Source organism: Pongo pygmaeus, chromosome 2 (assembly GCF_028885625.2).
Source record: "Pongo pygmaeus isolate AG05252 chromosome 2, NHGRI_mPonPyg2-v2.0_pri, whole genome shotgun sequence".
In the NCBI taxonomy this organism is placed as follows: Eukaryota; Metazoa; Chordata; class Mammalia; order Primates; family Hominidae; genus Pongo; species Pongo pygmaeus.
This window is the reverse complement of record NC_085930.1, coordinates 204,788,670-204,859,754: the sequence shown is the minus strand read 5'-3', so window position 1 is coordinate 204,859,754 and position 71,085 is coordinate 204,788,670. Positions and strand designations below refer to the sequence as shown.

At 46.7% G+C, this 71,085-nt stretch overlaps 2 protein-coding genes across 3 annotated transcripts; one reads left to right on the top strand and one right to left on the bottom strand.

The window, feature by feature from the left end:
- Positions 1-10,611: 10,611 nt before the first annotated feature.
- On the bottom strand, positions 10,612-15,282 carry MUC20 (mucin 20, cell surface associated). The gene is made up of 5 exons (XM_054480874.2): positions 15,237-15,282; positions 14,946-15,130; positions 13,187-13,230; positions 11,401-12,995; positions 10,612-10,862 (listed from the first exon to the last, which is right to left on the bottom strand). Exons 1-5 carry the CDS (start codon positions 15,280-15,282, stop codon positions 10,612-10,614), a joined length of 2,121 nt encoding a protein of 706 aa, XP_054336849.2.
- A 29,610-nt stretch (positions 15,283-44,892) lies between these two features.
- APOD (apolipoprotein D) lies at positions 44,893-60,546 on the top strand. Of its 2 annotated transcripts, XM_054479833.2 has the most exons (6): positions 44,893-45,253; positions 45,968-46,068; positions 49,820-49,970; positions 55,338-55,459; positions 57,894-57,982; positions 60,108-60,546. In XM_054479833.2, exons 1-6 carry the CDS (start codon positions 45,104-45,106, stop codon positions 60,341-60,343), a joined length of 849 nt encoding a protein of 282 aa, XP_054335808.2. In that variant the 5' UTR covers positions 44,893-45,103; the 3' UTR covers positions 60,344-60,546. The 2 variants fall into 2 exon arrangements, with proteins under 2 accessions (XP_054335808.2, XP_054335809.1); XM_054479834.2 differs by lacking the exon at positions 45,968-46,068 and having other exon boundaries at positions 45,106-45,253.
- The last annotated feature ends 10,539 nt before the right edge of the window (positions 60,547-71,085 follow it).

The following is a 71,085-nucleotide window of genomic DNA, read 5'->3' as shown; positions in this document are numbered from 1 at the left end:
GGAGACCTGTGTGTGAAGTGGAATCCATTTGAGGGACAGTGCTGACCCTCCAGGGCTGGGTCACTGGAGGCTCCAGTGGCTTTGATGGGACTCCTGGCCAGGCTTCTCCTGGACTGGGCCTGGGCTGGGCCTGGGCTGGTCTCCGGCCTCCTGCCTCCCTTGGTGCAGGGCCCTTGCTCCCCAGCTTCCCTGGGAAATCTGATGCCATCTGATCCCGCACGCATCCAGCACCCCTGACGCCAGCGGAGTTGCCTTTCTTCGTATATAGCTCCTAACAGGGCAGCACAGCCGTTCTGAAACCTCGCACGTCCTCACTGGGGTGGCTAAGGCTGGGCCACTGGGTGTTCACCTCCTGACCCTGGAACTGTGCACAGAACCTCTCTTCAGATAGGAGGCATGTCTTTGTGGCCATGATTAAGTGAAAGAGCTTGAGATAAGGAGGTCATTCTGGATTAACCCGTTGGCCCTAAATGCATGGCAAGTGTCCTTACACAGAGGATAAGGAGGTCATTCTGGATTAACCCATTGGCCCTAAACGCATGGCAAGTGTCCTTACACAGAGGATAAGGAGGTCATTCTGGATTAACCCATTGGCCCTAAACGCATGGCAAGTGTCCTTACACGGAGGCAGAGGGAGGTTAGATGCAGACAGAGGAGGAGGCCTCCTGGAGACTGAGGCAGAGGTGCAGCAATGCAGCCACAGCCCAGGGATGCGTGGAGCCACAGAAGCTGGCGGAGGTGGGAGGGTCCTCCCCTGGAGCCTCTGGAGGGAGCACGGCCCATGGACTCCTTGATTTCAGACCCCTCCCTGCTGAGCGGGGAGAGAATGAGCCCCTGTTGTTTTGAGTTGCCCAGGCTGTGGGGATCTGCCATGGCAGTTCCAGGACCCTCGGACCCTCGGCTCAGAGCCCCTCCAGCACTGAGCAAGAAGACCACTCAGGGCCGCCCCTCCCCGCCCAGCTGGCATGTGCCTTGCTGCTCACCCGACCACGCTGCCCTCAGTTACAGATGCCTGCCTGGGATGCGTGGGACGGGGGCTGCGGCTTCCCTGGGGATGGGGTGCGTGGAGCCTGCCTGCAGCCATGCTCCTGTTTAGGTGCCGAGTGAAGCTGGACGTGGGTGGGACGGGGCATTCTGTCCAAGGGTCTCTTGGGGGTCCACGAGGACTCTGTTCTGATGATACTGCCCTCCTTCCTGAGGCTGCCCGTGGGGCTCCACGGAGGCCATGGGGTGATGAGGACAGAAGAACACCTAGGCTGGGCTCCTGGGACCCCAGCAGCAGCTGAAGGCACTTGGAGCAAGCACCACAATTCCCACCCACAGGCCAGGCAAGGCCAGAACCGTCCCCAAAGAAGGGAGCAAGGAGACAGGGCCTTTTAGTGATAATATCATAACCAAAAAGTTCTTTAAACATTTTTTCATTTTTTTCTGTCACTCAGTATTTTTTAAATTATATGTCCATTTATTATTTTGCCCATCTAATCATTGCCATCTATACCAAACAAAAAAATCTGTGCACCAGTGTTCACAAAGCATTTAAGATGCCTATGAAATGTAATAAGAACTAACTGCAGCCGCACAATATTCCCTCGTATGCACGTTACCATCATGCTGACGCTGGGCACGCAGAGTATTTACAGGTTTTCTTTATTATAATGAATTCTGCAAAGAACATCTTTCTATATAAATTTTTGTGAGTACTTTGCATTATTTCCTAAAATAAATTAGAAGAAGGAATGATGAATCGGAGAATGTAAACATTTGGGGCTTTTGAAACACAGTTTTTATAAATTAGAGCCTGTAGTTTTAATTCAGGGAGATTGTTGTGTCTCGGAAGATTTTTCACGGTGAAGTCTCACCTGACGGCACTTCCTCGTCCTCCACAGAGCCGTGTGTGTAGGGCCCGGGGTGCTGACCGGGCAGTTCTTCAACACAGTGAGTGGTAGCGGGAGTCCCGAAGGTTCTCAGGCCTTGTCTCCATGGAGGGCGTTTTGTGGCCTCTCCCGGGGCAGCCGGCAGGAGCCGGGCGAGAACAGATGCGTCTGTAGCAGGAGGGCATTGATGCCTCTGAGGTTGTAGCGAGGTTGGTATTTACCTTTTCCTCCTGGTCCATTCTGAAGCTCCAAAGAACGGTCAGTTTAATACAGAGACACAATTACAGCAAGCATCTAGTGTGAGACTAGCCACGCATTTTGGCTGGAATTACTCAGGGCGTTGGAAAATCACAAACCTTTTCAAGTAAACTTGCAAATTGCTAGCATTCTCTCTGCAAGACAAGAAATGCTGTCTGTCCCCTGACCCCCGACTCCACACCCAGCTTGTTCTGCCCCTTTCTGATTGTTCTAAGTAACTGACATACTTAGAGCAGTTTGGAGCCACGTCGTGGCCTTTTGAGACCGGCGAGCTGTGATATTTTCCTAGAGAGCACGGTCACCTCCAGAGGTGAGAGAGACACAGAATTCTACTCTGAGAATTCCTGGGACGCACACCACGGTGGCTGTGAGTGTGAAGGCAGATGCTGCGGAACAGACCGGAAAGGGTGTGGGGCCCATGGCCCCTGGCAGTGCCCAGAGCTGAGCAGCCACCTTCCTGGAGGAGAAGGCCTGGGCTGGATGCTTGAGAATGACAGACACAGGCCCAGCTGTTCTTCAGAGATACAGAGCGACCCACCGTCTACTTTGCTGGGACTGTCCAGTGTTAGCAGGGAAAGTCCTGCATCTGGCACGCTGGGGAAGTGGCTGCACCAGCTGAGAACCAGTCTCTGATTTTAGGGGTGAGGAAAGTAGAGGTGGGTGCTCTACCTGAATGCTCACCAGCTCGGGGGTGCGCCTGAGCAGTGGACATCAGTCACACATCTCTGTGAAGTGTTAGTGGGAAGAGTATCATGGAACCATTAGCAGCTGCTTGAGATTAGGCCCAAACCAGTGGGGACCATCGCATCCAAACACTTGGGGCCACCTGCCGTCATCGGGGTGGCCCACCTTTCTTCTGAGCGGGGATTCTCTTCCTGCCTGGAGGGAGCAGTTTCCTCATCAGGGGTGGCCCACCTTTCCTCTGAGTGGGGCATTCTCCAGCAAATGAAAACGTCTACATGAGAATGCAGACGCAGCGCCCTCAGACACCGGCTGCAGAAAGCACTGGAGACCCAGAGAATGAAAACATCCACACGAGAACGCAGACACAGCAACCTCAGACGCCGGCTGCAGAAAGCACTGGAGACCCAGAGAATGAACACATCTACACGAGAACGCAGACGCAGCGCCCTCAGATGCTGGATGCAGAGAGCACTGGAGACGCTGCAAATGAAAACATCCACACGAGAACGCAGACAGAGCGCCCTCAGACGCTGGCTGCAGAGAGCGCTGGAGACCCAGAGAATGAACACATCTACACGAGAACGCAGACGCAGCGCCCTCAGATGATGGATGCAGACAGCGCTGGAGACACTGCAAATGAAAACATCCACAGGAGAACGCAGACGCAGGGCCCTCAGACGCCGGCTGCAGAGAGCGCTGGAGACCCAGAGAATGAACACATCTACACGAGAACGCAGACACAGCAACCTCAGACGCCGGCTGCAGACAGCACTGGAGACACTGCAAATGAAAACATCCACACGAGAACGCAGACACAGCACCCTCAGACGCTGGCTGCAGAAAGCACTGGAGACCCAGAAAATGAAAACATCCACACGAGAACGCAGACACAGCACCCTCAGATGCCGGCTGCAGACAGCGCTGGAGACCCAGAGAATGAACACATCCACACGAGAACGCAGACACAGCACCCTCAGACGCCGGCTGCAGACAGCGCTGGAGACATTGTGCATGAGAAGAAAAAGACAAGGTCAAGAACTTCCGTGGAGAAATAAAAATTACACAAAAAGGAAAGATTTGTATTTTTTTTTTTTTTGGCTGATTGTATTCTTCCTATTCTCCCTCCACTTTCTTTCTAGAACTCCAACTTTTCTCATTGCGTTCTCTATTTTCTCATTGCAGTCTCTATCTCTATGCCTATTTGTAAATGCAATACAAAAATGATTGCCCGGAAAAAATACAAGCCACGTTTCAGAACTCAGTAAGTGGGTTTAAAAATAGTTTAGATATCACTGAACAATAATGAATAATTAGAAAGTAGGTCAGAAGAAAATTCTCAGAATGAAGGATAGAAGCGTAAGGAGGAAAACAGAGAAGAGCAAGTGTGAGGGACTGAACCGCCTCCTCCCAGAATGCACATGTGGAAGCCTGGCTTAGTTCTGGCTGCCACAACAAAATGCCTAAAAATAGTTTAGATATCACTGAACAATAATGAATAACTAGAAAGTAGATCAGAAGAAAATTCTCAGAATGAAGGATAGAAGCGTAAGGAGGAAAACAGAGAAGAGCAAGTGTGAGGGACTGAACCGCGTCCTTCCAGAATGCACATGTGGAAGCCTGGCTTAGTTCTGGCTGCCACAACAAAATGCCATAGGCTGGGGGCTTAGAAACAACAATGCATTTCTCACAGCTTTGAAGGCTGGGGAGTCTCAGATCAAGGTACCGGCAGATTCCGTGTGGTGAGGACCGGCTTCCCTGGAGTGTCACTGCGTCCTCACATGGGGGATGGGGGAGGGGCGCTCTGGGGCCTCTTTTATGAGGACACCGATCCCATGATCAGCGGTCCACCTTCAGGACCCCATCCCCTACCACAGGCCCCATCTGCTAACACCATCGCCTTGCGGGTGAGGATTTCAACAGATGAATTTCGGGGAACACGGACATTCAAACCCTCACAAAGCCCCACCCACCGAGGTGACTCTGTCTGGAGAGGAGACATTAGGGAGGTAATTAAGGTGAAGTGCAGCCAGCAGGGTGGGGCACTGATCTGATAGGAATGGAGTCCTTATTGAGAAGAGGAAGAGATACCAGATTGTGTGCGTGTGTGCGTGTGTGTGCGTGTGTGCGTGTGTGTGCACGTGTGTGCGTGCGCGTGTATGCATGTGTGTGTGCGTACGCATGTGTGTGCGCATGTGTGCACGTGTGTGCGTGCGCGTGTGCGTGGGTGCATGTGTGTGCACGTGTACGTGTAGGCATGTGTGTGTGCACGTGTGTGCACACAGGTGTGTGTGCACGTGTGTGCACGTGTGTGTGCATGTGTTTGCACGTGTATGCATGTGCGTGTGCATGTGTGTGCATGTGTGTGCACGCGTGTGTGTGTGCTTGTGTGTGTGTGCACATGCGTGTGCACAGAGAAAAGGCCTTGTGCACACAGGGAGCAGGCGGCCCTCCACAAGCCAGGAAGAGAGGCCTCACTAGACTAACCCTGTCCCTACGTGGGTCTTGAACTTGCAGCCACCAGGGTTGTGGAGCCCCTCGTCTGTGGTGCTGGGTTATGGCAACCCTACTGCCCCAGTGAGATGGGAAGAGACAGCAGACACAATGAGAAGACACCACACATGAGTAACTGGAGTTCTGGGAAGGAGAGAAAGGGTAGGCAAAATCAGTATTTAAAGTGGTAATGGCTGAAAATGTTCCCCAACTGACGCGAGACACCCCGGCCCCGCTGGGCTGCTTCTGACCCTGTGACCTGGGGCTGTCACCGCAGGAGCCTCCCTGGCCTCCTGGCTATTTGATGTCACCACGGCAGGCCTGCTGGGGCTGCCTCCCCTCTGCAGATGCCACCGGGTGCCCTGGGGAGCGGTAGCCACTTCCTTTCCCGCACTTAAGATGCCCACATTTTGAAAACCCGAAGGGGCGCATTGGATTCTCCAACTACACATTTTCAAAAACCAAATGGAATCACCCTGGGTGCCTATCAATGGATGAATGGATACAGAACACGTGGTATCCGTACGCGATGGAATACTCCGCAGCCACACACACGAATGAAATCATGTCGTTGGCAACAACATGGATGGAGTTGAAGGCTGACACGTGAAGGGAAGTAAGCCAGGGGTAGAAAGGCGGATGTACCACATTCTCGCTCATTTGTGGGCACTGAAAGAGTGGCTGTCACAGAGGCAGAGAGTTGGCTGGTGGTTCCCAGAGGCTGGGCAGGGCGTGTGGGTGAGAGGCAGACAGAAAGTGAGGCTGGTTACGGGGCACAAACATGCAGTCAGGTGAAGGAGTAAGTTCCAGTGTTCCATAGCACAGTTCACAGACCAAAGGCAACAACCATTTACTGTGTATTTCTGCCTCCCCGTCCCCGGGAAGCGGCTGGCCAGTGCATCTGGGAACACAGGTCTCTTTCCTCTGTCTTCCTCCATCAGGCTCCGGAAAAGCTTTCCCCAGAAAAGACGCCCGACAGCAGGGGCTGCCTCCCGTGGCTTTTGTGACCCAGCCTGTTTCTCCATCCAAGCTGCATCCTCTGGGTGGGGGTGTCTGCACCTGGTGTGTGTGTGAGAGTGAGTGAGGGCGCGTGCCTGTGCCTGTGTGCGTGCATCTGTGCTCCTGCGCGCTGTGCCTCTCTGTGCACGTGTGTGCAGCCATGCATGCGTGTTCACACGTGTGGAGTGTGTGCGTGTGTCCGTGCCTGGGTGTTGCAGGTGGTGAGGCTGGCAGAGCGTCCTGACCCCTCGGGCCCCAGGCCTTGTCCCTCTTCTCCGTGTCCCAATCTTCCTTCAACCGCCCGCGCCGCCCCTGCCTTTGGTGGCCTGGAGTCCCCACCAGCTCTGGGTACTAGGGCGCCGGGCAGGGCGGGAAGTAACGGGCAGAGTCTGTCGGGTCACGATGACTGAAAACAGGCCCTGTCTTCAGTTTAGGCTCAGGCGGAAACCCCCCGGGAGCCTCCGGGGGCTGCGGTCGGTGCCAGAGGTCCCGGGCAGCTGCCTGAACGCGCCCAGCGGCTCCTGCCCCGCAGCCTCCGCCCCGCGCCCGCGTCCTCGGGCCGGCACCGCCCCCTGGTGCCGCCTCGGGTCTGTGCAGGGCCGGGCGGGCTCCGCTGAGCACCTGCAGGCGCCTCCATGGGTGACAGAAGACAGAGGGGCTGACCAGGTCTTCTACAGGTCAATGGGCGATCAACAGCTGGACGCGTAGCAGGGGGCATCCGGGTGGCGTAAGAGAATTCAGCAAGGCCGGCTGCAGGCCGAGAGTCACCGGGAATCACCTGGAAGGAGTGGATGTGGCCGCCCCAGGACCACTCTGTTCCAGGTGCCCGGCCCTGGCCATGGAGCCCTTGGACGTATGTGTTTCTTTAGCTGCAGCGAGCTGGGTCCCGGTGCTGAGCAGAAGACCCTGTGCTGCGGTCCCTGTGCTCCCTGGCAGCTGTGGGGGGAACTCTGACCTTTGGGGCCCCTGGGCACTTACCCTGTTGGTTCCTGCTCTGGGCTGCCGAGGGCTGGGTGCTGTGCTGCGTAAAAGGCCATATGGACAGGGCTTCTGTGTCCCCTGAGTCAGGCACTGCACCCTTATGCTCCCCTCAGGGGCCACATCACCTGCAGTGGTCCCTGGAGAGCAGGGGAAAGGTCCCCCTGGGCCAGATGGGGGCAACTGGTGGGCATCCTGCCCACCGACTGGTTGGGGGGCCTGGCTCTGCAGGAACGGGGGAGGGGGGGTTGCCAGGGGCTTTCCCTCCAGGAGTGGTAACAGATCAAAGAACATCTACCCCAAACCAGACCAGATTCAGCACACACCTTACCCAGGGCTCCAAAGACACCAGAGTGGGGAGTAAAGAGAGAAAGAGACGGACAGAGACAGAGAGAGGGAGAGATTCAGAGCAAGGCGGGGCGGGGCACGGGGGAGAGGAGGAGAGACCCCGGCCCTTCTCACCTCACAGACCTCTGGGCTAACTTGGCCCCACCCCCACCATCCACCCTCCAACCCCAGCCCCACCCGCCCCCAGGGCTGAGCAGAGACCTCTGGGACATGGTCATGCACACACAGAACCTGTCCCAGAAGGCAGGACCCCGTCCCTGCCCCAGCTTCCGGCTGGCAGGGCTGTGTCAATGACTTCTGGCCAAGCGACCCCAGGAAATGGCATTCCGTGGGGTCAGGTGGCTCCTCAGTGCCTTTTCCCAGCTTTTTATGTAAAAGCATGGCAGGCGGCATCGGGCAGTGTCCCACACCCCTACAAGCTCGGGGGAGGCCACCTTTACCCACAGGGCCAAAATGTGGGCGCAGGCTCCCCTCTGGAGTGGACACGCTGAGGGCACACCCAGGCCCTGGCCCCCTCAGCCGCATCAGAGCAGCACACAGGGCCGGGTGAGGGTGGCCTCCACCCCTCCACCACACCAGGCACGGCTCGGAGCCAGGCCAGAGGGAAGGTGTCAGCTCTGCAATGCATCCAGCAGTTTCCACCCTTGGCTGTGAAGAGCGGCGTTCCCTGACAGAAGTTTCAAGCACATGTGTGCTGGCAAGGATGCAGTCGTCTACTTGCTGGGCACACACTGTGCCAGGCTGAGTGGAGGCCCCCAAAGATGTGCAGCCCTCAAATCTGTGAGTGCCGCCTGAGACTGCAACATGATGACAGGTCTGGAGAGGGTAGAGTCTCCCGGGTCACCCACCTGCACCCTGTGCTGGGCCAGTTAGTGCCTCCCACCCCACCAAGATTCACATCCCTTCTCCAGGGAAGACGTGCGCGATGTGACAGCCCGTGAGTCCGTCCATTCCGGGGACAGTATGGGGGTCACTGCGGGGGGCGGGTAAACAGAGGTGCTTCAGCCCACACAAAAAAGTTAATTGAGTTTTTCTGTTTGTTTGGTTTTGAGCGAAAACGTGAACATTTTATCCAGCTGCTTGTTAGATTCAAGAGCAGGAGCAGCCAGCGCTGCTAAGGCAGTCACACGTACACAGCTTCACGGAGCAAGTACCCAGCCAGGGCCTTGCTGACTATGGCTGCTAATAAAACAGCAGCAATTTATTTTCATAAAATTGCTAATAGTTTTCTTAAAATGCCATTGCACTTAAACATACACAGGGACACCTCCATCGTCTCTGCCCTCCAGCGGGAGGATATGAAGCTGGAGACTGGAGACTAGCCAGGGACAGAGGCAACTACTCCCTGAAATGATGTCACCCTGTGCAAGCACCTTCCCCAGGCCAGGCCAGGCCTCAACACCCCCAGGCATCTTCCCCAGGCCAGGCCTCAACACCCCCAAGCACCTTCCCCAGGCCAGGCCTCAACACCTCCCAAGCACCTTCCCTAGGCCAGGCCTCACCCCCAAGCACCTTCCCCAGGCCAGGCCACAGCACCACCATCTGAAAATGAGATGGGATTTCTGAGCCCCCTTTCAGTGCTGATAGCCCCTGGTCCTCCCAGAACAGGAATAAGTTGGCAAGCTTGTCAGAGAAACAAAGGAATAATGCATCCTGTTTTCTGTATAGGGCAGGACAGTGGCCACACCCCAAACACAACAGAAACTGCTGTTTTACTTGAGTCTGGGACCAAGCAAGAGCTTCTCCCAGAATCCAGGCTAAGCCAGCTCTCTCCCGGAGCAGTGGGTGAAATCCCTCAGAACTACTGTATGTTGGGGAGTTGGGGTAGGAGGCGCAGGGAGGCAAGCCCTGACTATGCAATTAAGGAAAACCTATAATTTTTATTATACAAGCACCGTATGTTTATTGCAGAAACTTTAGGAAACACAAACTTAACAAAAAGAAAAGAGGAAAAAAACCCTGTAATCCCAATCCCCAGAGAGACAACAATATTTCGTACATATCCTTCTGAACTTTCTTTTATGCCTAGGAACCTTCACACATCGATTTTTTATTGAAGGATCAAATCATTCCTAATGTTGGATAACCTGCTCGTTAAACAATTGTGAAGAGATTGTCTCATATATTGTGTCCATATTCCCATTCAACATATTATAATGGTATGTTTGAATATAGTGTCACATTTTAAAATACATTATAATAATCAGCATTTTTTGAGTGCTTACTGTGTGTCAGGCAGTGTACTGAGTACTGTGGACACATTATCTCATTTAAATCTCACAGCAGCATAAGTGCTATTATGATCATTTCCTTTTAAAGATAAGGAAACTGAAGCTGAAAGAGTGAAGGAATGTTCCCTGAATTCCACATCTAGTTACTAGTAGAGTTTCAGTTTCCACCCAGGTCTGGCCACCTTCAAAGCACGTGCTCTTCAGGAAAGCATTTTCCATAGGAAACTTTTTCCCATAGGAAACTTTTTCCGTAGGAACCTTTTCCCATAGGAACCTTTTTCCATAGGAAACTTTTTCCATAGGAACTTTTTTCCCTAGGAAACTTTTTCCATAGGAACCACCATCCCTTGGTAAGGATGTGCAGTAGTTTATTTAACCAGACCCTACTTATGAAACGTTGTTACTATTATCCACCACGCTGATATGAATGTCCAGGGGCATATGTATCTGTGTACTTCTCTAATTATTTATTATTTAATTATTTAATAATTATAATTAAAGGAGGAGAGCAAAAGAGATACCCCAAGATGGAGTGCCCCAGACTCTCTCCCAGGACCCCTCCCTGCCTGCCTGTCCATCAATTTCACAAAAGTCGTAGAGAATCAATGTACAGTGTGTTTTCCTGTCTGGTGGCTGTCCCCACCGCCTGTGTTTCATGGAAGAGGGATTAAACCATTTCAGCTCCCTTTCCAAGAACCAACTCAAGAAACATGCCACCACCCCACCCTTAGATCTGGAGGATCCAAGCCCTAATATACCTTCTCTGTCCTTTCCCGGACCCCAGATGGAGTCTGCTGAGGTTCTCCATCCCACAGCCCTTCACTTCTACCCTGCCTCCACTTGTCCCCAGAAACCTGATCGGCTTCCACATAATGCCAGGAAATGCATCCAGCAGGCCCCACTTCCATGGGGTCCCAGCCCGTCAGAGAGCAGCAGCTTGGGCCTGATGCCTGCCTGCTGCTCCTCTGTGTGGCTATGGCTGGAATTGAAGCTTCCAGAGCTGCTCAACAGTGACCTTCATAGAAGGTCAGAGCTGGACAGGACTTCAGTGCCCATTCCAACCCTCTCCAACTGAAGGTGGGGAAACTGAGGTCCAGAGCGGGAGAGGGACTTGCCCAAGGTCATTTGGGTTGTTAGAGGCAGAGCAGACAACTACGGGTGGAGAAACTGAGGCCCAGAGAGGGATAGGGACTTGCCCAAGGTCACTCGGGTTGTTAGAGGCAGAGCGGACAACTACAGGTGGAGAAACTGAGGCCCAAAGAGGGACAGGGACTTGCCCAAGGTCACTTGGGTTGTTAGAGGCAGAGCCGAGACCGCAAACCATTTCTCCGGACTTCCATCTCCACCTCTTTCCATACACAACCCTCCATCTGCCTTTTCCTGATTTCGCCAAGAACCACCAGAAGATCACAGAGAGGCAACATCAGGAGCAGGCTCTGAATAGGCTCCAGATCCTTCCTCTTCACTCCTCAAGTGAGGAGACCTCCTGGAAACTCCGCATCCCAAATCCCCGAAGATCACCAGAGGGAGCCACTTACCTGCACTCACGTCTGTGGTCGGCCTCGTCCGAGCAGTGGTGGGCGTGGCTGTTGGGGGCTTCATGGGGGTCTTTGCTGAGGTTGTGATCTTGGCTAAGGTGCTGTTCGTCCCTCGGCTGCTGTTGGTTGTAGTCGGAGGGACAGAAGGAAGAGGGTCCCTGCTGGTGGGGAAGGGCCCCTGGGTTGTGATGTCCGTGGTCGGTGTCTCTGAAGGGGTGAAGTTCTTGAGGGCGGCTTCCGAGGGGCTGTAGGAGGAAGCAGAGCTCCCAGCAAAGGAAGTAGTTTTGCCCACTGCTGACCCAGCCTCTATGGAGACCGGAGCTGCTCCTGAGACTTTGACGTAACTTGGTGTCTCAACAGAGAGGGCTGAGGTTTCTTCCAGGGGATTCCCACTAACTGTGGCCAGAGCTCCACTGAGGGTCGTGGCCCTGGGTGCTGTCACTTCACTTTCTGTGGTGCTGTTGGTGGGGAGTGGGGTCCCAACCGTGGCATCAGGTGCAGCTGACTCTGTGGTGCCGGCTGTGGACAGGGTCTCGGCAGAGGCTGTGGCCTCAGTGATGTGTGGTTTTGCGTCAGTGGAGTCAGGCAGAGCTGGTGGATCGGAGGTGGACGAGGCCTTCACCCCTTCCGTGGGGACGTGATCTCTGTCTGAGGCCCCAGGGATGCTGGAAGTCATTTTTTCTATTTCTGTGATTCTGCAATTGATAACCTCGATGTGGGTGACGGTCACCAGGGCTTCAGTGAGGAGAGTGACGTCAGATCCCGGGGACCATGACGGGGTGATGACTGGATGGGGGCTATCGGAAGAGGCGCTGCTCTCTGAGGCCCATGACGGGGTGATGACTGGTTGGGGGCCATCGGAAGAGGCGCTACTCTCTGAGGCCCATGACGGGGTGATGACTGGATGGGGGCTGTCAGAAGAGGTGCTGCTCTCTGAGGCCAGTGAGGGGGTGATGACTGGATGGGGGCCGTCGGAAGAGGCGCTGCTCTCTGAGGCCAGTGAGGGGGTGATGACTGGATGGGGGCCGTCGGAAGAGGCGCTGCTCTCTGAGGCCAGTGAGGGGGTGATGACTGGATGGGGGCCGTCGGAAGAGGCGCTGCTCTCTGAGGACAGCACCTTAGCTTCTGTGAAGGTGTGAGCCAATGTCAATATGTCCATTGTGAGTGTCTTTGCCTCTTCAGAGCTGTCATCGGTGCAAAGGGTGTCAAAGATGGCTTCCTCTGGATCACTGCCTGTGACAGTCTGAACTGTGGTCATTCCAGCTCCCTCGGGGCTGCCACTGGTGTCTGATGTCTCCACAGAGGTGGCGATCAGCACCCTGAAGTCAGGAGGTGTTTTTGTGAAAGTCCTGGTCTCTCTTGCAGGGGAAATTCTCTTGGTTCCTCTGGTCTCTGCTTCTGGAATGAGGCCGGCTGGGGTTGAGGCCCTAGAAGAGGTCTCAGCGCTCAGCGTTTGAGTTTCCAGAGCGGCGTGGCCTGGTGCTGGAGTCATAGCGGGCACTTCTGTGTCCTCCGTTGTTATCGCAGTGTCTACTCTGCGGGTGCTGAGGCCTGTGTTGGTTAAGACTGACTTGGTGAGCCTGGGTTCCAGTGGACTTCACACAAGCTATTGTGTTTACACCCTGGGCACTTCTGGGAGGAGGGTGAGGAGGGGGAGTGCCATTACCTCATTTTTCATCTACATAAGTGAATAAGAAGGAGGGAGTCCTGGGAAGCCCAGGCCCGTGTGGCAGCCACGGAGCTGGGGTTGCCATGACTGGCGTCCTCTGAAGCCCCGACAGCTCACTTGGGGCCAGCAAGCCCCGGGATCTGCTGGCTGTCGGCCTGCATCTTTAAGAGGGGATGTGTGGGGCCAGCGTCCACCTTCCAGGGTGAGCCAAGAAGGCAGACCAGCGTCCAGGACTCACAGAGCTTTCTGAACCTGTGTCCCCTTCCTCAGATACTTTTCTCATCCAACACATGCTTCCCTATGGAAGTAAAAACCCTTGAAAGATGAGAAAGGCCTATGATTTGCCTTTCGGGGTAGCTGGGTGGATTGAGGGGAAGGAACCTCCTGAGACAGGGTGGGCAGTGCTGCTGCCAAAACGAGGGAGCTGGCAGAGTCCTTGGGGCTCCGGCAAGGGAAAGAGGGCACTCCCCACCCTGCCAAGGCCCCTCCTGATGAGGGCTGAGGACTGCAGGGTTGGAGCCTGGGAACCATAGAAACCGTGGCCAGGCATTTTCCACAGGACACAGGGAGCCAGCTCAGGCAAAATCTAGCTTTTCAGAGAGCGGCTGCTGGCACTTCTGCCTAGAGCAGAGGCCTGTTCCCTTGACTGGACCTGAGGTGGGAGGAACGGGAGTCCCTGAGGGAGGCTACGGTACGATATTTTCCCCAGAGACAGGGTCTTGCTCTGTTGCCCAGGCAGGTCTTGAATTCCTGGGCTCAGGCGATCCTCCTGCCTCAGCCTCTTGAGTAGTTTACTACAAGATCTTTTCCGGCCTGAAAAAGGGGGCCTCCCCTGTCTAGAGGGAGATCGGGCTCTCCCTGTGAGTAGGGCAAGGAGCCTCTTGGAGAGGGTTTCTAGATTCAGCAAATAAAAATACAGGGTACTCGGTTAAATTTGAACTTGCATTTCAGATAAATGACGAATAACTTTTTAGCATGAGTATTTCTCATGCAATATTGGCTACATACTTACACTTAAAAAAAATTGTTACCTGAAATTCAAATGTAACTGGATGCCCTGTGTTTTATCTGGTAATCCCAGTCTTGGAAGGAAAAGGATCAGATATGAACCTCCTAATTCTCTGAGCCTTCTTGGTCCAGCCCACACAGCTGGAAGCCCGAAGGTGGCGCTCTTGGAGTCTGACCTCCCCTGGCACACGGTTTGAGATGGTCTTTACTGGGCTCCACTGGCCCAAAAATAGCCCATAGACCCAAAAGAGGCCTAGCACCTCTCCCCAGGGCATCAAGATGGGGTCCCAGGTCCCCGGCTGGTTGTCCTGTGGACCTCAGGGAATGACGAGGCAGGAGTCAAGAGCCTCGGTTGCAGCTCCTGCTGTGCCGCCCACTACCGGCTCTGGGGCCAGATGATCTGCTGGTTCAAATCCTGACTCGGCCTCCTACTAGCCAGGCCAGTCTCTAGACCCCTCCCAGCCTCCATGTCCTTACCTGAGAAAACAGGGTTACAATACCTGCCTTGCCAAGGTGGTGAGGACCAGCGGAGAAGGTGAAAGGGCTTATATTCCAAAGCCCACAAGGTAAGCATCCCTCCCCCTGGAGTCCTCTCCTGAGCCACTGGAAGGCACGCACAGTCGATTTGACTGTAGTGAGGAGTGCGGGCTGCACCCCCAGGCAGTGTAGGCGAGTCCCGGGCACCCACTCTCATCCCTGGTCTGGTGCGGCCCAGCTGCACACACAAATCTCACTTTTGCAGGAACTGTTCATCTGCCTTCATAATACAGTTTCTTCTCCCCACTTCCAGGCCTGAGATCATTTCTCTGAGCCTTCTTGGTCCAGCCCACACAGCTAGAAGCCCAGAGTGGTGCCCTTGGAGCCTGACTTCCCCTGGCACATTTTCCGGCTTGTCCAGGAGCCATGGGGTGTCCTTTCTGCTGTGAAACCTCCTCATGCTCCCCAAGCCCACAGCCTCTCGGGTCCAGGGGGGTCTTCTCAAATACAGCAAAGCCCGACCCAGTCCCTCGGTAGCTCTGGAACACTGCGGCTCTCCTGGTACAATCTTCAAATCTGGTGGAGAGGAAAGCGTGTGGACTTGGGACCCTGAGGTGGAGAATCTGCTCTCTGCCCTGTGACCCTGGCCAAGTCTCTCAGCTCCAAGCCTGCATTTCCGCACCTGCAAAGTGGAGCTCACGGGACACGTGCAGCGCAAACCAGGCCATGGTGAGCACAGGCAGGAGGCCGCGGGGTGCAGTGCTCAGGCCTGTGTGGAGTCAGATCCTGGCTCCGAGGAGTTGTTACTGGATCCCCAGAAGCACAGTGGCCCCGTCCTTAAAGCAGTGGAGGTGGGGGGTGGTAAGAACAGGGCCGATCTTGTGGGGCCATCGTGAGGATTAAAAATATAACGTATGATAATGATGTGTCAAAGTAGATTCCTCAGTCCTAACGAATATGCCACTCTGGTGGGGACATTGGTGATGGGGGAGGCTGTGAGTGGTGGGGATGGGAATTCCATACTCTCCACTCCAGTTTTTTTTTTTTTTTTGAAACAGAGTTTCACTTTTGTTGCCCAGGCTGCAGTGCAGTGGTGCAATGTCAGCTCACTGCAACCTCCACCTCCCAGGTTCAAGCAATTCTCCTGCCTCAGCCTCCCGAGTAGCTGGGATTACAGGCGTGCACCACCACGACCGGCTAATTTTTGCATTTTTAGTAGAGACGGGGTTTCACCATGTTGGCCAGGCTGGTCTCGAACTCCTGACCTCAGGTGATCCGCCTGCCTTGGCCTCCCAAAGTGCTGGGATGACAGGCGTGAGCCACTGCGCCCGGCCAAATCACTTCCACAGTGATCTTGACCCTCCGTCTTGTGCTGGGAAAGCCACAGGAGGTCACGTTTCACCACCACCCTCTCCCATGCCTGGAGCTTGGGCTTTGAGTCAGACCCGGGTTTCATTCCTGGTCCTGGGCATGATTAGCTCTATCACCGAGGGCAAATTTCAGAGCCAGTCTGAACCTTCACTTCCTGCTCTGTACATGGATAAACCATACCTCGCTGGGCTGTTGTCATGAGGTTCACATGTGATAGTAAAGCTCTTACACATTGCCTGCTACGCAGTTGATGCTCATCAAAAATATATACATCTTAGGTGCTCAGTAAGTGAGCGAGAACCCTGACATCCATTCTGATCCTCAAGTGCTGGGGAGAAGAGACGGCTCCCCAGTGTGGGACAACTCTAATGCTAACAACCTTCCATCTTCATCATCCTGTGATTCTGCATCCCAGTCAAAGCCAGGAACACTGGCCAGGCTGAAGGCACGGGGCTGGGGAAGAGACTAGCTGGGAAGAGAGAAAAGGTGAGGGTGCTTATCTGAGTCTTGGGGCCTAGGAAGAGAGGACGCATGAGGGTGATGACTCAGCCAAGCTAGAGATTCAGCCATGAGAAGGGACATGCAGTTACCGAATATATTTCCAAACGCCCTAGAGAAGAATCTTACTCCCTCCATGTGTCACGGACGTGAACTGTTATGGCCACTGGCCAGTGACCAGACAAGGTAGCTTGGGAATTTCAGGGCAGGAGCGCTGATGAAGGCAGCTCTTGGGTAGAAGAAAGCCTGCTGGATCCTCATCAGGGAATCACAACATCTCAGAGCTGGAAAGAACTTTAAAAGCAGGCCGGGTGCAGTGGCTCATGCCTGTAACCCCAGCACTTTGAGAGGCCAAGGTGGGCAGATCACTTGAGGCCAGGAGTTCGACAACAGCCTGACCAACATGGCAAAACCCCATCTCTACTAAAAATACAAAAACTAGCTTGGTGTGGTGGTGCACGCCTGTAATCCTTGCTACTCGGGAGGCTGAGGTGGGAGAATTGCTTCAACCGGGGAGGTGAAGGTTGCAGTTAGCTGAGATTGCTCCACTGCACTCCAGCCTGGGTGACAGAGCAAGACTCTGTCTGAAGAAAGAAAAGAAAAAGAAAATCAGAAGGTCCAGGTTCCATTTCCAGCTCTCTCCTTAACACTGACCTAGGAGCTGTCTGAACGTACAAGTCATCTGCCCTCTCTGGGCCTCTGTCAACATAATCTACAAGGTCCTTTTGGCCCCGTGGTCTGGGATTCTGCATTGGGTGTGTGACATTGTCTTCCAGAAATTTACTCTGCTCTGGGCTGTGCTGCTGGGAAGAAGGAGGGAATGGGAGGGAATAGGAGGAGGAAGACTCCCCAGAAGAGTTTGAGGGGGGTCCATAGGGGAGAAAACCCAGCACTTGGGGTGGGGATCTTGGACACCATTGATCTGTAGGCTGAGTCCCTTCCATCCTCCACTCAGCCTCAGCTCTTTGCTTATCAAATGAGACAAGGACCTCCCCCCTGCTGGGAGGAGTCAGGTAGGGAGAGGAGGCCAGGGTCACAGCAGGGATTGTATTCTCTTAGACCCATCTAGTAGCTGCGATCCACTGTGAGGCTTAGCCCAAGGGAAGATGGAGAAGAGACTAAGCAACAATGCAGCTCCTCTCAGCCACCCCAGCCCTCCTCCAGCCCCACCTCTGCAGGGATAGGGGCTTCCTCATTCCAGCAGCAGGTGAGTCCACCCCAGCCCCTTGCAGATGAGGAAGTGAGGAATCCCTGGAAAGGAAGCCTGGCTGAAAGCTTCCCTGGGTTTGCTGAATTTTGGGCCATTTTCCTTGGTATCTGGGAAATTTACAAGCCTGGGCAGATGACTGTTAGCCCTAGGGGCCATAACAGTCTTATGCAGAAAGTTCCTGGGCCATATTTTAGCCGAACTCAGCTCTCACCTTGAATGAGCATAGGAGGCTAGTTCATTAATTTAATGCACGTAGGCAATTCCTTCTATATGCCAGACATCGCTCCAGGCACTTGGAATACGTCACTCAGTAAAAGAGATCCCGGCCTTCACAGAACAACTCTCCTAGTGAAGAGAGACAGCAAACTGTGAACCCCGAATATCTGAGACAGGTCTCAGTTCATTTAGAAAGTTTATTTTGTGAAGGTTGAGGACTCGTGTCCATGACACAGCCTCAGAAGGTCCTGGTGACATGTGCCAAAGTTGTCAGAGCAGAGTTTGGTTTCACGCGTTTTAGGGAGACATGAGACATCAATCAACATATGTAAGATGAACATTGGTTCAGTCTGGAAAGGTGGGACAACTCAAGCAGGGAGGGGGCTTCCAGGTCACAGGTAGGTGAGAGACAAATGGTTGCATTCTTTTGAGTTTCTGATGAGCCTCTCCAAAGGAGGCAATTAGATATGCATCTATCTCAGTGAGCAGAGGGGTGACTTTGAATAGAAGAGGAGACAGGTTTGCCCTAAGCCGTTCCCAGCTTGACTTTTCCCTTTAGCTGAGTGATTTTGGGGGGCCCAAGATAGTTTCCTTTCACATTTCCCCTTTTCTTTTTAAAAATCTTTTGGAGAAAGCATTTTAGAAGAAAACCAGTCTCTGGTCTTAGGTTTCATCGGGTCTCTCATGGCTAGGATAGTTTATTCCTAGATAGGTAGGTCCCGATAGCTACCCTAGATAGGTAGCTCATTATTAGCAGGTTGAGAATCCTCAGGTCCTATGAAGAGAAAATACGGGGAGGAAGAGAGGAAAACAACAACAAAATAACGATCCTAGAAAATTGATATAGGCCACATTACTCTGAAGTCCATACATCAGTAGGCAGGTATGAAAGTAGCTTATATATGTAAATAGGTTGCTGTTATTTTCTTCTGAAGTTTAAGTTGTCTAGATTCAGTTCACAGGGCTTCAAAAAGCACAGCTAAGCTTTCAGTGACTCCAAATTAGGAAAAATGGGAAAAAAGAAAGGGAAAAAATTGAAAACATTATTTTGAAGACTTGTAGCCAAGAAAAATTAGAATTTGGTCCAAACTGTAGAAAATAATAAAAATGGAAAAACATTAGGCAAGACTAGAATCTAACAACAGGTGTACTATAGTTTTTAAAACATAGTTTTTCTCTCTCTAGTTTCTCATTTTTACTAAAGACAAATCATGGTAGGACTGATTTCCTTTAGGATACTTGGCCTGATTATTTGTATACAAACAATCAGTGCAGCAAGAATAATTATTTTTTTACACAGGCTTTTAAATTGGCTTTGATGGAACTTTGTTCCGTAGAAGGAATCTCAGAAAAGACTTGTTTAAAGCTGAGCCCTGGCATGGATTTGTACCATCAAATACCTATGAGTTGCATGAATTCCTCTCCTCTTGAGGTTCCAAGATAAAACTTGGGGCTCCTGGGCCTGTCAGAAAGTGACATTCTTTATTTACCACAGATCAGGAACCCTGTTCAGGGACTGTGTAGACAGGGCATGTGGCTTTTACTGGCTCCATAAAACAAGTTTAATTCCTTAAAGGAAAGCACACCATTCCAGTCAAAGCCGTGGTAGAATAACCAGTTTCTCCAATTGTGTCCTGTTACAAATAAAAACAGATTATTATTGCACTTATGCAAATAAGTATATTGTGATAAGTTAAGAATACTCACAAATAGTTTCCAAATTCTGGAGAAATCAGGTAGAGAGAAACAAATGTGCTCCAAATTTTGTTCATAGGAGTATAATAACTTGTAAAAGCTGTCAATAGCTCAAAAGAAAAGTTTCCTTGACTCTTAAAAAACAAAACAAAGGATCAACAACGTTTTAAGCAAAAAGTCAAAAAGATTGCTACAGTCCATGTAGTTAATTCCTGTTCTGCTTGATATTCATGAACATTTCAGCTCTCCATGAGTCCTGAAAGTTTTTCCTCTATTCTAATGTCACAATCTCCAAAGTTATCAGAAACCTGCATTCAAGAGCACCTTACAGAGTTTTATAGCTGATTATAAAACCACCTTCTTTTTTTTTTTTGAGACAGAGTCTCAGTCTTGCACAGGCTGGAGTGCAGTGGTGTGATCTCAGTGCACTGCAACCTCTGCCACCTGGGTTCAAATGATTCTCCTGCCTCAGCCTACCAAGTAGCTGGGATTACAGGTATGTGCCACCATACCACACCATTATGTATATTGCTTGTGTACAATGCCCACTGTCTGGCTGATGGGATCACTCATACCACAAACCTAGCATCACACAACATACCCATATAGCAAGCCTGCACATATACCCCCTGAATCTAAAATAAAAGTTAAAGATATTTTTTAAAAATAATATAAATAAATAAATAAATGAAATTGCTAAAAGAGTGGCTCATGCCTGTAATCCCAGCTACTCAGGAGGCTGAGGCAAGAGAATCACTCAAACCCAGCAGTTGGTGGTGAGCCAAGATGGTGCCATTGTGCTCCAGCCTAGGCAACAGAGTGAGACACCATCTCAAAAAAAAAAAAAAGAAAAAAGAAAAGAAAAAGAAAAGAGTAGATTTTAAATGTTCTCACAACAACAAAAAATGCTAAGTATGTAAGATTCTTAACCACAGTTGATGTACGTCACAGGAAGAGCTTCTCTTTCAAGATGTGTAGCTGCCCCATGGGTTCTTCCTGCCCACTGCACAAAAAACTCAGTTCATGGAGACCATGGCGTTGCAGCAAAGAAAGAGGTTAATTGACGTGACACCAGCCACATCATGTGGGAGGCAGAGTTATTACTCAAATCAAACTCATCTAAGGCTTGGAGGTTAGGGATTTTTCAAAGGTAATTTGGTAGGTAGTGGGCTAGGGTATGGGGAGTGCTGATTGGTTGGGTCAGAGATGAAATCATAGGGCATCGAAGCTGTCCTCTTTCTCTGAGTCACTTCTGGGTGGGGACACAGAAGCCATTAGCTGGTCCCGGTGGAGCCATCAGTCATCAGACATGCAAAATCCTGAGAAGATATCTCAGAAGGCCAATCCTAGGTTCTACAAAAGTAACATTACTACAGGGGGAACTGAGGAAGTTGCATATCTTGTGGCTTCTGGAATAATGCCTCACAATTGTTTATGTCTACACATTAGCAGAATTTAGGTTCATCTCCTCCTCCTAGCTTGGTGGTCTCTCAGTGTTACAAGGCTGGTTAAGCTTGAGGGAAGGGTTACTATCATTTAAACTATAAACTAAATGACTCCCACATGTAGCTTGGCTTAAACCCAGGAATACTTAAAAGCAGCTTGAAGGCTAAAAGCAAGAGGGAGGTTGGCCAGATCAGATCTCTTTCACTGCCATTATTTTCTCACTGTGATAATTTTTGCAAATGCAGTTTCAGATGTGATTGGATTTTTGGATACTGTGAACCCTGAATATCTAAGACTGGTCTCAGTTAATTTAGAAAGTTTATTTTGCCAAGGTTGAGGCTGCATGACTGTGGCACAGCCTCAAGAGGTCCTGACGACATGTGCCCAAGGTGGTCAGGGCACAGCTTGGTTTTATACATTTTAGGGAGACATGAGACATCAATCAATATATGTAAGATGAACATTGGTTCCATCCAGAAAAGCAGGACAACTCAAGCAGAGAAGGAGCTTCCAGGTCACAGGTAGGTGAGAGTCAAATGGTTGCATTATTTTGAGTTTCTGATTAGCCTTTCCAAAGGAGGCAATTAGATACGCATTTATCTCAGTGAATGGAGGGATGACTGCATAGAATGGGAGGCAGGTTTGCCCTAAGCCATTCCCAGCTTGACTTTTCCCTTTAGCTTCATGATTTTGGGGGCCCCAAGATTTCTCTTCCTTTCACATTTCCCCCCTAGGAATCTAATATCTTACAGGATTAACTAGGTCAGTAAAAGACATAGTTTATAATTTGACTTTGGAAACTTTGTCAAATATCAAAGGTTTAAAACACTTGATATCACAAAATAGGATCACAGGTTATTGTAAAATAAATCATTCATTTAACCAGAGTGATAACTCAAGAACTTCAAAAAAAAGGTGAAAACCTTCATTCTTTGAGATAGGAGACTTAATTTTCCAAACAATAAGCCCTAATAAAAACAGCATGAAGCCAATCAAATTTGACTTCCAAAATTTCATGAACGATCTATAAAGTTTTAATCTTGACCATAAGCTATAACTTCCATAGGCCTTTTATAACCTTTATAGCCTTTATTTGGGAGTCAGTTAATGCTTCAAGAAAATGTTAATCTGACACAGGCACACATATGCTGGTCTTGCCTTAGTGTGCCTTTGACATCAATGGTTAATTTATAGAGAAACTGAACTTATTTTATCACTCAACATTGGCCCTTACAATCTCACACACACCCCTCTTCTGTGATAGTCCCTGGCCTTTGAGGAATTGAACAGCTTTAATTTCTGGCCCTGTGTTTGCAAAATAAAATGCAAATAAATGCAGTTTATTTTGATTGGCATCTTTTACTGAGCCTGAAGATGAGGCTTTAATTACTGCCAGTATTTAAGATTTAGCAGGACTTGGTGTTCTTTTTAGACCCAGGACTCAAAGCCCTGTACTCTATATCACAAAGACTTTAAAAGCACATACAGAAAGATACATGGATGTAATAACCTTGATTTAAAAAAAAAAATGTTTTAATCTCAGTTATTTTCTAAGCAAACCAAAACTTAACAATAATGGCATAGGGATTATTTTGATAAAAGACAAAATCTGTTAAGCCAGTTACCAAGAGACAAAAGAAGAGAACTTCTGCAGTGCACAGAATATTATGTTGGAAGAAAACATTTCCTTTAGACTTTTAAGAAAACATTGTTAGCATCAGGCCACAACAAACAGAAGTTGAGGGAAAAAAAACTTATATGAGCCGAAAATGAGTTGAAGGAGAGCATGACTATTTCATGCCTTTTAAAAGGGGAGCAAAAACTGAAAACGGCAAGATGCAATAAAAGTTGAACTTTGGGTTTAAAAAAATTAAAATCTCCTATAATTTACTAAGAGTAAATCAATCCCTTAAGAAAATTTTATTGCTCTAATCAACTATTTAGTATGTAAGTGTATTTTTTACATCAAACCCAATCTCTATAAAGACCATTATAATTTCTCTTTAGTTATAGACAACTCGATCATATAAAAGTTTTGTTGGCCGGGCACAGTGGCTCATGCCTGTAATCCCAGCACTTTGGGAGGCCAAGGTGGGCAGATCACGAGGTCAGGAGATCGAGACCATCCTGGCTCACATGGTGAAACCCCGTCTCTACTAAAAATACAAAAAATTAGCCGGGCATGGTGGCGGGCACCTATAGTCCCAGCTACTCAGGAGGCTGAGGCAGGAGAATGGTGTGAACCCGGGAGGTGGAGCTTGCAGTGAGCCAAGATCGCGCCACTGCACTCCAGCCTGGGCGACAGAGTGAGACTCCATCTCAAAAAAAAGTTTTGTTTTGTTTTAAATAAATCCTCTTATTGTGATTTACATAGACCATTCATGACATGCTTGGACTTTCTGTTTTTTCCTGAACATCCTTCTTTCTTAAACAACCAGTCATTTTATTCTCGGACTAAATTTACCATACAAGATTCTTTTTCATATAACATTATTTCTCTTTAAGCTTTCTTACAAAAAAAAAAAACTCCTTATTTCTATAACTTTCTTTACATCTCTCTTATTTCCCAGTTCCTTTTATCTTGTTTTATGCATAACCTTTAAGTGAACTTTGAATTAGACGAAAATTGTTCACCTTTTTACAAAGGCCATTTTTTTTAGAAAGAATGTTTTCCTACAATTTTTTTTTGGAAAATACCCAAATAATGAAATATCTATTATTTAATTTAACTTTAGATTCTAAATTATCACAAGTTTGTCTATAAGTATTTATCCCATGACATTCATCTAATTATTTTATTTTAATCATTTACCTAGATTATGAAAACTGTGATAGTCATCATTTAAAGTTACGAAACCCATCATTGCAAGATTCTAACTAAGACAACGAAAAAGATTTGCTCTAACTGACTCCATCTTGCTTCTAACCTCCAAGCTGTCCTTGTTCATTCCTGGACTTTTGGAGGAAGTTAGTTTATAGTTTACTTTGAAACAAAGTTGATAACTGTCCTTTCTCAAAACAAATCTCCTTATTGCCTGTGGACAAGACTGCCTAAAGCCATGAGATTAGAAGTTATGATAATTTTACTAAATAATTCAAGAAGTAGCTATCTTCATTAAACCAATATCAATGTCTTACTTATTTAAAAATGACACAAGCAAAGATCATTCTGTTTTGAGCTGGGTTTACAGTTTGATAACCCCCATGCCAAATTTTGACACCTTATAGTATTTGGCAGGGATCAGTTTGAAATTGCGTGATCAATAAATGCAAACAAAAACGTATGCTGGCAATTCTTAAGACATTTTTAATATTACTTTACCAATACTTTTAAAGCTAGCTTATTTATTAAAGATTTTACTTAAGTCACAGAAACTAGAAAAAGCATTTAACTAGTCTTTCCTTTTTTTGATAAAGTACTTGATATAAGTGCTTTTATTTTTCTTTAAGCCAATTAATTAGTGCTCTTTTATATATTTTTAGTAGTGAAACATTGTGTACACAACACATAAATACATAGATGTATTAAGCATACCAATAGAAGCACATATTATAGATCCCTAAAACCTCCCTTTTTTCCTATCATAGACTTGCAAACTCTTGATAACCTATTTCAGCTAAATACCCCTAAATTTGCAATTGAAGGAAACAACTCTTGGATGAAAAATCAGATAGCAAAATTTTCTTCTCAAGGTACAGAGAGAGAAAGTCTGGTGTTGCTGGAGGAATACTCAAGATGGATGCCAAATCAAACATAAAATTATGCAACTCTATCATAGAATTGTACGAGGAGACCAATTTTATTTAGATAGGGCCTACCTGTCTTTTAACTGGGTCTCTGAGCTCTGGGCAGAGCCCACACTGAGCCCTGGGTCTCCACAAAGGCAGAATTACTATGAGGCTAGACCACGTGATGCTTTCACAGTGCACTGAAAAAAATGTTTTTGGCCAGGCCTGGTGGCTCATGCCTGTAATCCCAACACTTTGGGAAGCTGAGGAGGGTAGGTCACCTGAGGTCAGAAGTTCAAGACCAGCCTGGTCAACATGGTGAAACCCCGTCTCTACTAAATATACAAAAATTAGCTGGGCATGGTGGTGTGCACCTGTAATCCCAGCTACTCGGGAGGCTGCATGCAGGAGAATCGCTTGAACCCAGGAGGTGGAGGTTGCAGTGAGCCGAGATTGCGCCATTGTGCTCCAGCCTGGGCAACAAATGCAAAACTTCGTCTCAAAAAAAAAATTTTTTTTTAAACGAAGACATTTCATAGTGTCTAAACTACACTCTTCCTTAAAAACCCAAGAGCAGCCTATGTTGCAATAACTATTTTCATCAGTAAATCAGGTAACAGTACAAAGGCAAGCAGTTTAAGAGCCGAGATGAACTTGTCTGTTTACACTCTTGGGGTTCCATAAGGTAAAACAGGTTTGTGCCCCAAAGGGAATCTTGTGCATTCTCCATTTCCTTTAAGGAACCCCAGGCTATTATAAACTATTTTAGGTCCATCATGCAGTAGCGTGTGCAAGAGAAAGGAGAGAAACAGACAGGAGAAGTAAATGAAGAAAACAGAATTCGGTCAACTGAGAAGAAAAACATTTTTGCTCAAAAAAACAGACAAGGTCCTAGGAGAAAGAAAAATCAACAACATGAAGGCCTTTTAAATAAACACACACACACAAACACACACTCACACATACACAAACACACACACATCATGGATGTTGGCTTTTAATTAAGCTGACTTTTAACCATTGAGCTCATTTTAAAACATCTTTTAAAATCTATTACCATATTTCAGCTAGAAAAAAAATGCTGTTCTTTCAGAAGTACCAAGTACCAAAGCAGAAGGGGCTTGATTTAGGAACCAAACCCAGGCTGTTGTGATAGAGAAAAAGAAGGTAGACCCTTTGCTATGGAACTGCAGCACAGGGCAACAGCCATTGCTCTTTCAGCTTGGCCTCGCTATCAAAAAGGGGCCTCATTATGTAAATAAAGCCCCTTGAGTAGTCAAAAATCTTTCCTGTTTTTATTTTTGGTTTTTGTTTTTTTCCTTTTTCTGGCTGTTTTTCTCCCCACATCACACCACCCTTTTTTTGATGGAGTCTCGCTCTGTCGCCCAGGCTGGAGTGCAGTGGTGCAATCTTGGCTCACTGCAAGCTCAGCCTCCTGGGTTCACGCCATTCTCCCCCCTCAGCCTCCTGAGTAGCTGGGACTACAGGTGCCTGCCACCATGCCTGGCTAATTTTTTTTTTTTTTGTATTTTTAGTAGAGATGGGGTTTCACCTTGTTAGCCAGGATGGTCTCCATCTCCTGACCTCGTGATCTGCCTGCCTTAGCCTCCCGAAGTGCTGGGATTACAGGCATGAGCCACCGTGCCCGGGCTTGCTTTCTTTTTTTTTTTCTTGTGGGAATTTAGCCACTTCAGAGGCCTTGTTCCCCATAATTTGGAACTTTCCTTCAGATTTGACCAAGTCAGATAGAGTTGATCAAACCCAATGGGGAAAAGACCAAAACAACAACAAAAACAGAAACAAACAAAAAACAACAACAAAAAAACCAGTTAAGCAAAACAAATGATGGCACAACTTATATGATCACTGAGTGCTCTAATGGTAAGGAGAAATTAAGACCAGTTGGTTGTTAATCTTAACTTTAGCCAAGACAAACCCCAATTCAGTTACTTACCTAGGGATGGGACTCAGGCGGAAGACTGCTCTCCATCCTAGAAACAGGAGAAATCTAAAATTTGTCTTCCCTGTTGGAAGTGATTTCAAACTCCATAAAGGAGTTACCTGCCTTCCAACTTCATGGCAGCAGGAGAAACTTACCTTCCTTGTGTTGGAAGCAAGTAAAACTCCAAAAAAAAAAAAAAAAGGAGTTGTACAGCAAAATAAACTTTAGATCATGACTGAATTTTGGCAGATCAGGAATTCTCTGGAGAAGGTCCTGGAGAGGGACCTTCTCTGGAAGAGAGATCCTTCCAGGCCTCAGCAAATTGTCGTGTTGATTTGAGCCATAAAGATAGCTCAAGCTAGTACCAAGCACCAATTGGAGATTTGGCAAAGGTCAGAAGCACCTCCACTCAGAATCCCTCTGTGGTTACCAAAATGTGAACTCCAAATATCTGAGACAGGTCTCAGTTAATTTAGAAAGTTTATTTTGCAAAGGTTGAAGCCACAGGCCACACACTCGTAACACAGCCTCAGGAGGTCCTGACAACACGTGCCCAAGGTGGTCAGGGCATAGCTTGGTTTTATACATTTGAGAGAGACATGAGACATCAGTCAATATATGTAAGATGCACATACATATATTGACTGATATATGTATGTCAGAAACATATGTCAGAAAGGTGGGACAACTCAAGCAGGGAGGGGGCTTCCAGGTCACAGGTGGGTGAGAGACAAATGGTTACATTCTGTTGAGTTTCTGATGAGCCTCTCCAAAGGAGGCAATCAGATATGCATTTATCTCAGTGAGCAGAGGGGTGACTTTGAAAAGAATGGGAGGCAGGTTTGCCTTAAGCAGTTCCCAGCTTCACTTTTCCCTTTAGCTTAATGATTTTGGGGCCCCAAGATTTATTTTCCTTTCACAAAACAGATAAGTGTCTTTCCTTTTCTTCCACACTCTTTGAAGAAGCCCTAAATTCAAGGCCAAACCAAAAAGGTACAATCTCACAAAACTAACATTTCTTTTCCTTAATTATTTTCCCTCCTTATTAGTAGTCTTTTTTACACCTCTGCCAATAATTAGGGCTGGAGGAAACTTATAAAATTTAGTTCACCAAAGTCTAGAATGATCTCAATCTTCCATAACCACTATGATAATTAATTTTATGTGTCAACTTGTATCAGAGTCGTTTAAACCAGAGTGACTCCATCTAGAATAAGGGCTGAGTAAAACAAGGCTGAGATCTACTGGGCTGCATTCCCAGGAGGTTCGGCATTCTAAGTCACATAATGAGGTAGGAGATCAGCACAGATACAGGTCACAAAGACCTTGCTGATAAAACAGGTTGTGGTAAAGAAGCCAGCCAAAACCAAGATGGCTACAAAAATGATGTCTGATCATCCTCACTGCTCATTGTATGCTAATTACAATGCATTAGCATGCTAAAAGACACTCCCACAAGCACCACAACAGTTTACAAATGCCATGGCAATGTCAGGAAGTTACCCTATATGGTCTAAAAGGGAGAGAAACCCTCAGTTCTGGGAATTGCCCACCCCTTTCCCAGAAAACCCGTGAATAATCCACCCCTTGTTTAGCATATAATCAAGAAATAATCATAAAAATAGCCAACCAGCAGCCCTTGGGGCCACTCTGTCTATGGGGTAGCCATTCTTTATTCCTTTACTTTCTTAGTAAGCTTGCTTTTACTTTATGGATTCACCTTGAATTCTTTCTTGCGTGAGATCCAAGAGCCCTTTCTTGGGGTCTGGATCGGGACCCCTTTCCAGTAACACTTGGGCTAGGAAATGCCCAGATTGCCGCTAAGAATTTATTTCTGGGCGTGTCTGTGAGGGTGTTTCTGGAAAAGATTTGCATTGGAATCATTTGATTGAGTAAAGAAAATCACCCTCACCAATGTAGACAGGTATCACCCAATCCATGGAGGGCCCAAAGGAGCAAAAGGGTGGAGGAAGGATGAATTCTGTCTCTCCTCTTGAGCTGGGATGCCCATCTTCCCCTGCCCTTCAACATCAGAGCTCCTGGTTCTTGGGCCTTCAGGCCTGGAATGAATTACAGCACTGGCTTTCCTGGTTCTCCATCGTGTCCTTTTGAGTTTTGGTCACAACATTACCAGAAGATGAGGACATTCACCTCTGATCTCCTCCTTTCTAGTTTTTTTTGTTGTTGTTGTTGTTGTTTTGTTGTTGTTTTTTTATATAGAGTCTCACTCTGTCGCCCAGGCTGGAGTGCAGTGGCGGGATCTCAGCTCACTGCAACCTCCACCTCCTGGGTTCAGGCCATTCTGCCTCAGCCTCCCAAGTAGCTGGGATTACAGGCATGCACCACCACACCCAGCTAATTTTGTATTTTTAGTAGAGACAGGGTTTCACCATGTTGGCCAGGCTGGTCTCAAACTCCTGACCTCAGGTGATCTGCCCGCCTCGGCCTCCCAAAGTGTTGGGATTACAGGCGTGAGCCACCATGCTCAGCCTGATCTCCTCCTTTCTATGCACCTGTATTAGTAACTGGTGGTTCTGCCTGAGGGACAGATGGATCCAAAGGTTCAGTGATAGATCCATGGTTCCTCTGTTTTGCTTTATTCTCAAAAAGGCTGTTACCTGAAATGTGGTCCCTGGAAGTTCTGGGTGGACATGGTCCTTCATGCTAGTGACCTAAGGAAGAAAAAGAGAGTATTCCCTGAAAGATTCAGCAAACATCCAAGGGAAGATTGACCACTCTGGATGCAGGGTCGTGCCTGAGGGATTGCTCTAAGGGTCCAGGCTGGGTCATGCCCCTGCCCTCTGCAGTGGTGGTAGAGGATAAAGCCAGCCAGTCTCATCCAACCATATGGACTGGGCAGATGGCTATAAAATAGAGAAAGAAAAGCTTCCCAAAGGAAGGGAATGTGGAGTCAATAAGAGGCAAGGTCACTTTTGTCCCCAAGTTACAACTCTGGTCTTCCTCTGCTTCTTCTCTTTTCTCAGGACTCTTTCTTATTTCATCCCCAAGTTCAGCTTGTTCAGCCCTGCAAGGGCTGATGGGTGGGAGTCAGGTGTGGGGCAGGATCACTGCCCTCCTCCATTATTTTCACCCAGGCAAAAATGGGTGAAATGAGCCTCAAGGGCCGTGTCGGAGAGAGGTGTGAGGGGTGGAGACAGAGGGAGAGTCAGAAATGGACCCTCACTGCCCTAGAAGCACGTGGAGGAGAGAGGACCAGCCTCCTTCTGAGGGAAGTGTTCTGATAGGAACACTGTGTGTGTGTGCCTGAGTTCCAGGTCTGGTTGGTACTGCATGAGAGAGTCATCTCATTTTCCCACAAAAATAGCTTCAAAATCGTCCAGACCCTTCTTTCTTCCCTCTTGATATTGGTCTCAGACCTGTCGCTAAAACCCCAAGGCTGGCTCTGATCCCACCATGAGAAGCTTTCAGAAAAGGGTGCTTTTCTCCCGGAACTCAAGGGCTTCAGCTCTTGGCTGATCAGTACCACACCCCCAAACACGCACACACATACACACACACACACACACACACAGAGTTATTAGTTATGGAATTTGGTGGAAGAATCAATCAGACCATTTGGATCATGGAATAAACTATTCTATGGACTCATGAAATGTTCCATGGAATAATGTCCCAGTTATTTTGTGCTAGGGAGACAGACATTTATATCCAACAAATGTCCTCTAGATTGAGTGCTGAACAAGCTTGTGTGGATAAGACTGAGAACAACACACGGAGGAAATTCTTCTGGTTTCAAGACAAACTCCACGAAGACAAGATGCACTTGGAGTTTGAGTCCGTCTCTTCTGCTCTGTGGTAGGTTACTCCAGTTCATCTGCAAAATTGTTTGGAATTTGCAAAACCTCCAAATCCTCCCTCAGGGGTCTGTGCCTCTTGGCTTCCTTACAGCTCCTTTGTGACCGTAAGATAGGTTTAATAATCACACTCTAGGTTGCACAACTATTATGATTCCCATCAGAGACACATAGTGCAGAAAAATAGAATCTGTGTTTTGCATTTCCTGTTTCAGATAAACAGTTTCATCTAAGGAAAATAGCAGATGCTATTTACCCAGGAGAGTGGTCTTCCCCTGGTACTGAGGCTAGGGGGCCTGCAGCAGTTTCAAAATAGAAGCATCTTCCCCAACTGCACTCTGCGTGTGGCCTCCTTCCTCAGGCCATGCTCTGTCTCTCTGGCTGTGCTTCCCCATGGTGAGTGCAGTGAGTGCATGTGCAGAAAAGAAATGGGGACCCAGTGAGTCTTGGTGCTTCCAGGAGGCCCTCAGGCCCTGGTGAGAGCTGATGGTTTGGAAGATGGAAAGCAGCCAGTGGACGTCAAACATTTAAAGACACAAGCAGAGTTATTAGGGGTCCAAGGGTTTGAATGGTTCCCAGGCTAATACGACCCTCCCCTAACTTTCCATGCTGACTCCATCTCTTCCTCGACCTTGCTAGGGCCCTGTCTTCCTCCTGTTCTAGGTACTGCAATACAGTCACAGGATGCGAAAGTAGCGAGAAAGAGATAAAGCTTGGATCCTGGCAAAGGGGATGCATTGCCAAGGCCAGAGGCAAGTTGATGACTTAAGCTGGGCCTAGAGCCCTCATGTCTTGGCTCACAGACCTGCGCTCTTTCCATAAGCCCTGACTTGAAGAGGATTCCTTAACTGAACTGTTACGAGATTCTCACTGATTCAGTCTCTTGGTGTAGATAATAATGACCTATCAAGATACCAAAAGTGAAATAAGACAAAACAGGATATATCTTAGTTGGTTATAACATCGTCAAGAGAAGCCTGCAAAGTGCCTCATTCCCAAGAGTCTCAGGGGATCTGGGTAGGGTCTTGCAACATAGAGGGTGGGTTCAGTCTGTGAGTTCTTCCTTCCCCTGCTGTCCACCCAGTGACATTCACAGCACGGTTTGTCCCTAATAGTGTTCAGCTCTGGATCTCTATTAAATCACAGATGCTCAGAAACATAAAGGGCCCTAAAGAGCATGTAGTCTATCCAACGCTCTACGTGCAAGTGAGATCATATATATTAGAAGTAGACACAGATCTCAGGCAGCCTCCTGACAGTGAAACCTACAGCTGTGTCCATGGATCCCAGTGAGACCCAGAGATTTGGCAGTTGTCCAGTTGGTTGATGTAGTTAGAAGTTGAGCTGTGTAATTTTTTTTTTTTTTTTTTTGAGATGGAATCTTGCTGTGTTGCCAGGCTGGAGTGCAGTGGCGTGATCTCAGCTCACTGCAACCTCTGACTGTGGGGTTCAAGAGATTCCCCTGCCTCAGCCTCCTGAGTAGCTGGGACTTCAGGCATGCACCACCACGACTGGCTAATTTTTTGTATTTTAGTAGAGACAGGGTTTCACCATGTTGGCCAGGATGGTCTCGATCTCCTGACCTCGTGATCCGCCTGCCTCGGCCTTCCAAAGTGCTGGGATTACAGGCATGAGCCACCATGCCCGGCCAGAAGTTGAGCTGTATAATTTCAGGTGGAATGTTCACTATGCCACGTGAATTAGTCTACTTGCCAGTCTACATGGCAGGGTTCTGTTAGTAGAAGTGGAAAGCACCCTCTGCTCCTCTGATTTCCAAATCTAAAGCCTGTGGCTCTCCCTGTTCTGCAGGATGTCCTAATGTGGTCATTTATCCCCTGGGCCTCTTCCTAGTCCTACGCTGTCCCTGGACCAGAGAGGTGTTTCCTCCAAGCCCATCACAAATGCTTTGGAAGGCCTGGGACAGTGACCTGGGCTGGGCTGACCCTACCATTCCATCTGCATCTGCTCACAGGGACAGTGCTTCCTTTGTACCGTTGTTTGGGGGGGGTTGTTTTTTTTTTGTATTTTTGGTTGGGTTTGTTTATTTTTTACTTTTCCTTCTCCTCCTTTTCAAACCCAGTCCCTCAGAGCCTCAGTTGAAGCCAGCCCACCCAAGCGCATCCCTTGGATGGGATTATTACAACAGAACTTGTAACAATTCCCTAAGCAGTCCATGAACATCTTCCCAAACAGCCCTCCTACAGCAGAGGGTTCTGGGAAACCTAGTCACTTCCCCTCACATGGAGGCACCTGCCTCTGAGGACTTCCACAGCCCTGATGCTTGGATAGGAGAATGAAGACACAGGGCTGGTTGGGGGGGTTGGGGAGTGGGTTATGTTGATATCTAAATCTTCAGGCCACTCATCAGCTGGGTCCTTCTGAGTGAGTTAGGGTAACTCTCAAGAAAGTGAAATTATCAGCCTGGAATTTATGACAACATGACCATCTCAGACCAAATTAAGGAGAAAAATGTCAAAGTGTGTGTTCACTCCTTAGGGCTGTGAAAGGCCCAGGAGCCATTCTTCAGATGAGCCTCTTGGCCCTTAAAATCATAAGCCTTCTATTCATGATCGAACTTTTCCTATTTGAAGCACATTCACTGAGCCAAATCTTTCTGTCATATATTTTGCTTTTAAAAGTTGAGTTTGTTTGATTTCCTAAATTTTTGTTATTTCTAACTATATCAAAGCAGCCCAGTTCAAAGAAACAGAGTATACCAGGGAAGCAGACATTCGATCATTAAAGGCAAAATGAATCTAAGTCGTGTCTGCTTGAGGGCTCATGACACCAAAAACAGAAAGATCCGTGTCCTGCCTTAAGTCCATAGGCTTTTTGTCCTGGAGACCAGGGTCCCTCTGTGGTCTCAAGGTACCCAGGGTGGTATGCTGCATGGCTGAGCTGGGCACCTAAGATGCCAAGAGTCCCTAACCTTTGTCCTTCTCTTGAGTGGAGGTGGCCAAAGGAGGGGGGTACATAAGAGACCACTTACTGCCCCTGGATGGGCAGAACAGAGTTGCCCAGCGCCTGTCAGGACAGGATGCAGAATTCCCGACTCTTGGGGAGTTTATCTGGTTAATGGCCATGTCCAACTTCTGGTATAAAGACCACTTGGCAATCCCCTGCTCCTGGAGAGAGAGGGATCATTACTGAGGCTACAGGCAGGAGACTGGAGCAACTATTCAGAGGGAAAAGGAGCTAGCATAGCAAACTCCACAAGGGCAAGGTATTATTTCGTACCCCACATCTTCTGGGTATCTAGCAAAATGCCTGGTCCTTAGGAAGTACTCAGTAAATGTTAAACTAATAAAAGATTAATTTCTGAGAACATGTCAGACATTTAGGCCTGGCGGTGGGAGACACAGAAAGAAGTATCCAGAGAATCTCAGTCAGTCTCAAAATCATGGCTCAACAGAGAAATTCCCTTCAATCCAAGACCCAGGTCCTAACGTAGCTCCCTCGAAGGCTGTGACATGTGTGGTGAGCTTAGTGGATCTCATACCTCCTCATGTCAAATTAGATTGTGGCCTGAGCTCACGCATTGCCACTGGGGCAGGAGAGAGGGGACAGAGTAGAAATACTGGAGTCTGGATGGACAGAATGTGGAAACTGACAGTATGTGGGTACTGAAGGAAGTGAATCAGAGATGAGCATAATAGAGGGCGACCCTCTTCCCAGCGTTGCTGTAAGGAGTAGTAAATGAACACACAGTGCTTCATGCCATACGGTAGGTTCTTTTTTGGGGGGTGGGGGGCAACAGAGTCTCACTCTGTCATCCAGGCTGGAGTAAAATAGCACAGTCTCAGCTCACTGCAACCTCCACCTCCCGGGTCCAAGTGATTCTCCTATCTCAGCCTCCCAAGTAGCTGAGATTACAGGCGCCCACCACCACACCTGGCTAATTTTTGTATTTTTAGTAGAGACGGGGTTTCACCATGTTGGCCAGGCTGGTCTTAAACTCTTGACCTCAGGTGATCCGCCCACTCCGGCCTCCCAAAGTGCTGGGATTACAGGCCTGAGCCACAGTGCCCAGCCTGTAAGTTCTTAATGGAATCTGCTTTCCTCCTGCTCCTCCTCTTCTCTTTCCATTTTCATTAAAGGTCAAACTCTCCCACCTGGAAACATTAGCGTGCCTGCCCAAAGAGACTCCTCCACCAGTGTCTTTATACGAACCTCACCCTTGAAAACTGTGGACATGCTTCTATCTCTGCTGGTCCCCACCAAGCAGATAGCAATCAAAATGTCTTCTGTCTAGTGCTGTGTCAGGAATACCCTGACAACGATTCTCTCATGACCAGAATTGTTTTCTTTGTTCATCTGAGACAAAATGAACATCTCTTTGGGGGACAAACAGGCAGCCTGACTCATAAGCTGAGCAGACGCTATGGGCTGGGCCAGGTGATAGCTGCACAATGGTAGCTGGGGCTGCAGCTCGTGAGGCTTCAATGCTTGTGGCATAGACTGTGACAACACACAAGAGATGTTTTTAAAGCTGAACAAGTCTATTTCTTTCTTTTTATTTTTTGAGACAGAGTCTTGCTCTGTCACCCAGGCTGGAGTGCAGTGGCATGATCTCCGCTCACTGCAACCTCCGCCTCCTGGGTTCAAGCGATTCTCCTGCCCCAGTCTCCCGAGTAGCAGGGTTTACAGGCATGCACTACCATGACTGGCTAATTTTCTGTGTGTGTGTGTGACAGAGTCTCACTCTGTCACCAGGCTGGAGTGCAGTGGTGCAATCTCGGCTCACTGCAAACTCCACATTCTGGGTTCAAGAGATTCTCCTGCCTCAGCCTCCCGAGTAGCTGGGATTACAGGTGCACTCCACCACACCCGGCTAATTTTTGTATTTTTAGTAGAGACAGGGTTTCACTATATTGGCCAGGCTGGTCTTGAACTCCTGACCTCGTGATCCGCCCACCTCAGCCTCCCAAAGTGCTGGGATTACAGATGTAAGCCACCGTGCCCAGCCCTAGAATCAGTACTGTTAAGAGAATTAATTGAGAGGTCACTAGGCTGAGATGGCTCCAGAGCCTTGAGTTCCTATGTAACCAACTGAAACCCAACTCAGAAGGAATGGTTTTAACCTAGGAAAACAAAATTGAAGATTAACCAATTAGGAACCACAAACTAACCTCTAACGAGGGGCTTTCCACATTAACCAATCAAATATTTTCTTTGTCTTGCTTCTATAAGCACCTTATAAAAGATTTTCCCTTGCACCCCTTCACTGGAGCCCTGAACCACTTGTTGTCTTGTTGGTCAATTCATGAATCACTGCTCAAGTAAACTCTTTAAAATGTTCATGTGCCTAAGTTTATCATTTAATGTTAAGTATTTGTAGCCAGAGTGAAGGACCACTGGTCTGAGGAAGAGTCACTAACACAAGTGTGGAAAAGAAAAGCACAAAGATTACTATTAATATCTCACTTGACCAATAATTCTGGAAATGGGCTCTCAGTCCCTAGACAAGGTCTATGGGATCCAGAGGTGCACTGCTCTATTCTGGAATATGTAGTGGGTCCACTCTACTTCTTAGCCCCACTCCAAATCTGGAAAGCAGTGAAATCTGTGGTTCTTAGTCATCTCCTCTCCCTTGTACCCACCCACTTGCCCCTCTAAGAGATGTAGCCCGTGAAAAACCACATGCCATTTTTAATGGAGGGCGCTGTGATTCTCAAACCCAGTAATACTCTTTACATAGCCCTGATGAGGAGCCACTGGTAAATACTAATTCCAGAAAACTTAAAAGAAGCCTTCCAGGCCACACACAAACTCTAGACACAGTACAATACCACTTTTGACAAAGTAAATCATGAATACATACATACATACATACATAAAACATGGTCATTTTCTTACAGACTTCAGTGAAGACATAGAAATGCTGTTCTTTGCATTTGGACATGGCTCAGTCCGAGAGGGAGAGGGATGGCCGACACTGGGCTGAGAGGCCGGCCAGTAGCTCCCATTCACAGACAGTGCACGCGGAAGAGCTTTGTCAGTGTTTAACAAACCAAGAAACACACCTTTTGGAGCCAGACAGATCCAGGTGTGAATCTCGGTTAGGCCACTCACTGTGCCGTGTGGGGCAAGCTCGTTGACCTCTGTGAGCCTGTTATCTCCCCCAGAAGATGGCTATCATCATACGTACCTTACATGGTTTCTACTGGTACAAGAGAGAAACACACATAAACTGCCTAGCACAATGAGTGTCCACATCTGATACTGGCTGATCACTCAGTGATACCTCTCTGAACCAGAACTTATCCTAACGTCACACTTTATGATCAGAAACCGTGTTGTAGGAGTGGAAATGACGCGAGAGACAGGAGGATGGTCCAGGTCACAGTTCCTCTCCTGCTCCCACACTCTCCCTCCCTCCCTCCCTCTCCTTTCTCTCTCGAGGCAGCACATGGCTTCCAAGACATCTCAGGCTGCAGCCTGCTCCTGCCTCTCAGGAGTGGTCCCCAACTCCACTTACGAGTGTGTGGATGCGACAGCCCGGCTACCCAGATGATGACAGCATGTGAGGCCCAAGAGCCTGGGTGTCTCCCTCCAGGGGCCTGGGCCCCAGCCCACTTGCGATGGTTCCATTGCCTCTTGTTTATTGACCCCTCTGACCCAGCATTGAGAAACTTCCCTTAACTCCTCCACACCCAGATGGACCTGGTTGAGAGAATCCCAATCCCAGAAGGGACACTAATGGAAACGACACAATGTTGAGTCAAGCTGGGACCCCACAGATCTTCTGGCAGCATTTCAACCCTTTCTGTGCCGTGTGCCCCTTTGACAGCTTGGCAAAAAAATATCCATAAATACATAAAATGAAAGACATGAGATCACAAAGGAATTCAATTATCTTGAAAAACAATTCTACCCAATTTCCTGCGGACATTCATGGATTTCAGGTGATCAACACCTGACAGCCAAACCTCTTGCTGAAAACTTAGGAAACTCTCCAAGGTCACCCAGCTAAGAAGTGAGAGGCCTCGGACAGGAACCCCATCTCCTTATTCCTGCACCTGTGCTTTTGTGTTTTTTACTAATTTAATATTTCAGGAAACTAAGAAAAACAAAACAGAAATCTTGCTGCCTCTGCTTTGAAAATTCCTGAATTTTGTCCATGTGGGAAGGTGTGGAGGAAGCCCTGCTGGCCCTCAGGGTATTCATAAGAACTGACCTTGCTTTATCCAGGATTGCAACACCAGACAAATATTATTTCTTGGTAAACATCTGGAAAAGCTTAAGGCCACAGTAACTTGGCAGAGGATTTGGCCAGGGCACTGGTGACTGGTTGAGATGTCCAACTCCTAAATGTGATGGGCAGCACTGTTGGATTGTGGACTGAGCAGATGGGTCAATTCCTCTGCTTTCGGGTGCTCAGGGTCAGGGAGTCTGGAACACTGGCCTCTGAGCCTGCCACCAACATCTCGGCCCTCAACCCTTGTTAGGAATTAGTGAGCAGTTGGTTCCCCCTTGTTCTGCTGGGAAGACTGGCAGGTATTTAACCTGACAGCATTAATCCCTGGCCCATCTCCCAGCTGAGCCCTTTCACTCCTTTCTCTCCCTGCTGGGGTAGGAGAACGTAATGGATAAAAGCATGAGTTTGGTCAGGGTTTAAATTCTCACTCCATCACTTCAGAAAAGTTGCATGGCCATCTCTCCCTCCCCTCTGTTTGTTTATTTGTTTGTTTCTTTTTGAACTGGAGTCTCATTCTGTCGCTCAGGCTGGAGTGCAGTGGCACCATCTCGGCTCACTGCAACCTCCGCCTCCCGGGTTCAAGTGATTCTCCTGCCTCAGTCTCCCGAGTAGCTGAGATTACAGGTGCCCGCCATCACCCCCTGCTAATTTTTGTATTTTTAGTAGAGACGGAGTTTCGTCATGTTGGCCAGGCTGGTCTGGAACTCCTGACCTCAAGTGATCCACCTGCCTCGGCCTCCCAAAGTGCTGCGATTATAGGCGTGAGCCACTGCACCTGGCCCTCTCTGTGTTTTCATCCCTCTAATGGGAATAGTAGTCATACCTGCCTTTTAGGGTGTAGCGACAATTAGAGCTAAGGTACAGAAAGCACCTACACAGGACCTGATGCGTTGCATTCTGTGGTTAGGAGTCATTATTCTAATGAGCTCTGGGTTGCATCTTCCACACTGTTGCGGGAAGTCAGGGACCCTGAACGGAGGGACCGGCTGGAGCTGCAGCAGAGGAACATAACTTGTGAAGATTTCATGGACATTTATCAGTTCCCAAATAATACTTTTAAATTTCTTATGCCTGTCTTTACTTTAATCTCTTAATCCTGTTATCTTCGTAAGCTGAGGATATACGTCACCTCTGTGATAATTGTGTTAACTGTACAAATTGATTGTAAAACATGTGTGTTTGAAAAATATGAAATCAGTGCACCTTGAAAAAGAACAGAATAACAGTGATTTTTAGGGAAAAGGGAAGACAACCATAAGGTCTGACTGCCTGCGGGGTTGGGCAAAAAGAGTCATATTTTTCTTCTTGCAGAGAGCCTATAAACAGATGTGCAAGTAAGACAGATATCGCTGAATTCTTTTCCTAGCAAGGAATATTAATATTAATACCCTGGGAAAGGAATGCATTCCTGGGGGGAGATCTATAAACGGCCGCTCTGGGAATGTCTGTCTTATGCAGTTGAGATAAGGACTGAGATATGCCCTGGACTCCTGCAGTACCCTCAGGCTTATTAGAGTGGGGAGAAACTCCACCTTGGTAACTTTGTGGTCAGACCGGTTCTCTGCTCTCAAACCCTGTTTTCTGTTGTTTAAAAGATGTTTATCAAGACAATATGTGCACTGCTGAAAATAGGCCCTTATCAGTGGTTCTGCTTTTGCCCTTTGTCCTGTTCCCTCAGAAGCATGTGATATTTGCTAGACCCTTATTAGTAGTTCTGCTTTTTGCCTTTTGAAGCATGTGATCTTTGTACCTACTCCCTGTTTTACACCCCCTCCCCTTTTGAAACCCTTAATAAAAAACTTGCTGGTTTGAGGCTCAGGTGGGCATCACAGTCCTACCAATATGTGATATCACTCCCAGTGGCCCAGCTGTAAAATTCCTCTCTTTGTACTCTTTCTCTTTATTTCTCAGCTGGCTGACACTTATGGAAAATAGAAAGAACCTACATTGAAATATTGGGGGCGGGTTCCCCCGATACCACACTGTGTCCCTTATGAATAAAGCAGGTGCTAAGGCAGGTGTTGTTAGCCAAGTGGATGTGTTCAGAGAAGACCCTCCACCATTATCAGAGCAGACCTATTTCTCCCACACATCTCAGCAAAGTACATGACTTGACCACAGCCACGCAAAGAGAAAATCCTGTCTCAGCTTCTTCCCGATCTACACAGCTCCTTCATCTGGGTGTTTACTCTCTGCCTTCCTCTTGTTTCTACAGACACAGAACCTTCCTTTCTCTCCAAAGCCAGCACCTCTGCCTGCACTCTGGATCCCTTCCCTCTCTCCTGCAGATTTCTCCTCTACTAGATCGTCCCTCTGTGCATGCTCTAAGTATATCCCTTAACCTGCAGGTCTCTGTTCAACTACTATTTCTCTACTTTCCTTCACAGGTAAAGAGCATTGCTGCCTCCTCTTTCCCTCCTCAACCCACTCAAACTGGACTTCTGCCCTCCCTGCTCCCCCTGCCTCTTTTCTTGGCTCCTTCTCCTCTGCTCAGTCTCTGAAGGTTAGAGGGTACCAGGGATCTGTCCTGGGCATCCTTTTCTTCCATTTCTAAATGTTCTCCCTTAGTGTTTCCATCCAGTCTCATGGCTTTGAAGACCATGTATGTTCTGATGACTTCCCAATCTCTATCTCCAGCCCTGATTTTCCCCCAAACTTCAGTTGAATATCTAATTGCTTTCTTAACATTTTCACTTAGATGTCCAATGGGGCAACTCAAACATAGCTTATCCGTAAAGACCTTGAGTTCTTCTCCCAGACTCACCCTCCAGGCTTCCCATCTGTAGCAGCTGGCAGGCACGTTCACCCAATTTTTCAACCTTTACATCTAAGAGCCAGTCTCAATTCCTGGCTTTCCTCATCTTCCACCTGTGGCCCATCAGCAAGTCTTTGTCCACTTTATCTCCAAAGCACACTCCAAATTTGCCCACTTCTCTCCATCTGTATGCTAATCACTCTAGCCCAAACCACCATCAAACTATTTCCCAAATGACCGCAAGGGTTCCTCAGCTGATCTATCTGTAACCATTTTATTCTCCATTCTTGATAGTCAAGCCCAAATGACCATGTCATGCTCTTGCCTAAAACCTTCCCATGACTCCTACTGTACTTGAAATAAAATTCGAGGTCCTCAAAGCAAGATATATTCTGGTTTCTGCCTACCTCTCCACACTCACTTCCTCCTCACCTCTGCTCCAGCCACACTGGTCTCTCCGTTTCTTAAAAACTTGAAGTCTGTTCCCACCTTAGGACCCCTGCACTGGCAGTTCTTCCTGGAACACTCATCCCTTTGATGTTTGAATGACTGGTTCCCTTTCATCACTCACATCTCAGCTGGAATGTCAGTATTCAAAGAGGCTCTTCCTGACCACCAGACCGAAGTGGGCACCCTTCACTTCCTATCACATCATCCTATTCTCTTTTCTTACCTCCCAGAAGAGAGTCACACAGATAGACAGGAAAAATAGGTATTTTCCCTCCTCAACCCACTCAAATTAGGTATTTTTCCTGTCTGTCTGTCTATCTTACCTCTGGGAGGTAAGTCCCACAAGGGCTGAGACATTGTCTTTCTTCTTCACCACTATATCTGCAGGACTCAGAACAGGGCCCCGCACCCCCGTGTGTGTGTGTGTGTGTGTGTGTGTGTGTGTGTGTATACATACAGCAACATAGTGTTGCTATATGTTGTTGAAAGCGGGAATGAATGGATAAATAAATTAGTAACAGAGCTAGAACCAGAACCCAGGCCTCCTGCCCCCAGTCCAGTGTTCTTCCCTGTATGCTGTATCAAGCTGCTGTTTTCACCGGATTGATTGCTGTCTGTCTTCCTGTTGACCAGATACTTGGCACCATTGAACTTTCAACTAGTTCCAGAGCCCACTGAGAAGGGAAATGGCCAGCAGGGCACAGGAGGGAGAGGAAAGAGGGCCTCTGAATGAATGATGAGGTCTATAACAAGCCCAGCAAGGACTGAGAATCTAGCATATACTATTATTCATTCCATCATTCACGGAATAATATTTAGTAAACACTTATGTGTCAGGCATCATGTAAGGTGCCAGGGATAAAAAGACAAACCTACATGGGTGGATCTGACCGTCTCCAGAAGGAGATGGAGGCATAAGCATGGTGTAATGAGTGAGGACAGGGTGACACATGCCACGAAAACACAAAGCAGACAGGAGAACGCTGTGTGGGGTGGGCTAGGAATCCTGAAGATGACCCAGGGAAGGGAACATTTGAGCCAAGTCTTAAAGAGTGAAGGTGCACTATTGAAACCTCTCAGTCTGCATTTTCACAGGAAAAGTACATTTGTGCGTCTCCTTTATTCTAACTGACAAAAGAAAAATCACTTTAGAAAGGCATACAGGATGACTCTGGTAGTTGAAAAAACCACTTATTAAGAAATAAAGAATTCTTCATCCAGAAACATGTTTTTTTTAGGAGATAAGACAGTTCTCTATTTCTCACCACAAAGAGTCCATTCAAATAACTGCATCTTCCCTGCAGGTCTTAGAGTGAAACCACTGAGGCAATCACCTACATGATGAAAGATCATCACCCAACAAAGAACTGCTTTCTGGAAAAACCACAGACCACAGACTGTCTCTTCAAGAAATGCACTCTCGCCTGTAATCCCAGCACTTTGGGAGGCCGAGGCGGGCGGATCACGAGGTCAGGAGATCAAGACCATCCTGGATAACTCGGTGAAACCCCACCTCTACTTAAAAAAAAAAAAAAAAAAAAAAAAATTAGCCGGGCATGGTGGTGGGGTGGCAGGTGCCGGTAGTCCCAGCTACTCAGGAGGCTGAGGCAGGAGAATGGTGTGAACCTGGGAGGCGGAGTTTGCAGTGAGCCGAGATCACGCCACTGCACTCCAGCCTAGGCGAGAGTGAGACTCCGTCTCAAAAAAAAAAAAAAAAGGAAAAAAAGAAATGTGCTCTCAGGTAAAAGCAAGATTTTGCATCAGGTGAAAGAATGAGGTAGATCTATGTGTATTGATATAGAGAGATAGATACATTGTTACATTAAAAAACAAGTTTCTTGGCTGGGCGCAGTGGCTCACACCTGTAATCCCAACACTTTGGGAGGCCGAGGGGGGGTTGGATCACCTGAGGTCAGGAGTTCGAGACCAGTCTGGCCAACATGGTGAAACTCCGTCTCTACTAAAAATACAAAAATCAGTTGGGTGTGATGGCGGGCGCCTGTAATCCCAGCTACTCAGGAGGCAGAGGCAGGAGAATCACTTGAACCAGGGAGGCAGAGGTTGCAGTGAACCGAGATTGCACCACTGCACTCCAGCCTGGGTGACAGAGTGAGAGAGAGTCGGTCTCAAAAAAAGAAAAAGTTTCAGAACATTGAATATTGTTATTATTACGTAGGGATCTGTATAGAAAGATCTAGAGGAATAATTACAAACAAAATAATGCTTATCTCTGAGGTGCGGGATTATGAGGTGCTTACATTTCCTGAGTCCTGCATTTTGGTACTATTTTAATTGTTTTGAACAAATGTGTATTTATTTTGGGACTTAAAAATAAACACTTGTTTAGAAGATAGGTCTGATTTGTTTTATGTTGCTTAAGAATTTGTTACTGGCTATACATTCCAGAAACATGTGAAGAGAGGATTTCCCTAAGATATATCATTTACCAATATTTACAGAAAAAATAAACTGAGACCTAGGAAGATCGTGTGGCTTTTCTCCCGCTGTGTCTCCTAGACCTGGACCTTCAGCTCCAGGGTTGCCGACTTCAGTGCTGAGGGCTAAAATACATAGAGATCTCCAACTCCAACACACATATTTGGAAACTTAGGCAACATTGCTTTGTGGAAAACTGTGCAACTGCTTAGAGGAGAATTTTTTTGTATTAGGCTGAAAAGAGGCTAATTGTGTATTTCTTCAATGACAGGCAATTCTTGGTGGCAAATGTGATACAGGTGAAGAAGACAGAAACATACAGGCTAGTGCTTTTCCAGAAATACAATTGAAATCAAAATCGCATGAATATTACCTCTGGTGCCTTTCGTATATCTTAGAAACTCATTAAGTTCTTTGGATAGCATCCATTTAATTTATAAGTATTTACTGAGCACTTAGTATGTGCTTAGCCACTGGGGTACAACACAGAGTCAAAGAGACAAATTCCTGGCACCCCTCGAGCTCCTATCCTCCTGGGGAAAACATACTAAGCAGGATAATGTATAAATAAAGGAGAAATTTTCGGGTAAAGATATAATGAAGCGGGGAAAGGGACGGTGACAAGAGTGCTATTTTTGAAAGGTCAGGAAGCTTTTTAGGGAAAAGTGTCATCTGAGCAGGGACCTGGAGTGACGAAGGGAGCTACGCAGAGCTCTTAGGGGAGGGTAGCACAGGAGGTCAGCAAGAGGCAGGCCCTGGGCGGGAATAAGAATTTCTTATGTTTCTGAAAAGGCGAAGAACATCTTAAAGAAAGAGCTCACAACGTTTGGGATGTTAAGGATCTGTGTTGTTGTTTTCATGTTTATAGACTCAGTGCTGTAAATGTATCTCTGTTGCTTACATATTTTAGAATGAATTTTATTTAGGAGTCTAAGTCTACTACGAAGTCACTGCCTTATCTAAATGTCTCTAAACATAACTCCTGCCTCTCACAAAGACATAGAATCTCATTCACAAGAGTCAAAGTTGTTCATTCCACCAGGAGAGATAAGGCTGGACCAAAAGCACCCCTGGGTTTAAGTCCACACTCCCCATCCCCCCACCCCCACCCCCAAGCAGTGACAGACTGTCTTGAACATGTGGCTGGAAGGGTCATAAAAAGGACAGAGAACAGAGTGACAGAAGATGTCTTCCGCGTTCTCAACTTTTAGCCCCAGTTGTTAGAGAACTGGTATCTCCCCTACACATCTGGCTCTGGTGGAGAAAGAATGACAGCCCCTACTTACAACGAGGAGACTGTGGCTCAGAGAAGTTAGGGGGCTGCCCAGGATCATGCAGAAAGCCAGCTTTGACTCATAACCCTCGCTCCATTACCTGACTCCCATTAGTGGAGTCAGGAACTCCATGTTCCACTTCAGGAAATGAGCTTGTTGATTTTTCATTTACACAAAAATGAAAAATAAATACCAGATGTTTGAAAACATGTTGCAACACGTCCTGCTGGAACTTAAAAGTGCATTCTGACCAAAAAAAATTAAATTAGAAAATCCACATACCAAAAAAAAAAGTTTTAGATGAAAATATACTTTGTCTTTCTCTCACACATACTCTCTCTCTCTCTTTCTTGCACACACCCACACACACACCCACACACACACACACGAAAACAATATCTCATTTCTTCTTCAGGGAGCAGCTGTGAAGGAAATTGGGGGAGGAGGATGGACACAACATCCCATCTTTGTGTTTCGATACAGGCTAAGCTTTTAGGCCAGCCCTCCTGACTGGATGGGGGCGGGGGGCGTGGCATACATGAAAAGTAAACATCAGAGACCTGAAGAAGCTTATAAAATAGCTTGGGAGAGACCAGTCACCAAGACAGGCATCTCAAATCGGCTGATTCTGCATCTGGAAACTGCCTTCATCTTGAAAGAAAAGGTATGTACTGTAGTTTTAAGCTTTTCATTTATGACAATAATGTCTAAAATAGAAACGGTCTAGACTCTCCATTGCCCCATTTCAGCTACATGTAATTACCACTGATTGAGAGCTTGTGCCGGTAGCTTTAGACTTGTTCTCATTTTTCCTCAAACAAATGTACAAGGTAGGTATTATCAGAGCCATTTTTCCAGTGATAAAGCTGAGGTTCAGATACACGAGCAACATGCCTAAGATAAAACCAAACCCGGTGTGAACTCATCCCAGCGTCTTTTGCTTACCCCTCCAAACTGGACAATGAGGAATTTTTCCCTGCACAAACACCGTACTAGGTGAATTCTCAGCGAGCTGTCCAACTGTGCATTGCAGTAAAATAATCTGGAAACTGGAATTAATGGTGTGAATAGAAAATGCATTTAACAATATGGCATAAAGTATTGTGTTTGGGAGATACGTGTCTTGTTATATTTAATGGCTAAATGAGTCTTTGAGACCTAATGACTTATTGGAACCTATTTTATTTTATGAGGTGAAATTTCAAAATCTAGTCCTTCACGTTCTGCAGATCTTTGAGGTCAGGGGCTGTGTCCCCAGGCAGTAAGAGCGCGGCCTTGTGGGAGACCTAGGCTTACATTCTAGCCTGTCCCCAGGCCTAGGCTTACATTGTGGCTTCGTAGTTTACCAGGAAGTAACCCGAGCAAATTCACCTTGTAGGTACGAAGAGAGTGTCAGCAGAGGTCGCCTCCAGAGGAGGTGCTGTGGAGACTGAGTGCATATAGTACCCTTAAAATCCGGAGACTGGGGCTTCTCCACGGGTAAGCTTAATGCTAGTGGAGCAGTGATTTCCAGCTAGTGCCAGGCCCAAGGTGGATGCACTGTAACCTTAGTAGGATTGCTTTTTAATTACCTCATATTCTGTTAAAAATAATATTTTTTTTTTTTTGAGACGGAGTCTCACTCTGTCACCCAGACTGGAGTGCAGTGGCGCGATCTCGGCTCACTACAGCCTCCGCCTCCCAGGTTCGAGCCATTCTTGTGTCTCAGCCTCCCAAGTAGCTGGGATTACAGGACTGCATGCCCAGCTAATTACATGCCCAGCTAATTTTAGTATTTTTTTGTTTGTTTGTTTTTTTGAGATGGAGTTTTTGCTCTGTTGCCCAAGCTAGAGTGCAATGGTGCGATCTTGGCTTACTGCAACCTCTGCCTCCCACGTTCAAGCAATTATCCTGCATCAGCCTCCCGAGTAGCTGTGATTACAGGTACTTGCCACCACACCTGGCTAATTTTTTGTATTTTTAGTAGAGTCGGGATTTCACCATGTTGGCCAGGCTGGTCTCAAAATCTTGACTTCAGGTGATCCACCCACTTCATTCTCCCAAAGTGCTGCGATTACAGGCATGAGCCACCACGCCTGGCATAATTTTTGTATTTTTAGTAGAGATGGGGTTTCACCATGTTGGCCAGGCTGGTCTCAAACTCCTAACCTCAAGTGATCCTCCCGCCTCGGCTTCCCAAAGTGTTGGGATTATAGGCGTTAGCCATCATGCCCGGCCAAAAATAATATTTAAATTATACTTATTTTGTAAAGTATTTAAACTCCTCATTAGAACAATCTTCCTATTGGTATCAGAAGAAGATGCAAAAATATATGTCGTATATAATCCATATGTTACCCAAGGTCTTAAGTACACATTAATAACATGCTCAATAAGTAATGAGTAAATTAGAATGAAAGGACATTGAAAACTATGATGGATGCTGTCCGCCCTTTCTCTCACAAGGAGTTTGTTGTTGTTGTTGTTGTTGTCTTGTTTGTTTTGAGACAGAGTTTTGCTCTTGTTGCCCAGGCTGGAGTGCAATGGTGCAATCTCGGCTCACCACAACCTCCACCTCCCAGGTTCAAGCAATTCTCCTGCCTCAGCCTCCCAATTACAGGCGTGCATGTAATTACAGGCAGCATGGGATTACAGGCATGCACCACCATGCCCGGCTAATTTTTTTATTTTTAGTAGAGACAGGGTTTCTCCATGTTGGTCAGGCTGGTCTCGAACTCCCGACCTCAGGTGATCCACCTGCCTCAGCCTCCCAAAGTGCTGGGATTACAGGCTTGAGCCACCGCGCCTGGCCTCACAAGGAGTTTTAACCACAGGAATAAAACTAATGCAACCAAGAGGCATCTTTGGAAGAGAGGCAGTCAAAAGGGTTGTTCTGAAATCCTCCTACTGAGGTAAAGAATCTGTTTCAGCTCACAAGAGAATATTTCATCAGAGTAAGATGTAGAACTGACTTTTGTTGTAAGTGTCATGTTGTGGTGAGACTCATCAGGTCACAGAGGCGGGGGGTTATTGAAAGGCCCTATGGCGGTGCAAGAAGAAGAAGGTTCAGGGTGCTGCGGACAGGAGAGGGGGAGATGGAGCCCAAGTCCCAGCTCTCTGCCCCTTCCAGGCACCAGCTTCCCCATCTGTACACCTTGGAAGTAGGGCTAGAGAGATGACCTCTAAGGTCCTATCCAGTGTGGGGACCTTGTGGAATGTGCATACTGTGTGGCCAGTCTTTGAGGTTTGATCCTCTGGGCCAGGCTTTCAGCTTGGGCCTACTAAGTAGAATTAAAGATCTCTTTAAAATGGATGCAAATTTGTGTGGGTTTAGGCCGCATTTCTGTAAATTCATCATCCCCCAAAAGGTTAAAAGACAGGTTTTGTTTACACAGTGGTGGAGCTGATGAGAAACGGAGCCTCAAAGACCAAGGAAAGTGGCCCCGTTGCAGACTTGCTCAAAGGGGCCTCAGCAACCATCTCCCCCCACAGCAACCCTAGCTGGCAAGCTTCCACTCATTACATAACTGTTCTTTTGAAAACCAGGCAACAAAACCTCCAGGGAAAAAAAAGCTATTGATTATTAAAGGGTATTTAGAGGTTTAGAGACTTATAATAAAGCAGTTATAATTATTCCTGCAATGACACATCCTTTGAAATGCTCAGATCTGAGAACATTTTGCTTGCATTGCATCAGTCATCATCATTACAGGGAGAAATGCAGAGAGCTGGAAATAGCTCGTGTGCAAGCTACAGGCAAGGAGTCACAAAGAAAGGAGCAAATTGACAGCGAGTCAGTGAAGGAAACAGGGGAGCTTCAAATGCCCAGAACCTGCACACAGTTCTGCAGCCTCTGTCTCCCTGCCTTGCTGCCCCCCTTCAAAGCCAGCTTCTGCTGCCAAAGGACTCTTGGGGTTGAAATGCTTGTTGCACAGTTACACATCAGCTGACAGTCCTTCTCTGATTTAATGAACTTCATCTATGAAAAATACCCTCAACAGGCCGGGTGCGGTGGCTCAGGCCTGTAATCCCAGCACTTTGGGAGGCCAAGGCGGGTGGATCCCCTGAGGTCAGGAGTTTGAGACCAGCATGGCCAACATGGTGAAACTCCGTCTCTACTAAAAATACAAAAATTAGCCAGGAGTCGTGGTGGACACCTGTAATCCCAGCTACTCAGGAGGCTCAGGCAGGGGAATCACTTGAACCCAGGAGACAGAGGTTGCAATGAGCCGAGATCGCACCACTGCACTCCAGCCTGGGTGACAGAGTGAGACTCCATCTCAAAACAAAACAAAACAAAACAAAACATAAACCCTCAACAGAATGTCAAAAAAAAAAAGAAAGAAAGAAAGAAGAAAAGAAAAGAAAAGAAACCTGGGAAATACCTGGGAAATACCATCATCTTTCTGCTTTTGATAATAACTAGCATTTATTGAGCATTTACTCTGTATCAGACACTCCTCTAAGTACTCTCTGTATATTATCTCATTTAATTCTCACAAAAATTCATGAGCTAGGAATGATAATTATTCCCATTTACTAGACAAAGAAGCTAAGGCATAAATTGGACACAGTTATACTTAGCACAGGGCAGAGTCACAGTTTGAACCTGGCTGGGATGACCCTGGAGCCCCCAGCAGGCTGCTCCCTGTTAAGGTTTCCAAGCGCATTCTTGGGCTGGTAGAACAGCCAGCAAGACGAGGGCAGGGGGAGGGATGATGTCAGAGAGGCTTCTCCCCGAAGTATCTCAGAGGACAGTAAGTGTTGGGCAACGTTTCGTTTGGTTTTGTGTCTTTCGTGGTTCGCTTGGAGGCTTTAATCCCCCACTTTACATAGCCCCCTCCACGTCCCCCACTTTACATAGCCCCCTCCACGTTGTTTCTGTTCATTTGACAAGTATCTACTGAGCCGACACTTTGAGGTCCGTGGGTGATTATGAGGAGAACTAGACACAGTGCCCATCCTGGGAGATGCATAATTAGGTGGGAGAGGGGTGCAAAATCAATCCAACAAACCAGAATACCAGGCAGAGAGCGCCCTCGTGGAGGTGCAGAGGCTCTGAGGAAGGCCTCACAGCAACACGGACAGGCAGGTGTTCCCCTGCAGGATGAGGGTTCACATGGGCTGGGGAGAGAAGAGGAGGGATCGCCCACAGAGGGGCCCATGGGCACAGCACTCTTGCTTCATGATTGCGTGGCCTTAGAAGGCTCAGAATGACAACCCCAGCTGCTTTGCGTTCCCGCAACTCCAGGTCCCTTCTCCAGCCACCCAGCCCCAAGATGGTGATGCTGCTGCTGCTGCTTTCCGCACTGGCTGGCCTCTTCGGTGCGGCAAAGGGACAAGCATTTCATCTTGGGAAGTGCCCCAAGCCTCCGGTGCAGGAGAATTTTGATGTGAATAAGGTAAAAGGCGAACCTCCCGTTTGTTTTGCTGCCTCCACTGTGAATAAGCATTCTACAAGGTTCAATTTAATTATGCTGCTTTAATTTCCACTGCACACCTTGGGACAAGTATTTATCTTATTTGGGGTTTCCCCAAAGCAGACATCTGCTGAGACAAAGACTGCAGGCAGAGAGGTTTGGGATGATCCCAGGACGCACGAGAGCAGGTGGGAAGGTGAGTCGGAGACAGCACAGAAGCAATAAAGGGTGCGTTCCTGAGCTGTCGCCCTGGGCCGTCAGGGTCAGTCATACTGGGCACCCTCTGAGGACAGGTGGAGCATGCCCCTCCGATTGTCCCACAGCTGCTGCCAGCAGGCCATGGGAGCATCCATGGCTCTAGCTGAGCCCCCTGGCAGAGGAGAGACACAGGGTCTCAGGTGGGAGGCTGGCGGTGTCTGGGAATTGCTTACCATGGCTGTGTTGAACTCAGAGGTGGGCTGAGGGGATACAGGACCAGGGAACCACAATAGCTGCTACAGAGCTATTATCCCTGTTCTACAAATGGAGCATCGGAATCTCCCTCCCCAGCTCACGCAGCTGGTAAATGCAAGTAGCATTCAAAACCAGGCTTCTCAGCAGTGCAGGGCACGCAAAGGTCACTCAAACAGGGCCCAGGAAAGCCCAAAATTCCCCAGGGGGCTTTCTTGGTACCTGCTCTAAAATGTCATCAATACAACGAGCTCCTCCATAGATGGTCTTTCTTCCTGGGGTGTAGGGGGAGGAGAAGGAAGAGGGCGGCAGAAAGAGGCAGCTATTGGAGGACAGAACTCACAGGCTCCCACTGTTGCTACTCAAGCCTGGAATCTCACCCTTAAGACTTCCTCTCCTTAGGAGAAGGTTTGGATCTCTTTTAAGAATGGCAACAGTAACATTGAAGTTGTTATCATACACTCGCTCCTCAAGGTGAATGAGTGTTGGCGCCTCTGAGGGGATGCTGGGTGGGAGAAGGAGCACCATCCATGGGATCAGGAGATACAGGTGTGGGAGGAGGAGGCCATAGAGTACACTGACGTCTGCACTGACTTGCTCCACTTACGGGCTGATCCCTTTATTCAGGTAACTCTGATAGACCACAGGGAGGCTTTAAAGAAAAGATCCAAGGAATCTGAGTTATATTTTCGCTTTTGGATACAAATCCCAAAGCACTTTGGAAATGATAACTGATGTGTATTTATAAAAGTCCTTTGAGAATTAAAGCAGGATTTAAAAAATCGCAACTTTATTGAGATATAATTTGTATACCACGTAATTCACTTGTTTAAAGTAGCTTTTCACTTTCGATTGTTGTTAGTATCATCACAGAGTTACGCAACCATCACCACTACAATCGATTTAGAACATTTCACTGTTCCGAAAAGAAACCTCGTACCCATTCACAGAGTCTCCATCTCCCCTCCAACCCTTCCAGCCCCAGGCAACCACTAATCTACTTTCTGTCTCCGAATTTGCCTATTCTGCACATTCGATAAAAATGAAATCATACTATATGTGGTCTTTTGTGACTGGTTTACTGAACGTTTTCAAGGTTCATCCACATTGTTGCATGTATCAATACTATATCCCCTTTTATTGCCAAATAATATTCTTGTAGGAAATCCTTATAGGAAATCAATTGACTGTATATGTGAGAGTTTATTTTTGCTCTCTCAGTTCTATTGATCCATATGTCTATACTTATGCCAGTACCACACAGTCTTGATTACTATAGCTTTGTAGAATCAAAGCCTTGAGGTAAGCTTTGAAATAAGAACACATGAGTCCTCCAACTTTGTTCTTCTGGCTATTCTGTGTCCCTTACATTTTCATATGAATTTTAGGATCAGCATGTCAATTTCTGCAAATAATCCAATTGGAATTTGATACAGATTGCATTAAATCTGAAGATCAATTTGGGGAGTATTGCCATCTTAACAATATTAAGTCTTCTAACTTGTCAACATAGTGTATCTTTCCATTGAATTAGGTCATCTTTAATTTCTTTCAACAATACTTCGTAGTTTTCAGAGTATAAGTTGTTTTACGTTTCTTTGGTCAAATTAATTCCCAAATATTTTATTCTTTTGATGTTATTGTAAACGGAATTTTCTTCTTTTTCTTTCTTTTTTTTTTTTTTTTTTTTTTGAGACGGAGTCTCACTTTGTCACCCAGGGTGGAGTGCAGTGTCACCATCTTGGCTCACTGCAACCTCCGCCTCCCGGGTTCAAGCAATTCTCCTGCCTCAGCCTCCCAAGTAGCTGGGACTACAGGCACACACTGCCACACCTGGCGAAGTTTTTTTGTATTTTAGTAGAGACGGGGTTTCACCGTGTTGCCCAGGCTGGTCTCGAACTCCTGAGCTCAGGCAATCCGTCCGCCTCGGCCTCCCATAGTGCTAGGATTACAGGCGTGAGCAAGCCACTGTGCCCGGCCTTTTAAATGGAATTTTCTTAATTTCATCTGCAAATTGTTCATTGCAAGTAGAGAAATATATTTATATATGTATATATTTTTTTGTGTGTGTGACAGAGTCTTGCTCTGTCACCCAGGCTGGAGTGTAGTGGCACCATATCAGCTCACTGCAACCTCTGCCTCCCAGGTTCAAGAGATTATCCTGCCTCAGCCTCCTGAGTAGCTGGTATTACAGGTGCATGCCACCATGCCCGGCTAATTTTTAAATTTTTTATAGAGATGGGGTCTCGCGATGTTGGCTATGCTGCTATTGAACTCCTGACCTCAAGTGATCCACCCGCCTCGGCCTCCCAAAGTCCTGGGATTACAGGCATGAGCCACTGCGTCCAGCCGAGAAATACATTTGATTTTTGAATATTCATCTTGTATCTTGTAACCTTGCTGAACTCATTAGATCCAGTAGTTTTTGGTTTTGTCTCTGTTTTAGATTTCTTAGGATATTTTATATGTCATCTGCAAATAGATAGAGTTTTACCTCTTCTTTTCTAGGATTCTTTTTCAATACTGACCAGAGATCTGAAAAGATTAAGAAGCCTTTGCAAAAATAATATGAGATCATAAGGAAGCTCTGAGTTTCCTCTTTTCTGAAAAATCATGCTTCCTTGGTTTTTACTGTGGGGCACTAAACTCACTTTAACAGAAATAGAACAGATTTGAATGCACTATAGAAAATGGAGCTGCTTCTGAGAATGTCTATGAAACCAGTTAACCTCTAACCTTATTCTTTGGTACTTTAAGTGAATGTTAAGTTCAGTGGCTTTAATTGAAAGCTGTGCTTGAATAAGTGAGTAGAACTTTATGGTCATGAACGTGGCGTATATTTGAGTGGAAAGCTGAAGCAATACTCACCTGTGTGCAGCATCCTCTCAAGTTCTGACTCTGAAGGTGAGCACATCTCTTTTTGTTTTTAAATTTCTAAAATAGGCCGGGCACGGTGGCTCATGCCTGTAATCCCAGCACTTTCGGAGGCCGAGGCGGGCGGATCACGAGGTCAGGAGATCGAGACCATCCTGACCAACATGGTGAAACCCCGTCTCTAGTAAAAATACAAAAATTAGCCGGGCTTGGTGGCACGTGCCTGCAATCCCAGCTACTCGGGAGGCTGAGGCAGGAGAATTGCTTGCACCCGGGAGGCAGAGATTGCAGTGAGCCCAGATTGCACCACTGCACTCTACTCTGGTGACATAGTGAGATTCCATCTCAAAAAAAAAAAAAATTCTAATTAGTATTTTAACTAGGTAAATATATTTACATTGTTCAAAATCCTAAAGGTGTAAAAGAATACACCACATAAAGTTTCCCTCCCACCTCTGTACCTCAGTTTCCCTCCACAGTAGCAACTAGTAAAAACCATGTATTATGTAATTTTACAGATAATATTTACATATACAAGCAAACACATAATAACTGTGGTAAGCAGAAGAGTGGCTTCCAAAGGTGTCCACGCCCTAACCCTGGGAATGTTACTTTGCATGGGAAAAGGGCTTTTGCAAATGTGATCGAAGTTATGAGCCTTGAGATGGCCAGATTAGCCTTGATTATCCAGGGGAACTCAATCTAATCACATAAATCCTTAAAAGCAGAGAATCTTTCCCAGCTGTGGTCAGAGAGAGAGGTTTGATGATGGCATAAGAGTCAGAGAGATGCAATGTGAGAAGGATCTGACTTCCTTTTGCTGGCTTTGAAAATAGAGGAAGCCCCAAGCCAAGGAATGTAGGCAGCCTGTAGAACTTGGAAAAGGCAAGGAAACTGATCCTCCTCTAGAGCTCCCAGAGGGAAACACAGCCAACACTTTGAGTTCAGCCCAGTGAGACCTGTCAGACTTCTGACTTACACAACTGCAGGATAATAAATCTGTGCTGTTTGAAGCTTGTGGTAATTTATTATAGCAGCAACAGAAAACCAACGTAATAACCATTTTCTCCATTTTTACACAAAAGGTACCTTAATATATACACTACTTTGTACCTGACTCTTTTGTCATTAAATATTATAAATCACTACATATCACTCTTTTGAAAGGAGGAAGTAAAATTCCATTGTCTGGATATGCCATCGTTTACTCAGCCAGCCCCCTACTAATGCTCACATAGGCTGTTTCCTATCTTGTATTATTACAAACGGTACTGTAATGAACAACTTTACACATACATCATTTCTTATATCAGGAGGATGCATTCCCAGAAGTGAAACTGCTGGGCCAAAGAGTATAATATGTATTTTTAGCTTTGCTAGATATTGCCAAACTGCCCTCCGCAGAGGTTGTAAACTGGTATGGTCTCCCTGCAACGCGTGCCCGGCAGCCTAGGAGGGCCTGGTTCCCTCAACCTTCCCCACACAGTGGCAGCTTCCTTTAAAGCTAACTGTATACACCTGAAGTCTGGACTGAGCGCAGGCCCCTAGAGAAAGCACGATACAGATCTTTCAAATCCCCACCACCTCTCCAAAGCCTTGGTGACCAAATCCCTCCTCAGGGTCAGATGAGGAAAGTTCCGTGCGCTCTGGAGTCCTAGCTCCCCACAGCGAACACATCTGACTTTGCACAAGATTCAAAGATGACTTGTAGAATTGTGCACCGTTTCAGATGAAAGGTATTTCCCATCATCCCCTTTTTTTACAGAGTCTAGAATGTCACAGCGATTCTGGCTGAAGTGGGCACCGAGAAGAGCCCTTTACTCAGCATTCACCCCCCGCCCGCACATCCCATCCTAGTCACGGATTCTCATTGCAATCAATCTCTTGCCCAGTTGCCACTGGGAAGAATGAGGCCCATTTTGTCTGGCTTCCCCAGGACAGGGCTCTGCGTCTGCACGACAATGGGGAAGAGGTTGCAGGTCCCCAGAGAATCACAGGGTTTTGCTCTGCTTGTTGTCTCTGCAGTATCTCGGAAGATGGTACGAAATTGAGAAGATCCCAACAACCTTTGAGAATGGACGCTGCATCCAGGCCAACTACTCACTAATGGAAAACGGAAAGATCAAAGTGTTAAACCAGGAGTTGAGGTGAGTGGCTGTGGGCGCCCGGGGCCAGGCCTGCGGAGTACTGACCCAGAGTGACTGGGTGTCCTGCAGCCTGGGTCAGGGATGGGAACCTTGCTGGGTCGGGACTGCCTGCTCCTAGCAGGAATTGAGAGGAAAGCTTTTGGCAGGCAAGGACAGCAAGGACTAGGATCCATTACCACCTGCGGGACACAAACTGACAGGGCTCCTGCCCTCACTGCAAAATAGATACTCTGGTAGCAAAGAACATCAAGACCGTCTCCTCTGACCTCCAGTCTGGGAGAGAAGCCGCTTCGACACCATCTGCTGACAGAAGCATCCAGCTTTGTTCAAACACTTCCAGGAACTGGGAGCTCATCGCCTTCCAGGACAGTTCATCCCATCTCTGGGCAGCTTAATCTATCAGAAAGCTCCTTTTCTTATTAAGCAAGAATCACATACACAATATTCACACTCTAGGTTATGTAAACAGGATATCCTTTAGAAGTGTACACTTCTATTACTGAGGGCTTCTAACACAATAATTAATCCAAAAAGTTACACTTTGGAACGCAAATATAAACTTAAAAAGAGCCCCAGGAAGAGCTCCTTCCTACCCACCTTCCACTCTTGAAAATACAAATGCAGTTTTTCCATGAACGTGTCGTGACTTCATGGTCAGAGACTGGTGTCCTGAAAACCATTCTGGAACCAAATGCAATTGACGGTGAAAAGGGCAGTCTGTTGGGAGGAGACTGGTTTCTTGCTAAGTTAACGTATGCAGATAGAAACAGACCATCTTCCCCAGCTGTCTGAGATCCAGATGAGAGAGGAGGGCACAGTCTCTAGCTTTACATGGTGATAAACAGAGAATGTACTTGGGAACATCAGAGCACACTTCCCAGAATCCCTGGCCTGTTGCTCATTGTCCTGTTTCTAGGACATCCGTCACTACTGACTTTTTTTTTAATTGTATTTTGGTAGAGACCGGGTTTCACCATGTTAGCCAGGCTGGTCTTGATCTCCTGACCTCGTGGTCCGCCCCCCCATTAGCATCCCAAAGTGCTGGGATTACAGGCGTGAGCCACCACGCCCGGCCAACCTACTGACTTTCTAACACATACGACTGCTCTAATTTCAGTTGGCCTCCCTGCTCTGCCTTGAGGATTGATAAACAGACATCCTCTCCTCTGTTGGCTTCCTAGGAAGAGCACCCTGATGCCTTAGCACCCTCCCTTTGGTGCCTCCATTTCCACACCTTTCCCCTTCTCCCACGTTCATGGGGCCGTTGGGAGTCATCTAGAAAGCAGGCTCATTCAAAGAGGTGAAAGTATTGCATCCAATCTAAGCCCCCAGCTTTTAAGACACACCACTGCATTATATGCCACTAAGAAAGGAATGCCACTGCTAATTGTCAGGTGGCATCAATTGTGAGATATGTATTTCTTCACTTTTAATGTCTCCAAAATCTGGGCATACCTGAGAATCACTGAGATAAAGTAAATGTTTCTTCACTGCCTCCTTTTACTTGGCCTACATTGAAATCCCCCACACTCACTCAGAGGCTTGCTGAACTGGAGGGAGTCTCCGGACTCAGACCCCTTGATGGGACAGGCGATGTCACGTGATATCACTGAGGCCCAAAGAAGGGAAACACTTTTGTGTCTCCCTGTTTTGCATTATTTTCAGTGATCAAGTCCATCCTCATCTGTTCCTTTGGCCCTTCTCGTTTTAAAAAGAAGTCAATCTGTCAGGAGCGGTGGCTCATGCCTGTAATCCCAGCACTTTGGGAGGCTGAGGCAGGTAGATTGCCTGAGGTCAGGAGTTCGAGACCTGCCTGGCTAACATGGTGAAACCCCGTCTCTACTAAAGATACAAAAAATTAGCCAGGCATGGTGGTACATGCCTGTAATCTCAGCTCCTGGGGAGGCTGAGGGAGGAGAATTGCTTGAACCCAGGAGGTAGAGGTTGCAGTGAGCCGAGATCGCACCACTGCACTCCAGCCTGGGGGACAGAGCAAGACTCCATCTCCAAAAAAAAAAGTGAAACTTCTTTGTGTGTTGGGTTGTTTTGTTTGTTTTTCCATTGTCTTTTCTCCCTTTCTGTGGAGCCTGGGAGCAGGAATTGGTCTTTCAGGCCGTTGCAGATAGTCAGAGATAGTGTTGAAGTGAAGGGCCCAACATACTGTCCCATCCTGGAGCTTGTCAATTGCGGCTTCTTATCACCCACTGCTCTCTTCCCCTGCTTGGCCTCACAGACAGTCACAAGGGAAAGGGCAGGCCATGGAGCTGGGTCTAGCCTGCCTTTGAGAGCCTCTCTTACCAGAAATCATGGTGTTGGCTGCCATGGTCCTTAGTGGCACACATCTTGCCTTTTGTTGCTTATTGGCTTTCAATGAGTTGTTTTTCTTTTCTCTTTTCTTGTTTTTTGTATTTTTTCTTTTTTTTACTCACTGCAGAGCTGATGGAACTGTGAATCAAATTGAAGGTGAAGCCACCCCAGTTAACCTCACAGAGGCTGCCAAGCTGGAAGTTAGGTTTTCCTGGTGTAAGTATCCACTTTTCCCAGGAGGATCCAGGGACAGGAAATATGCAAACTGAAGGCTAGCGCCCCGGCTTGGAGAATTCCTGAGACACCTGAGTGGCATCTATAATCACTCAGCACATAATTATCTGTCAAACACTTACTACATGTCACGCACTAGGGTTGCCATGATGAGCCAGACAGAGCTGGCCTTGGTACTTATGGAGCTCACATCCCAGTGTGGATACATACTGACACGTGACCCCGCAATTTACTATAACTAGCTAGCGTTTCAATAGGTGAAACACAAGTAGGTGCACACAGGGTGTGGGCTGTAGAAGACACAACCCAGTCTTGTTTCCCAAAGGAAACTGGGGCCCGAAAAATTAGCAGATATTAGCAGAACAACCTGCATGGTGCAGAAACTAGGAAGCAAGAGATGACAAGAGTGACGGCAAGTTTGAATCCTGCTTCTGCCACTTTCCAGTCACATTGTTGGGGATCCTGTGAGATATCTAATGACAGGCATTTGCCTCTGGGTTCTGAGCTAACTGAGGAAGGGACACAGGCAATAGAGAAAGCACCAAATATTAGTTTTATTTCCGATAAGATACACTAGAGAGTTCAACCCAGAACCGTGAGGCTTTCTAACACGAAGAGTGCTTGAAAGCCCCTTTCCCACCTGCAGGGCAGACACTGAAATCATCAGCTACAAAAATTACTCCCTGCACTTGCCACTTCTCACCCCTACCACTCCCCCACCCCACACCAGTCAAGTTCCTAGAGGGGGGCGGAGAGGAAGTTCTAATTTTATAGACCAAGAAAGGAACGCTGGGAGGAGAAAACAGTTCTTCTCACACATATGAATATGGACAACTAACTTCACATGTACAAGCCAGAAATAACTGCCCAGTGTCGTGAAAATAAACTAGATATACACACTCTGTAAACTGTAAAGGGCTTTATACACAGTTTCTCTTGTTATTTTTATCAAGAAGGAAGCTAAAGTGCAGGCAGGCTGAGTGATGTAGGCCGTCACTGAACTCATTAGAAGTAGAACTGGGACCTAAACCTAGGTCTCCAAACTCTCAACTGAGTATTTTTCCCATAGGGATCAGGGACGGGGATTGGAGTGAAAGCTAACTATTACATGCATAACAAGGATTAGATGTTTGTGTTAGGCCTTGTAGGATTATGAGAGATTATGGAAAAGGATTTCCAAGTGAAGGGAACTGGAACATAGAAGAAGGCCTGAATACAGGCATATCACGAAGTCAGGAGTTCAAGACCAGCCTGGCCAACATGGTGAAACCCTGTCTGTACTAAAGATACAAAAAATTAGCTGGGCATGGTGGCGCGTGCCTGTAATCCCAGCTACTCAGGATGCTGAGGCAGGAGAATCGTTTGAACCCAGGAGGTGGAGGTTGCAGTGAGCTAAGATCGCGCCATTGCACTCCAGCCTGGGCGACAAGAGCGAAACTCTATCTCAAAAAAAAAAAAGAAGAAGAAGAAGAAGAAGGCCTGAATAAAGAGGCCTAGAGCCTGGGAGTGTACATGGAGAGGGGCATGAGGTTAGGAAGGGCCTTGAATGCCGCATTAGACGGCTTGAAGTTTCTTCCATAAACAATAGGAGACTGTCAAAGTTTTCAAATAAGGAGAGACACACGAAGTTTTCTGTATTGTATCTGGGTAAATTTATTCTTCAGAACTGGACCATGAGAGGAAAGCAGAATGTGCTGGCCTGGGTGAGTGCAGGTGGGCCATGATGCCGCTGCTGGCAGAGGTGGGAGACAGATTTTTGCAAAATCACTCTGGGCTTAAGAGTTCTCAGTCCGCCTGGGAATACACAGAGCAGCTGAAATGTGCAGATGAGTGATGACTATAACGCTGTCTCTGTCTCTCTGTCTCTCTCTCTGGGTGAGTGAGGCAGGCAGGCAGGTCACCAACAGTGCTAGAAAGGGTAAGTCAGAGACATTCAGTCTAGGCTTTCATCCAAACTTCTTTCCAGGGTCTTTCTGTTTCTGGATTGATAAACAAAATCAGAGGTGGGGGTGCTTGGTGGGTGGTTGTCTGGGCCAGCCTTCTTGTGTTGTCCTGAGATTTCTCTTGCCTTCTCCCTCCAATAATGCTGCCTCTCTCCGGTTCTCAGTTATGCCATCGGCACCGTACTGGGTCCTGGCCACCGACTATGAGAACTATGCCCTCGTGTATTCCTGTACCTCCATCATCCAACTTTTTCACGTGGATTTTGTTTGGATCTTGGCAAGAAACTCTTATCTCCCTCCAGAAACAGTGGACTTTCTAAAAAATATCCTGACTTCTAATAACATTGATGTCAAGAAAATGACGGTCACAGACCAGGTGAACTGCCCCGAGCTCTCGTAACTAGGTTCTACAGGGAGGCTGCACCCACTCCATGTTACTTCTTCTGCTTCGCTTTCCCCCACCCCACCCACCCCTCATAAAGACAAACTAATCAACCATGACAAAGGAAGTTGACCTGAATACGTAGCCATGCCCTACCCTGTTACCCTGCTAGCTGCAAAATAAACTTGTTGCTGACCTGCTGTGCTCGCAGTAGATTCCAAGTTGGATTAATTATTGTGGGTTTTTCATTATAAGCTTATGCTTAGAAATCCTTAAACAGGCTGGTTGTGGTGCCTCATGCCTGTAATCCCAGTACTTTGGGAGGCTGAGGCAGGAGGATCACCTGAGGCCAGGAGTTCAAGACCAGTCTGGGCAACATAGCAAGACCTCACCTCCACAAAAATGTTTTTAAAATTAGCTGGGTATGGTGGTGCACACCCGTGCTAGCTACTCAGGAGGTGGTGGCAGGAGGATCACTTGAGCCCAAGAATTCGAGGGTACAGTGAGCTATGATGGCACCACTGCACTCCAGCCTGGGCAACAGAGCAAGACCCTGCCTCTAAAAAGAAAAAAGAAAAAACAATCCTTAAGCAGTTATGTTGAAAAAAACCAAGCACTGAATTGTCCTCGTTTAAAGGTAACAATCCTGTTTCTGGAGTGGGGGAAGCTGATGGCGAAGTCATATTCTGGGTGACCTGAATCCAGATGCCCCCATTCTGGAGTAGATGCTCCTTTCAGGGTGAATTTCTTGGGGGTTCGGAGTCCCTGTGGGGCAGTTTCTTTGAAGTGTTTACTTTCTCCTCGAATCTTCACAGCCAGGCTGAAGAATGAGCCCATGTAGAGGTTTATGTAAGGAAGAGGAGAATCTATGGGAAGAACATAGGGAGTTTCTTTTAAGGAAAAAAATACATATATATATGTTGTCATTCATTCAACTGATATTTACGGAAGCCCAATCGCATTCCAGGCATTGAAAAATACAGAATCCCTGTCCTCCCACAGAAGCTCACAGTCTAGTGAGGGAGAAACAAAGATGCAGTTATAATCCAAGGTGAAGAATGCAAAGGCAGAGGCACACAGAGGGTGCCAGGGAGCTCCAGGAAAGTCCCAACCCCTGCCAGACACAGGTAAGCAGTAGGGTTATGCAGCTACACCTATGAGCACTCCAATTTCCCAGGACCAACAGGTCTCAAGAACCTCTTTGTGGCCGGGCACAGTGGCTCATGCCTGTAATACCAGCACTTTGGGAGGCCAAGGCGGGTGGATCACCTGAGGTCAGGAGTTCAAGACCAGCCTGCCCAACATGGTGAAACCCTGTCTCTACTAAAAATACAAAACTTAGCCAGGTGTGGTGGCGGGCACCTTTAGTCCCAGCTACTCAGAAGGCCGAGGCAGGAGAATCGCTTGAACCCGGGAGGCGGAGTTTGCAGTGAGCCGAGATTGCGCCACTGCACTCCAGCGTGGATGACAGAGCGAGACTCCATCTCAAAAACAAAAAAAACTCCTTGAGTTTGTTTTTTAACATTGTGACTTGTAAGACCAGAAAGACCTCAGAATGATTGCCCTGTGATTTAACTTAGCTCACATAACTGACAATTTACTAATGTTTTGGGAAATGAATAGAAAATTAAGCCATTTCATTAGATTTTTGCCTTTTTAGCATGAATATGAAATGTTCATTTTCTGGAGCACTCGAGTCTCTTTGATACTTTAATGATTACAAAAATCCCAAGGATTTTAATATATACAATTTTCATTTAACTAAATAAATACGACCTCAGAATGTAGCTTCCAATTCTAAATCCCAAAAGGCTGAAAGCTGTTAGCAAAAAGGCAGTGAGGAGGAGGTGGGCGTGGAGGGGGGAGGGCCTCTCCTGGGTTCTGCCTGCGGCCGCACCCTACACTCTGGCACACTGGCCCCACCACCCCCCGCCAGAGGGCATTTGGCTCCTCTGCTGAAAGACAGTTATTCCTAGGTGTTGCACTGGGGAGCTGGCTTTTATCTCAGGGTACAAAATAAGTTGTGATTTCGTTCCTTTTAATAGCTGTCTAGTAACATCTAAAACAATGAATGTCACTATATTTTGCAACATTTTTCATGTCTTGACTGATACAGAGGCTCACTTTTTTTTATGTGAATGAATTACTGAATAGGTAGATAGACAAATGGACTTGAGTTTTTAGGTAAGGAAGGAAAAGGAACCTATGAGGCAGGTGTCAGGGGTAACTGAACCTGAGAAAAATTTGGGGGAATCATAGGGCAGCATGTGAGTACCAAATGTCTAGAGGAAACATGGGGACTAACAACAAAAAAATCCAGAGGGGAGAGAAAGAAAGTAGGACATAACCACAAAACAGAGGCAATAGTGTATCATAAATCTCACGCACCCATCATCAGCTCCAGCAGTATATATAAAATATAAAATCATCTTAAATTCCATAGAGATTACATTCTCCGAGCACCTCCGGAACAGAAAACATAACCTTGCAATTTTTTGTTGTTGTTTAAAAAGTGTATTTGCTAGAGATTTCACCAATCTTGCTTCAGCTTTCATCACCCCCTAATTTTTTTCCTAGAGTGCTTTGAAGCAGATCCCACATATCACATCCTATTATTTTGCCCATAGCTACTTCAGTAGAACTCTCTAGCAAATACAGACATTTTTTAGACAACAAAAAAATATTGCAAGGTTATGTTTTCTGCTCTGGAGGTGCTCAGAGAATGTAATCTCTATGGAATTTAAAGATTATTTTATATAATCTGGAAGATGAAAAGGAAGATGTATGCCCAAAGATGTTCATAGTTTTATTGTAGCTGTCCCCAAGCTGAAAGGGGCGATAAACTAAAGCTAACAGCAGACGAAGGGTCATAAATCATGAAACAGCCACTTGATGTGATGTCGTGTGTTCATGAACATTTGTAGTTGTAAGAACTACGAAGCCACACTCACTGCCGGAGGGGGGGGTCCCAGCGCACGGCCTTGCTGCTCTGCAGAGCTAGAATCTAAAGCATGTGACTCCACCTCCCCAGCCATACCTCATTGGACCAATGTGTCCACCTGAGCTAGCAACAGCCAATCCACAGGCTGAACAGAAACCTCTGACTTTTATGGCCTCACTGGATGGAAATGATCAATTGAGACCATCAAATAACGGTTTGACTTTAAGCAATCTGGAAAGAGGATCATTGAAAGCTCTGGTACTGCAAGATCATGTGGTTTGTAATGGCCACTACTGGCCATGCGCTACTGGAGTGATGTGTGCGGAGCAGAAACGCAGGGTAAGCAGAGATTCCCCCCGCCCACCCAAGGCCCCCGACAGCAGCTTCAGTAGCTGTTGGCTCTCCCTGTCCTAGCACCAATTCCGGGGAGCTTAGCCAGCTTAGGCGCCTGTCCTTGGTTTCTGTAAGATTAGGCAGGTACACACAACTATGTTCTGAGACAATTTAACTTCCCTGAGTAAATGTTCCTTGCAACCAACATAGTCCTCAGACAAAAGCGTTCACAATATAATGTTGAGTGAAAGACACAATGCTGCATTTTAACTATGCTGTATTTATAGCCTTATGAAATGATGGCATAAAATTAAGAACTAAAGGTGAACAGAGGAAATGAAGGCAATTAATGTGTTAGAGTGGTGGAATTATGGGTAATTTTTCCCCCTTTTATAGTTTTGCTGCTGCTACTTATAATGGAGGCCCTAAAACTTCAGACCCTAAAACCTCCTTCTAGTTCAGCCTGACCCTCTTGTAAGTCAGGTGTCCAGAGAAATAGGCTTCTTCCAGCAACTACCTCAGACTTTGAGACCTTTCTGGACTATTATCCTATCCCACCACATCCACAGAACAGCTGAGATGTACTAGTTTGTGAATATAGGATGTGCTGTAGTTTAAAATTTCTCTATTAAGGCGATCTTTATTTAGTACCAAAAAGGTTCTCTATACACTTTTCTAGGAGACATTAAGAAAGACATCAAGTAATTTAGAAAGTTTTTATTTTTATTTATTTTTATTTACTTATTTATTTATTTTTTTGAGACGGAGTTTCACTTTTGTTAAGCTCAGGCTGGAGTGCAGCAGCGTGATCTCGGCTCACTGCAACCTCCGCCTCCCAGGTTCAAGCGATTCTCCTGCGTCAGCGTCCTGAGTAGCTGGGATTACAGGCATGTGCTACCACGCCCAGCTAATTTTTATATTTTTAGTAGAGACAGGGTTTCACCATGTTGGCCAGGCTGATCTTGAACTCCTGACCTTAGGTGACCCACCTGCCTCGGCCTCCCAAAGTGCTGGGATTACAGATGTGAGCCACTGTGCTTGGCTGAAAGTTTTTATTTTTGTAGTTGTCTAAACATTGTTTTATTTTATAACAGATTTCCACCCCAAAAGCAATAATTTTCACCTTGGTAGTGAGAAACTACTACAATTTTTTATATTTGTTAAATATGGTCAACTTTCATGCTATAATCAATGTTTCGAGTAAACACAACATTCAAATAGACTCAAGAGTTCCCTAACATTTCCAGCAGAATAAGGTGATCTGAACTAATCATTGGACATGCTAAGGAGCAGTGTGGTGGGAGGTACTGGGAGTGGGCCCAGCGCTAGCGCTGACCCCACTCATTAGTCACTCACTCCACCAGATCTCTCTAACAACTCTTCTAGGTCAAACATTTAGTCTTATAGTTTTGTATATGACAAATAAGGTGAGATTTGCTGACAAAGAGGGAGTCTTATATCATTTTTAGGGACAATAAGCTACAGACTTATTTATAAGACCAACCCTGTAGATTGTTTTGTGTCTTTCTAAACCTTACCAATGTATATGTTATTTTGCAGTCAAATGTTCTACCCCCAAGCTATGCCCCCACTTAATTATTTTGATGTATATCTGGCTCCTTGGGGATACGTATATTTTACTCATATTCCATATTATGGTCTATAAATGCAAGAAAGTACTGTATTTTATTCTCTGGAGTTTTCCTAGTATGCTAATTATAATTAAAATATTAAAAAGCCAACCTTCAGCATCTTCAGTACACCCAGAGATCCAGGAGGAACAACAGCTCATTGAATTATAAAGTGACTCTCTCAGTGAACAAGGTTGGAAGACTTGAGAAAAGAGCTATCAAAGCTGAGCGTAATACATGTGGTTAAACTCTACCCCAGAGCTCTTGGTCTAAGGGTGCTGTAGCCCTAATGCTGCCTCTGGGTATCTGTAGAGGGGAAGGTGCTCAGCTTCTGCTTAGAGACTTTCTGTGACCCCTGATTGACATGCATCCTCCTGGCTGGGCATCTCAGTCCTCCCCACCCAACTTGCCTGCCTCTTCTCATGGCTCCTTCTCAGGCAGCCATTTTTGGTTTTCAACCAAAGCATATCACAATTACCTGGGGGGAAATATATTGGTTCCTTGGGAAGACATCCCAGGATGGGGAGACAGAGGGCAAAAGGTTGCAAAACATTCTCCAGGGTGATTCAAACCTGCTTCCTTGACTTGACTGAGAACCACTGCTTTTTCAAAGAAAACTAATGACCACTTCCCATGCCTCTGCTATCTGTACCTTTAGCACACATCACTCCTTCTGTTGAAATGTCCTGCTGCCAAAATCCAACCCACATCTGCTCTTTCGCAGAGCAATTTGGCAAAAACTAGAAAAGCTGAGGATGACCTAGTAATTCTCTTCTCTGGTAAATATCCTAGAAACACTTCTGCACATAAGCACAAGAAGACACATACGAAAATATTCACTGCAGCACTGTTTGAAAGACAGAAAAACCAAAAACAACCTAAATGTTCATTAACAGAATAACTGATTTAAAAATTGTGGGCTGGGTACAGTGGCTCATGCCTGTAATCCCAGCACTTTGGGAGGCCGAGGTGGGCAGTTTACTTGAGGCCAGGAGATCGAGACCAGCCTGGCCAACATGGTGAAACCCCGTCTCTACTAAAAATACAAAAATTAGCTGGGCATGGTGGTGCACGCCTGTAATCCCAGCTACTCGGGAGGCTGAGGCATGAGAATCACTGGAATCTGGGAGGCGGAGGTTGCAGTGAGCCAAGATGGCGCCACTGCACTCCAGCCTGGGCGACAGAGGGAAACTCTGTCTCAAAAAAAAAAAAAAAAATTATAGCATGCACACATATGTACAGGTACGCATACATACCATAGAATACTATGCTGCAGAGAAAATTAGAGCTACATGTATCAACGTATATAATCTATAAAATATGTTGGGCAAAAAGCAATATACAGGAGACAGTATGAAATATATAAAATGACATTATTTCAGAACACATAAATATGCAATAAAGTATAATGAAATGCAGGAAATAAACACCAAATTCAAGGTCCTGGTTCCCTCCGGAGAGTGGAGAGAGAGGGTTGCAGTTGGGTAGAGGAACACCAGTGGCTTTCATTGCAAGGGTAACTGTATTAGTTTCTGTGGCTGCTGTAGCAAATGACAACAAACTCAGTGGTTTAGAGCACCTGAAATTTATTCTCTCATAGTTCTGGAGGCCAGAATTCCAAAATCAGTATCACTGGGCTGAAATGAAGGTGTGGGCAGGGCTCTGGACGCTCTAGGGGAGAATCTGTTCCTTACCTCTTCCAACTTCTGGTGTTTTGGTGGCTGCTGGCATTCCTTGGTTTATGGCCACAACACTCCAATCTTCAAATCTGCTTGTCTTCACAGGGCCTGTGTGTGTGTGTGTGTGTGTGTGTGTGTGTGTGTGTGTGTGTGTGTGTGTGGTGTGTGAAATCTTCTGCCTGTCTCCAAAAGAATACATGTAATTAGATTTAGGGCCCACCTGGATAATCTAGGATAATCTCCCTACTTCAAAAGTCTAACTCGGCCGTGTGCGGTGGCTCACGCCTGTAATCCCAGAACTTTAGGAGTCTGAGGCAGGTGGATCACTTGAGGTCAGAAGTTTGAGACCAGCCTGGCCAACATGGTGAAACCCCATCTCTACTAAAAATACAAAAATTAGCTGGGCGTGGTGGCGCATGCCTGTAATCCCAGCTACTCAGGAGGCTGAGGCAGGAGAATTGCTTGAACCCAGGAGGCGGAGGTTGCAGTAAGCCACTGCATCACTGCACCACTACACTCCAGCCTGGGCATCAGAGTGAGACTCTGTCACAAAGGAAAAAAAAAAAAAGCCTTAACTCAATCATATCTGCTATGACATTTTTTCCAAACTGAACATTTCCAGGCTTCAGAGATGAGGACCTGGTAGCTTTGGAAGAGCATTTTTCAGCCTATCACAGCAATATTTTCTTAAACTGAAAGGTAGGTAATAGAAGATATAATGGCTTCCCACTTGGGCCCAGCAGAATGACTCCTGCAAAAAGGGTAGCCAGAAAAAGGGGGGTCATTCTGCCATCAATAAGGCAGTGACCTGAGGATACACCATCAATATTCACAGGTGCATCCATGGAGTGGGCTTCGAGAAGAATGCCCCTCAGGCACTCGAGAGATCCAGAAATCTGCCATGATGGAGATGGGGACTCCAGATGTACGCACTAATACTAGGCTCAACAAATGTCTGGGTGAAAGGAAGGGCCCTACCACATCCATGTTTATCGTGCAGAAAACATAATGAGGGTGAAGGTTCACCAAACAAACTCTATACTTTGGTTTAACTATGTACCTGTGACCACTTTCAAAAATCTATAGACAGTCAACGTGGATGAGAGCCAACCACTGATTGTCAAATAAAGTGATAATATCACACACACACAAATAGACACACAATCATGGCCTTTACCTTTTTTTTGAGACAGGGTCTCATTCTATTGCCCAGGCTGGTGTGTAGTGGTGCGATCATAGCTCACTGCATCTTCTGCCTCCTGGGGTCAAGTGATTCTCCCACCTCAGTCTTCTGAGTAGCTGGGACCACAGATGCGTGCCACCATGCCCAGCTAATTTTTGAAGGTTTTTGTATTTCGCCATGTTGCTCAGGCTGGTCTCAAACTCCTGGGCTCCAGCAATCCACCTGCCTCGGCCTCCCAAAGTGCTGGGATTACAAGCATGAGCCATGGCGTCCAACCTTATGGCCCCTTACTTTGAATAACGGTTGTCTATGACTATATCTTAAGGCAGATACAGACTGTGATCCTTTCATAGAAAAAGAGGTCTCCATACCCCTGAACCCAAAATAAAAGTTTTTTTTAAAAGAAAAAGAGGTCTCCAGAGGCTGAAGGGCAGTGTAATATGGGTAACTCAGTGGGATGGTTAGAAGACTATGTGTCATGCTCTAGAGTGTATGAATTTGTCATTTCAGAGGTGGGACAATTCTGGATAAAATGAGATCCAGGGCGTAACACCTATAACCTGACTTTTGCCATTTTGAGATTTTTTTTGTGAGTTTTTTAATATGTTAAATTATGTTTCTAAACAGTGGTATCCTCCTCCAAACATTCACATTAGCGAGCGAGCTGAAGGTCAAAAATCAAAAAAAACCTTTCAGAACCAAGTGGATTGGATACTAACTTCTAGCAGAATTCCAAGAATTGTAGACAGGTCAGTGGACAAAAATTCCCATCATATTACCTAGGCAGCCACCAGCTCCACCTGCTTTTAACCCAAGCCTTCTGTTTCCCATCCCTCCCCGGCCAAAATTACTGCCAGTGCTCTGTGAGTCAGCTCTGTTCCAGGAAGTGACAAATGGGCTCAGGAGCTGGCATGGACAGCACTGGAGGAAGCAAATGGCCACTCCTTTGTCATCACAGTTCATTAAGTAGGTGTTTGTTCTTTGCCTGCAGCCTGGTCCCAGCAGGACTGGTGAGAGCTCGTGTGTGCACCAGAGTCAGAGGATACCCTGTGTCCTCCCTCTCCAAACCAGGGAGTGGTTGGTAACGACAATGACCAACCTTACTGGAAGATGCTATGAAAATCCACAAAACTGAAGCTGACATCTGTTGCATTTTGCTTCAGGGCATTTTTTCAACAAAGCATACTGTGCACTAGAAACAGTCTAGGTGGGTTATTTGCACCTGTAAATTACTAATAAAAATAACGTCTCAAGCTTGGCAGGCTTAGAGGCTGAGATTGTTGGCACTTCATCTGTCAAGTCTCAGCTCAGATGGCATGTCAGAGGCATCTGCCTAAAAGTGATTGCCCCAGTTACCTTCCATCCGGTCACACTTTTTATCTCTTTCTTACCATTTTACATAATCTGCAATGATTTTGTGTATGTATTTGCTTATGTATTTGTGGTCCACTGGGAGGTAGGCTCTCTGAAAAAAAAAAAAAAAAAAAGATCCTGCTTTTTTGGTACCCTCTTATATCCTCAGACCTAGAACAGTTCCTGGCACATATTTAAGTACTCAATAAATATTTATTGAATAAATGAGTGGGTGAATGAACAAATGAATGTACAAATGCAGAGGCTGAATATAAATGTCCCAGGGCCCAGAAAGAATCAGTCACAGAAGGGAAAACAGGACCCAGATAAAAATGTCTTATATTCATGTGCCTCAACAGATGTGGCTACAATTGTTCCCAGTTTGCTATATCTGGTATGTTCCCACAACTTACACTGGAATATCATAGGCACATTCATTCATTTTCCAACTGGGGAGACTGAAGCCCAGCAGAATGAAACGACTTAAGTGAAACTATGTGGCTATTTACACTTATAACTTGAACTTGGACCCTGTCTTCCATCAGAAAAATAACTTACTCGTAGGATGATTTGGGTTTTTTACCTCATTTTGTTCATTTCCCCACAAACAAAACATATTCTATGAGAAAAGTGTTTTTGTCTCCATGAGACAAAAAAACATGGTATAAAGTCAGTGTTATATTTTGCAAGTCAATAAGCACTAACCTAGGGGATTCTAGTCAAGGACTAATTATTAAGGAGGCAACTTTGGCCAGGCTTGGTAGGACTCACAGTAACAGAGATGAGTGAGATGAGGACATCCTGCTCCCAGGGCCACCAGGTACATGAGACCGTCAACATGAAAGTCCTGGACTCAGACCCTGGCTATTTTTAGAATGAGGGAGATATTGTTTCATATGGTTAAGGGGCAACTCTACCAGGAAGCAGGGAACTGAATGACTCCATGAGACACTCCCAGCTCCAAGGGGCCTTCTGGACAAGAACAGCACAGGCAGCAGGAAGAATAGGTGTTTTGAATAGACCCACTTCCCCTCCTCCCATGAGACTATGCTGCCTCCTTGTGATTGAAGAAGCAAATGCTGAATACAAGTACTTCATACATCAACTGAGAAACATTAAAATGTTCTTAATAAGCATGAAAGATTTATCTGCATCCAGTTCCCATTTCCCCTTTATACGTTCTAGAAAGTGTACTCCAGCTCATTCATTCATCCTTTCCTTCTCCCTGAAAATGACATGCGTTCCGAAACCTGTTTTGAATTATAACAGAAAAGCACCACTGTCTGTTATGGAAAGGAGAAAGAATTTTTCATTTCAAACAAATAGAAGCCCTGAAGGATTATATCTTCTCCTGAGTAGGTTCATTGTCAACCAACAGCAAACAAATTACCCACAGTAAGCAGTGACTCTGTGAAAACAAGTGATTTATCAAAGAATAACCTTAGAGAATCTTTCCTAGTTCTCAAACCTCTTTGTTAACTAATATTATTCATTAACTATGTCTAGTATTGTGGTTTTGTTTTGTTTTTTTTTTTCCGAGATGGAGTCTTGCTTGTCGCCCAGGCCGGAGTGCAGTGGCACCATCTCAGCTCGCTGCAACCTCTGCCTCCCGAGTTCAAGCAATTCTTCTGCCTCAGCCT

Coding starts and splice junctions, on each gene's coding strand:
- MUC20 (XM_054480874.2), bottom strand. CDS start 15,282: ATGGCCTGGTTTGCGCTGCACGTGTCCCGTGAGCTCCACTTTGCAG. Junction 12,996..13,186: donor CCGGGGCTTGCTGGCCCCAA/GTGAGCTGTCGG, acceptor GCTTGTGTGAAG/TCCACTGGAACCCAGGCTCA. Junction 10,863..11,400: donor GACCACAGACGTGAGTGCAG/GTAAGTGGCTCC, acceptor ACTGTTGAGCAG/CTCTGGAAGCTTCAATTCCA.
- APOD (XM_054479833.2), top strand. CDS start 45,104: ATGGGGGCGGGGGGCGTGGCATACATGAAAAGTAAACATCAGAGACCT. Junction 45,254..45,967: donor CCTTCATCTTGAAAGAAAAG/GTATGTACTGTA, acceptor TTCACCTTGTAG/GTACGAAGAGAGTGTCAGCA. Junction 55,460..57,893: donor GTGTTAAACCAGGAGTTGAG/GTGAGTGGCTGT, acceptor TACTCACTGCAG/AGCTGATGGAACTGTGAATC.